Source organism: Mesoplodon densirostris, chromosome 1, assembly GCF_025265405.1.
Source record: "Mesoplodon densirostris isolate mMesDen1 chromosome 1, mMesDen1 primary haplotype, whole genome shotgun sequence".
Classification (NCBI taxonomy): Eukaryota; Metazoa; Chordata; class Mammalia; order Artiodactyla; family Ziphiidae; genus Mesoplodon; species Mesoplodon densirostris.
In genome coordinates, this window is record NC_082661.1 from 201,637,940 (window position 1) to 201,710,028 (window position 72,089).

General features: G+C 39.1%; 1 protein-coding gene and 1 pseudogene across 2 annotated transcripts; one reads left to right on the forward strand and one right to left on the reverse strand.

Moving 5' to 3' along the window:
• Positions 1-790: 790 nt before the first annotated feature.
• Positions 791-13,002, reverse strand: HSD17B13 (hydroxysteroid 17-beta dehydrogenase 13). 2 transcript variants are annotated; one of them, XM_060093531.1, is made up of 7 exons: positions 12,793-13,002; positions 11,147-11,254; positions 9,996-10,127; positions 8,398-8,504; positions 6,190-6,327; positions 2,842-2,958; positions 791-881 (listed from the first exon to the last, which is right to left on the reverse strand). In XM_060093531.1, the coding sequence occupies exons 1-7, from the start codon at positions 13,000-13,002 to the stop codon at positions 791-793; spliced, it is 903 nt and encodes a 300-aa protein (XP_059949514.1). The 2 variants fall into 2 exon arrangements, with proteins under 2 accessions (XP_059949514.1, XP_059949524.1); XM_060093541.1 differs by lacking the exon at positions 11,147-11,254.
• Positions 13,003-29,855: 16,853 nt separating this feature from the next.
• On the forward strand, positions 29,856-31,481 carry LOC132486417 (protein enabled homolog; annotated as a pseudogene).
• The last annotated feature ends 40,608 nt before the right edge of the window (positions 31,482-72,089 follow it).

The window sequence follows — 72,089 nt, forward strand, 5'->3', positions numbered from 1 at the left end:
CATTTTTGAAGCTCAAAACTGTCTGGTACCAATGATATGTGAAAGCATAAACTACAAAGAAGAGGTTACCATGGGGCTAAAATTTTAGATACTCTGAGATTCAAGAGAGAGTCACCTTTTGAAATGTCATAGTATTTTAAGAGATTATGAAATGGGCAGAAAGTGTGGAGGGTCCACTCTTGGTGGATATAAGAGCTATATAAGGGACAGAATCAGGTGAGAAAGCTCTGTTTGGGGCTGACGAAAAATGGAGAAGCTAGAGAAAGCTCCCAAACATTGAGTTTCATAGGAGTAATCTTTCTGCCTTTTGGAGCACAGCTGTCTGCTTAAACTTGATCTCTAACTGCTCACTCACACTGTGTACTTGCTGACATTCTGTGGCCTGGCTACAGTTTGGAAGACTACTTTAAGAACAGTCTTAAAACTTCCCTGTGTAAATAAGTTCTTTTTGTATTTATGGTCAGGGAGGTAGCTTTGTCCACCTTTAAACGGAAAGAAAAGAAATGAAATCTCTTAAAGAAAAATGACGCTTTTAAGTATGTTTATGTAAGCATAGAAGTTTTTAAGAGGCATGGAATAAAAAATGGATCTGACTATTAAAACTACAGAAATAATCTCGAGAAATAGAAAGACAGGTGATTAGTCTTGTTCATTTGACCACTGCTAATGTCAAACCAATGTTTTTAATATTAATGGCATTGAAAAATGTGAAATAGAGCTTTGAAGCATTGACTCTAAACTTAGTTCCACATCATTAAGGTGCATACATCTCAGCCTGGAGCACATTTATTCATTTCATTTTGGTTTTGTGGCCAACCACTGCTTCAAATCGAATATCCTGTACATGATTTATGGCTGCCAAGGCACGTTCAGGAAGAAATCTGTATGAAAAAAAGATGAAAAAATTTCAATTTAAAATCTTTGACACCAGAGTTCTTTTTTGTTGTCAGTTAAAAATACCCTGAGAGTTATCTGGTTTGCATTTAGTTTTCTTCTGTTCTTTCTTCACATCTACCTATTTTTTGTGTGTGTATATTTTAATACTCACAGTTCAAATATTATGCAAATATAAAGAAAGCACTGATATATACCACTCTTCTCACCTTCTCATACTAGGTAAACTATTATATGAAATCTTATGTGAGTAAAGACCTAAAACTGAAGACCTAGGCTTATTGCTATAACTGTCAATGAATCCTGATGCTAAGAGTTCACAGAGCAACACCACCAGAACCCATTCCATCTGCCTCTCCACCTCTCCTTGAGTTTTTAAGGAATATCTATTGATATTATGCCCTCTATAATAAGGTAAAGTACTTTAAAAACAGCTACCCCCTTTGAGGAGCTTACTGTTTAGCTAAGAGGCTAAACAACAGGCTCAGATGGTTTCACTGTTGAATTCTACAAAATGTTTAAGAAGGAAATAATACCCATTCAACACAAGTTATTCCAGAAAAGAGAAGAGGGAATACTTTCCAACTCAGTTTATGAGGTAAGTGTTATCCTGACACAAAAATCAGACAAAGACATTACAATGCAGTGTTGGTTTAATCTTTAAAACGAGTCAGTGTAATGCACCATATGAAAAAACTAAAATAGAAAGACCATAATACCTTAACATATTCAGTAAAAGCATTTGACAAAATCTGTATCTACTCTTGATGAATATGCTCATCAAAGTAGTAATAGAAGGGAACTTCTTCAACCTGATAAAGAGAAAATGAAAAAAATCTATAGCTGATATCATTCTTTTTTTTTTTTTTTTTTTTTTTTTTGCGGTATGCGGGCCTCTCACTGTTGTGGCCTCCCCCGTTGCGGAGCACAGGCTCCGGACGCGCAGGCTCCGGACGCGCAGGCTCAGCGGCCATGGCTCACGGGCCCAGCCGCTCCGCGGCATATGGGATCCTCCCAGACCGGGGCACGAACCCGTATCCCCTGCATCGGCAGGCGGACTCTCAACCACTTGCGCCACCAGGGAGGCCCGCTGATATCATTCTTAATTGTGAAAGACTGACTACTTTCCTCTGAGGATCAGAAACAACACTTGGATGTGTGTTTTCACCAATCCTCTCTGACATTGCATAGGAGGTTCTAGCCAGTGTGATAAGGCAAGAAATAAAAAACATATAGACTGGAAAAAAAAAGAAGTAAAAGTATCTTTATTTGCAGGAAATATGATCATCTGTGTAAAAATGTCTGTTATAATCTACAAAAAAGCTACTAGAAGTGAGTTTAGCAAGGTTGCTAAATACAGATAAAAGTGCAAAAATCAAATATATGCTAGCAACAAACAATGGGAAATAGGAAAATTTTAAAAATGCCATTTGCAATAGCATAAAAACCATGAAATACTTTGGGATAAACCTGACAAAAGGTGTGTAAGATTTGTACACTGAAAACTACAAAATACTGTGTAGAGATATTGAAAAAGATGAAAAAATAAAAAGATACCTTGTGCTCTTGGATTTGAAGGCTCAATATTGTTAATATGTCTGCTCTCCCCCAATTGATCTATAGATTCAATGTAGTCTTAATCAAAACCCCAGCAGGCTTCTTTATAGACCCTTTATTTTTAGCTAGTTCACCATATTGCATTCTCTCTTTAATCTGTCTTTCCCTCAGTTAGAATAGTCTCTGGCAAAGACTGGGCAGAGGTGATAGATGGAGTAGAGAAAATGAATCATTCTCTTTTTATAGATTGAGTAAGGTAATAGTAGAGGAAACTTAACTCTTCTCCCCAGGCATGGAGAATTTCCATGGCAACTTTCACAACTGAAAAACTCTCCATAATGATAGCTCTATCAGTGTTGTAGTATTTTAGGTGTTTTGTGCTGTACTTACCTCTCTAGTGTTAGGAAGATATTGAGATATGATGGAACAAAAATCATTTTCTTATTGGTAAGTATTCCATCTATCAAGCTTCTTGCAACTTCATTTGTCTCCAATACAGGGAATAGTCTGTGATTAAAAAAGAAAAGTTTGGTCCTTTTTGTTGTTTTTTATAATTAACAAAAGCAGGTAAATTAACTTATCTTTTCACTAATTAGGATTTAAAAGCTTCCAGGGGCTTCCCTGGTGGTGCAGTGGTTAAGAATCTGCTTGCCAATGCAGGGGACACGGGTTCGAGCTCTGGTCCAGAAAGATCCCACATGCCATGGGGCAACTAAACCCGTGCACCACAACTACTGAGCCTGCACTCTAGAGCCCATGAGCCACAACTACTGAGCCCGCGCACCACAACTACTGAGGCCCACAAGCCTAGAGCCCATGCTCTGCCACAAGAGAAGCCACCACAATGAGAAGGCTGTGCACCACAATGAAGAGTAGCCCCTGCTCGCCGCAACTAGAGAAAGCCCGCACGCAGCAACGAAGACCCAACGGAGCCAAATAAAGAATAAATTAAATAAATAAATTTATTTAAAAAAATAATAAAAAAATAAAAGCTTCCAGGATTCACTGCACAAATGCCACCTGCCTTCCCTCCCCCATGCTACATTGATGTTTTGTTATCACAATCTACTACTTTCACATCCAGTAGGTGTGTTTCATGGCTCACTCAGTCAAAACATCAAAATGGTGGTGAGGAATTAGATAATAGAAGAGAAGAGGAGCCAGGCAAGGAAGAGTAGTGGGTAGGACTGATCAAAGGACAGAAAGGAAACAACTGGCATCTTTCTTCAGGGCTTGTTAGATATGAGAAGAGAAATCTATAGCTAAGTACACTTGCTTTCTTCTTATGAGAAGAGAAATCTATAGCTAAGTACACTTGCCTTCTTGTGGAGGTATCCCACAAAGCTGGATTGTTTTGAGGGCATTTAGTACTTGAGATTCACTGCTGACTTGCCTATGCTGAAGTTTAATGAGAATTCAAGACATGCATAGGGAGTATTACATTACAACTAGAGGTGTGACCTTGCTTATACTGAAGACTGTATACATGGGGTCTTGAGAAGTATTCATAACCACAGGCCAGTATAGAATGCCCATTAATGCAAGATGATGACAGGAAATTAAAATGTAAATGGATTGAAAGTATTGCACCAAAGTTAAGTTGTCTAGGCATAGGCTGAATGGCTTAGTGAATACAAAGGTTGTGCGGAGGAGTTAAGGAAGTAGTGATTGTTATAACTTCCTTCCCTGAGATATCATGTGATTTACTTCACATGATTGAAGTTTCCATGACTTTGAGTGGCAAGCCAGCAGAGAGTAATACAAATCAATAGTTTTCTAAATTATTGGGTACTACCTCTTCCCTCCCTGATTTCACCTACCTGGGTCTATCAACCCTGTCTCTGAGCCAAGCCTCACATTAGTATATGGACATGCTAGCCTTTGCCAAGGAAGTTCAGAATCAGGTAGTCTGGGTGAGACCAATTCCAAATTTTCAGCATTGCCTGGGTCAGTCCCCAGGGTCACCCCCAGGAACCCACATACCCGAGGTCATATTAGCCTTACGCTTGTCATCTATTTTGCCTTCCCCTCTGGAAGACCTGGTACTCTGGGCTCACACTAAGCCTGAATGCTTACCAAGAGGATTTGTATTGGGCCCAATTTCCTATTTAAGAAAACTGAGCCCAGAGTCCCAATTATATTATTGTATTTACTTACGTACAGTACCGTGTACTTGTTAAGTACTTGTGTTCTAACACAGTTAAGGACTCAACTGCCAGGGAGTGGCTACAGCTCTGGAGATGACGCAGCTAATTCAGAGTTTCAGAGTCAGTAGTTTTAAATGAGGCTGAGCTTAATAAAAGGGAATTTGTTAGCTCCTTTGAATGACTATATTTAGGACTAATTCCTTTCCAATAATAAATTGGCTTCAGATTAGCAAGCTCAGTATATTTTGTTAACCTGTAGAAGAATGTTTATTAGAATGAGGCAAATTGTGAAGCAGGTGTATTAATTTTAGGTTCCTTATCCTCACCTTTCCGCTTTTTTCCTCTCTTTTCAGGGCCAATTTCTCCTCTCTTGCCGTCTCAAATCCTCCTTTACCAGAAACAAAGTACTTGGTCAAGAAATTCACCTTGGACTTCCCTTTGGTTAAGAATTGGTTAAGAATCTGCCTGCCAGTGCAGGAGACACAGGTTCGAGCCCTGGTCCACGAAGATCCCACATGCTGTGGAGCAGCTAAGCCTGTGCACCACAACTACCGAGCCCTCATGCCACAACTACTGAAGCCCGTGTGCCTAGAACCCGTGCTCCGCAACAAGAGAAGCCACTGCAATGAGAATCCCGCGCACCACAAACAAGAGTAGCCCCCGCTCGCCGCAACTAGAAAAAGCCTGCGCGCAGCAACGGAAGACCCAATGCAGCCAAAAATAAATAACTGAATAAACTTTAAAAAAAAGAAAAGGTCTCAGTTTAAAAAAGAAAAAAAAGAAATTCACCTTGACTGAGGGGTTAAAGACTCAGCTTATTGCCGCTTCTAGGAACATTTGCATTTTAAAGGAGGACAGGGTGGTAGCCATGATCAAATGCATGTGGTTATATTTACTATGTCAGTGTTTTCCAAACCTGCCTCCAGAGTTACCTGGTTTCCTTGTAAACAAAGCAAAACATTCTTGGAGCTCGCTTCACTCTACTGAATCAGAATCTCTAAGGAAGAGCCTAAGAACATTTATTTTTTATGTAAGCACAGTGATGATGCTTAGGATCAGGCAAGTTTGGAAAATGCTGGAGTCCTTTGTGCTAGCACTGTGGCCAGTGCTGTCGAATATGGAAACGGGGCATATACCTGTGCCTTTCCATACTCTATTGAGGAGGATGAATCGCGAGTGGGAGGGGGAGGTGAGGTCACATTCGTTTTGGGGGTGTGGTTTCCCGGAGAGGACACTCTTGCCATTCCCCCCCCCGAAGCACACCTCTCCATCTTACCCACCCCCATGCTCACTCCCTCTTAACACCTGCGTGTGTGTTGAGTCTTTCCCCTGGACACGAATAAATACCCAATGCCTGATTCATTGGCAGCTGATCACTCCTACTAGCCCCTAATGCATTTTTCCCCTTTGTTCATCTAATTTCAAAGTGAAAACGTAAAGGCAATCCGATAACATTAATAAGAAATAATGTTTTTCCTTTTTCGTTTTTTTGTTTTCTATTTTCTCAGTTGACCCACCTAAAAATTTCTCATGTAGAGTTCATACCAATTTCTCAGGCCATATTTCCATCTTAACTTGATTTTGACCTTACCTTGTGCTTGGGTTTTTAGTGAACCCGGTATTCACAAAAACTGGGCAGAGACACGAGGTTTTGATACCAGTTTTTCCCAAGGCTTCAAATTCTGATGTCAGAGCTCGGTGGAAGCCAACAGCAGCAAATTTGCTGGAACTGTAAGAGAATTATCCACCCCTGTTAGCTAAGGGAAAGTGAAACATTCCTCAGCTTTCTGTGAGAGGAAAATGTTGATTTTGTTTGAGAACAAATAAAAGCCAAACCCCCAAATCTTCCACTTGGTCGTCTATTTTCATTTACATTTTCTTATCTGATTTCACTGAATTCTGAATGTACTGATTTTTTTATTAGTAGTGATAACAATAGAACAAATTCTAATAACTTTGATTGACTTGCTTACTGCTCATTCTACCTATAAGGTTTTTCCATTCAATCTTTAAACTGTTTTCTAATCAGTTTTTTACTGCTGTTTTTATTTTGAAAAATATGAATCAGGAAAATCATGTTTAGAAAAACTATGTAACTAATATCTGTATTAACAAACTTCTGTGGGACTCTACACATTTCTCCTCTCTCTCTTGATAGTTTCTCTTTTGAAATGTGGAGTTCACTTTGGCTTCTTAATTTCATTGTGAAGATCTGGAGTAAAAAGACTTCAGGTGGTGTGGGTGTGTTAGTGTGTGCAACCTTCAACATATTACTTTGTCTTTTTCCTTTGATTTTCTGATCTTTAAAATGCTGGTAATAGGGACTTCCCTGGTGGTCCAGTGGTTAAGACTCTGCACTTCCAATGCAGGGGGTGCAGGTTCGATCCTGAGTTGGGGAACTAAGATCCCACACGTCGCACAGTGCAGCCAAAAAACAAAAAAATAAAATAAAATTCATTTATAAAAAGATGCTGGTAATAAAATATAGAGCCATCTTGAGGATTAAATCAAATAGCATATGCATAATAACTTTATTACCTATAAGGAGCTATGTAATGTTAATTGTATTTTTGACCCAGATGACAAGAACCATAAAGTTAAAGGCTGGCTGCTCTCTTAAAGGAAAAGAAGAAAAGGAAAACAATTATTACATTGGGTTTCCACATTTCTAAACATTAAAACAATATTAAATGTTTAATCTGCGAAATTCTGATTTGTGTTTTAAGATGGTAGAGGCAGCTTGAAACAACCATATGTATGTGCAAGGACACCTTAACCTACAGTGAAAATTAACTACATCTGTGACTACATTTGGTGTCAGAAATAATTTGGTCTGTGACCAAATTCATCCTTGAACATGGATGTGTAGGTAAGTAATAAACCAACTAACTACCCACCCCCATCCCCACACATTGATACACATGTATTGACTGTTACAAAAAGAATTGGCCAAAATGTTAACAAATTAAACTTCTCTATGAGGTTGATATAAGACCAGAATAAGGAAATGAGATGCCATTGAAGGAGTGTATGAAGAAAAAATATTTTGCAAATAGTGTGTCTTTAGGGAGTTCCCACCTTCGTCTCTTTATGTCCTTGGTAGAGCATGGAATATGCTATCTGCATCTTTTAATACGGTAAAGGCTTTCTCTCAATCCCCCCCCCCCACACACACACAATCTTTTATGGCACAAGCACACTGGAAAATGCTTTGATCCAGGAGCCACTCTGTTTAGCTTATCTTGGGCATGCAGGCCATGGCACAGATTTGTGTTCATTTGGACTTCCTTATATTTTGCTTCTTAGTCTGTGAGTTCCTTCTTTCTTTCTTTCTTTCTTTTTTTTTTTTTTTTTGTTTTTTAGTTCCTTATTTCCTTTATGAACATCTACTCATTACAGGATACAACGAAAACATGCTTGGCATTACTGTTTTTTTTCATTGCTCTGTGGAGGAGTTTTCAGAAATCTAAAAATATTTAAAATGATTTTTCATTTAAAACCAGTTTCCTTGTTTTAGGAGAAGTCATTTTTAAGAGTTTATTCTAAACGACTGTATACATTCTGTAAATCCAAATTACCTGCTATGAGACTTTTTTTAGCTTTTATTTTTTGCAAGGCATTTGACTTTTTGTCCTAAGAAGATTCAAAAATGAAGAAAACACAATTCTAGCTCTCCAAAAATAAACAAATAAAATAAAGAAAAATAAAACAAATCACCTGTTATGAGGACTGGAATCTGAGGTCTAATAAAACCTTAAAAGTGTAAAAATATATAGCACTGCTAGAAAGTAATACTTACCAATATGGAATAATGTAAGGAATCACTCCGTGGCCACATATTGAAGCCACTGTGACAATGTGGCCATGGTTTCTCTGCATCATCGCTGGAAGAAGTGCCTTTGTGATCTTCAGGATCATTGCAGAACCAAAAGAAACAATGACACAGGTGTTAAGTTTCCAAATTAGGTAGTTTTATTTTTAAGACAAAATGTCATTTAAGACAACTTTTTAGATGAAATGAAATACGTGCCAAGATTCCATGATTACTTCTCCACCAATGACAGAAATGAAAAAAAGATTAAAACAATTTGTTTGAGCTGGCATTGAGTGCTATGCACTGCATACCACATGCCAAGAACTCATCTTAATATCCCTCTTCTTCCCTTCAGAGGGAATCAAAAATCTCTTTTATGGATCCATCATCTAAACAATATTATTAAGGGAAAAATTCAGAGTTTTCAGAGCTGAGAAAATTCCGTATGGTAATCTGGTATCATGTGATTTTTTTGTTTGTTTGTTTGGGGCTTTATCTTTCTAATGAGAAGAGTTAAAATCTTGTGTACCTATATCAAGTTGAGTAGAAAGAGCTGAGTCCTGTACTGACCCATGGTCATTATGTACCATGATCAGATTTAATATCTCCCTATTTGTAATACTGTGCATTATACGTTGATGTTCCAGGAAACAAAAAGTCTTTCTTTACCTCCAAAAAGCTTTACTGTTTGGTGAGAAATATCAATATTATTTTATGAGAATTTTATAAACGCACCCGATGGACCCTGTGCAAATTCATAGAGCCAGAACTGCCAAACCAAGCCACCCCCAAATTCCTGACCCACAGAAACCGTGAGAGGAATATGAACATTTATTCTGGCTTTAATCCACTAAGTTTTGATATAATTGTTATGCAGCTGTAGACAACAAATACATGGGGTCTCTCAGTAGTTTGGTGGTCATAATAATTAATTCTCATTAGCATGTGTGAGGGGCTTGGGAAAATGGGGGAACACATCTCTTTTTTTCTTCTCTCTTCCAGAATCCAGATCTGTCCTATGTTCTACACTAATATTGAGGCACTGGAAGATTAATTCATATAAATGCTCTCTATAAAGACATATTTCAGTCTCTCACAAAACCAAACAATTATAAGAGGTCTGTAGAGCCTTATCTCTAAGCTCCAGCCTGACCTAGAGCTTTGCTCAGAGTTCCAGCCAGAAGAACCCCCAACCCCTATATAACCCAAGTAGTGAGTTCTTTGTCCTTTCTGTTCTAAAATTCCATGACATGAGGTCACAAGTGAATGTACACTGTATGTATGTGTATACTGACAATCCTTAGGAAAGCTCCATGAATATTTTTTGAGCACCCAGTACATGCCAGGCTTTGTGTTAGGTACTGGTGGATAAGGCAGACTAACTAGCCTACATTCTGGTGAGTCGTTCCCCCTTGAAATCTGTGCCCTTCTGTCAGAGACACGAATATTGGGTGATTGTTGTTTTAAGGCAAAGATATGGAGTTTCCCATCCAGAAGGATGTGAACTCAATTATGAACTTCATGTACCTTAAGAGGAATTGTCAGACATACACAAACTAGGAATATTTCTGACTCATGCTTACCCAAAAATGTCCTAGGATGTTGACCTCAAAAGTTTTGGTAATCTCTTCATCCTTTGTACTAAGAAGGTCAGCTGGATATACTGCCCCAGCATTATTCACCACGATAGTTACATCACCCACCTCTTTCTTTACCTGTTGAAATAGAAAGAACACATTCATTGGGTGTAGTATCGAAACTCAAAGTTTTGGGGCTGATATCATCCAGGGATTAGATTCTTTATTCTTTATTCTGTTTGATGAGATCTCTCAGAGTTCAGGCAGGAAAGAGCTTTAGTCCAAAGAGTGGTTGCCAAGGAGACACTGTCATAAAGCTGGGGTAAACTGTTTTTTTTTTAACAGCTAAATTTCAGTACCCAGTACATCATAGATATTTTTTGAAACTTATCAATAAAATGAAATTAATATTTGTGTTGATTGATATATCTGTTCTAACTAAATATTTTAAAAGTGCTAATTGAGTAATCCTGTTTTCACTACCTGCTAGCTACATGAACTTGGTCTGACACATCAGTTCTTACCAAACATTTTAAAAGTACTAATTGTGTAATCCTGGCTCTGCCACCTACTAGCTACATGACCTTGGTCTGGCTTAAACCCTCTGAATCTGTTTGCTCACCTGTCAAGTGAGGTTAAGAGGGTTATTGTAGGGATTGAATCAAAGGGTACAACCATTTTCAGAGTGCTTGGTCCATTGTATTTGATATTTACCCTTAAAAATTGTTATAATAATTATTAATATTATATTTTCTATAGAAGATTAGATTGGCACCAACATAAATAAAATCTCAAAGAGGAAATATTTAAAGGAAAAAATAAAGGAATTACTGCAAAAGTAATAGGACTAAAATGAAAGTAGAAAGTTATCCTTTTCCCTGGTGATAAATCTTTTCTCTGTCACTCTGTGCAGCTGCTCAAACTTCTGACCAGAATGAAATCGATTAATAATATGAAACAATAATAATAGGCAGAGTTGAGTGGATTATATGGAAGGAAAAGGTCTATGTCCTACCTTGTTCACACAACTACCTCAGTTAGCAGAGGCTAAAAAAAAAAACCATCTAATTTAAATTAGGCAGGCATAAAGAATCTTTTCATATTCCATGTAAGGGGACACAAAATTATGGGAAGAAATTTGTATTCTGAAGTCTCACCTGGTTTACAGAGTCATAAATCTCTTCTCTGTTACTGCAGTCTACCACAAACACATGTGTAATGGCCCCTAGTTTTCTGCATTCAGCTGCAGTTTCCTCAACGCCATGCTGTAATTGGAAAAAAACAAATTCCAAAAGATGTAGGTCAGTGAGGGGACAAGAGTGAGGGAGAAAGCATTGGGGAAGAAAATTTTTTTAAGATTAAAATTCACGTCCAAAATGTCCCACTTGTTTGTAAGCAAATTTCCTGAGAGGCACCGCTTGCCTAACTCGCAGAGATTATACCTGGCTTTTCTGCCAGGGAAGGTTCATGTTAGTCTCACATGTTTTCACTTGTTTTACTACATTCTCATAGCTTAAAGAACATGCTTGAAAGATGTTCCTCTTTGTGGTGTCATGAAAGGAGATGTTTGAATATGGAGAGGAATACTCAACAATATATTTAACATATGTTTGTTGAGCACCAACTATGTAATAGGCAGTAAAGCACCTAGCAGACTGTAAAAATTTTAGGATTGCGTGCATGTGAAAGAGGGCACGAAGAAATTCTGTCACATATTCTTTGTTTTTTATTTGGTTTTTGCCTTGCCAGACCTTTAAAAAATACATTCCTAGCTCAACAGTCTGCTCTGGGGCCAGGTTTGGTTCATTGGCTGTAGTTTGCTAACCTCTGTTCTTGCCTATCCTGTGAGGTATTGGGCTGGCCAAAAAGTTCGTTCGAGTTTTTCTGTCAGATGTTCTGTTCGGTTTTTCTGTAAGCTGTTCTTTCTGTTACAGAACATCGTACAGAAAAACCCGAACGAACTTTTTGGCCAACCCAATATTATCCCCATTTCAGATAAGGAAACTGAGGCTGAGAGAAATTGTCTGCTCAATTTAAACAGTTTGGAAGTACCCTGGCTCCTGAGTCTATGTTATCAAACTTGCATATCATGGCATAAAAATCACTGCTAAGGTCTCAGTTATGTTCCCTTCATCAAACCATCCTGATGGGGACTTCCCTGGTGGTCCAGTGGTAAAGAATCTGCCTTCCAATGCAGGGGACGCGGGTTCGATCCCTGGTCAGGGAACTAGGATCCCACATGCCGAGGGGCAACTGAGCTCTTGCGCTACAACTAGTCAGCTCGTGCGCCTTTACTAGAGAACCTGCGTGCAAACTACAGAGTCCACGTGCCCTGGAACCTGTGCACCACAACTATAGAGCCCATGAGTGCTGGAGCCTGTGCACCACAACGAGAGAAAACCTGCATGCCACAACTAGAGAGAAGCCCTCACGCAGCAATGAAAGGTCCCACATGCTTCATTGAAGAGCCTGCGCCACAACTAAGACCCGGCACAGCCAAAAATAAGTAAATAAATAAAAAATAAATCTTAAAAAAAAAAAAAAGCTATTGGGTGCCATGACCATAGTCCTCTTCCAACTCGCTCTCTGCAACTAGATGTGATGGGTAATATGGCACGTGTACTTTAAACAACAACAACAACAAAAAACCCATCCTGATGCATATGTAGAGTAAGGCTCCAGGGAATTTAGTTACCAAACTTCGAGAAAGAAAAATACAAATATAAGCAAATGTTAAGTCAAATAAGTTTTTAAACACCTGTCTCACTTGTGACTTTAAAAGGTGGGTAAATGAATCCAATACCTTATTAATATCCCATAGAACCAGTCTGCTCTTCTGTTTTGCAAATTCATAGGCAGTATGCCTTCCTATTCCATGCCCAGCTCCTGTAATGAGAACAATCTCCCCAGCCACAGATTTTCTCGTCTGGGGAATGAAAACCTTCACCAAGGATTCTAAGTAGGAGTAGATGATGATGATCAGAAGCAGGAGGAGATCCAAGATAATATTCATGGCTCTGCTCTGTACTCTTCTCCTCTGGTTCAGTCCCTGTCTATTCCCAGCAAAGAGCCACCCTCTTCAGAGAGCTCCAGGGAAGAGCTGTGTTCCAGGTGTTGATGGGACTGGCAGAGGTAAGCTAGATTTGCAGGCAGGCTTTGTCCATGTGTTCTAATGCGTTAGATGCACTTTGAGCTTTTGAAGTGGTATCAATTGCTAGTAAAAACTTGGCACGGGGACAAGGGAACTCAAGAGAAAGTCCTCTCTGGATTTTCTTTTTGGTTGCTGTTGTTTAATACTATATTTTATTAGTTTTCAAGCACTGATTTGACATCTACATACCTTGATTTAAAAGTTTATATTTTATTTTGTATTCAGCCCATACTCAATTAAGTTTAAAATGAATGCAAGCATAGTATAGGGCATAAGTTATTTAAAAGTAAACCATTTATCATTGGAGTGAAATCAGGTCACGGGATTTATGGTAGCTAACAGTTCAATGAAATGGTGCCCTCTTATTGTATCTATCATTCCATTTCTCTACATTTGTACCTCCATCGTCCATGCCTATTCCCATGTGCTAATTGCTCTTAAATTCCACAGTAAAGGCATAATTTTAAACTTCCTCTACTTTCAGGAGGCACACTTTTCTTGCAGTTCAGTTTATGAACAAAAATGATCAATATTGGGGCTTCCCTGGTGGCGCAGTGGTTAAGAATCCACCTGCCAATGCAGGGGACACAGGTTTGAGCCCTGGTCTGGGAAGATCCCACATGTTGCAGAGCAACTAAGCCCGTGCGCCACAACTACTGAGCCTGCACTCTAGAGCCCTCAAGCCACAACTATTGAAGCCCGTGCACCTAGAGCCCGTGCTCCGCAACAATAGAAACCACCGCAATGAGAGGCCCGTGCACCGCAACGAAGAGTAGCCCCTGCTCTCCGCAACAAGAGAAGAATCCACACGCAGCAACAAAGACCCAACACAGCCAAAAATAAATAAAATAAAATAAATTTATTTTAAAAAAGATCAATATTTATTACTGTAGTGAAATCAATACTATGATTTATTTGCCCAAAGTTAATTAGGACCAATTCTTTTTATTCTGCTAATAAAAAAACTCACTTTTTTAAATTCAGGAGAAACATTAGCACCTTTCTTTTATCATTCTTAAGCAGCTCTCTGGCATAATATGGACTTACTTTCTGAGAAGCAGTTCTGTTCTATGTTTCACCACGGCAACTGAAAAAAAGATGCACAAACTAAAAAATGAGAATTATGTTTTATTTGTTGGCCTGAGGACTATAGCCCGATGTTATACCCTCTCAGACAGTGTACTGCTCCAAAGAGGTAAAGGAAGAGCTGATAGGGATAGAGTAGGGTAATCAAATAGTTAGTTTAGGGAATTCCCTGGCTGTCCAGTGGTTAGGACTCTGTGCTTTCACTGCCGAGGGCGCAGGTTCAATCCCTGCTTGGGGAACTAAGATCCCGCACGCTGCATGGTGCAGCCAAAAAAAAAAAAAAAAAAAAATTAGTTTAGAAGTCCCACTAGGGGACTGTAGATAGAGAAGGAACCTTAGGGAACTTTGGGAAACCACAGTAAGTTAACGATCACTCAAGAAAGCAATGGGAAAATCTTGAAACTTTGTGGGCTTGCTTGACCTGTGAAACAGAGCAAATCGCTTAGCAGCAAAGCCAGACAGGCTTGCTTAGCAACAAAACCATGCAATGGAGGCATAAGTCATGCCTGAAGATGATAAAACAATAGTGGAAAAATAAGGCCTACATCCTGCCCAGCGAATGTCAACAAGTTAATGACCCCCTAGGACATGCTCTCTTCACACATAAAAAGCAGTAATTTGGGAAAGGTGACACTTCAAAGTGAAAGACCATCATTATACTAGACCTGAAATAATTTTTCCATAGCACTATGACAGTCCCGGATGGGCCACATAGTGCCCAAAACTCCCCACCCAACAGGTAGGAGGAGTTGATGGAAGACTCGAAGGAGGAGGAAGAAGATGGTCTCCCCACCCCCGCTTCTCCTTTGATTATAAAAATGTAACCCACTAACACTTGCTTGCCTGCCTGCTTGTTTGTAAGCCTCACAAGTGTCCTATTCTAATAAATCACTTCTTATCTATCACTTTGCCTCTTGCTGAATTCTTTCCATGCTGAGACAAAAAGAGCCAGAGCTCCTCCGAGCCCCCCCACCCCCCACCCACCGCCGAGATGCATTTCTGTGGTTTCAGAGCCAGGATATATAGTAGTTTTTGCTGGGAAAAAAATGTAGTCGAACATCAGAGTTTATTGCTAATCACAAAAAACCAGACATCTCAAGTTAATAATTTTAGTTCTTTTCTATGTATGGGAAGATGCAAGAATCTGGGGTCCTTGACACTATTCCTTTGATATGCATCTTAACTATTTTGGGCCAGTATCCTGTCTTTCTCTATCCGGAATTCCCCTCAAGGTGCATGGTTGGGCAGCTGCAGTGGCTGATGGCTTGATGGAGAGCAACATTCATTGTTTACAAAATGGCAGGCAACAATTCTTTGTCCACAACCATGAAGTTTTACCTCTAGAAATAATCCTAGAGATACTGCATCAGCTAATGGTCACTTGGTATCTCTCTGTGAAATGTTTTTTGTTTTGTTTTGTTTTTTAATGAAGGAAAAGAAGAAAGAAGAGATATTATCTTAAGGAATCTTAAAACATGGACTAACTAAGCTTAGTTTGATTGATTTATTCATAAAAGCTCAGTATCAGTCTCAATTTGCTAATCATTTTACATGAGATGCCCATTTCCCTGAAAACCTCTTGTGTTTGGGGGAGATTATAGGTTATATCAGTTCCCTTTGTGATAATTTGGAAAAGAGCATTAGACCAAGAGCCAGAAGTATTCACTTACAAGGGGGTGTGACTTCCAATACCTCAAAAGTGGAAACAACTTAAGTGTTCATCAATGGATAAATGGATAAACAAAATGTGATATATGCATAAATAAGGGAACAAAATTTTCCACCCCAAAATGTGTCTCCTTGGCATGAAGATTAATTTAGGCTGATTATTTTTAAGAAACAGAAGACTTGGGAAGTCTTTCTTTTTACTTCCCCATAAGCTGCCTAAAAAATTTAGATAAAGGGCCTATTCCCAGAAGATGTGCTAAATATATACAATGGAATATTACTCAGCCATAAAAACTAATGAAATGTTGCCATTTGCTGCAACATGGAGGACCTGGAGGATATCATACTAAGTGGATTAAGTCAAACTGAGAAAGACAAATATGTGATATCACGTATATGTGGAATCTAAAAAAATAATACAAATGAATTTAGTTGCAAAACAGAAACAGACTCACAGATATAGAAAATAAACTTATGGTTACCAAAGGGGAAAGGACAGGGAGGGATAAATTAGGAGTATGAGTTTAATAGTACACACTACTATATATAAAATAGATAAACATAAGGATTTACTGATAGCACATGGAACTACATTCAATATCTTATAATAAGCTATAACAGAAAGTAATCTGAAAAAATATGTATAACTGGATCTCTTTGTTGCATACTTGAAACTAACACAATATCGTAAATCAACTATACTTTAGTTTAAAAACAGCTATGGAGATGAATGGTGGTGATGGTTCCACAACAACATGAATATACCTAATGCCATTAAACTCTACTTTTAAAAGTGGTTAAGGGACTTCCCTGGTGGTCCAATGGTTAAGACTCCATGCTTCCAGTGCAGGGGGCAGGTTGGATCCCTGGTCTGGGAACTAAGATCCCACATGCTGCGTGGCCAAAAGACTTAAAAAAAAAAATAAAATAAAATAAAATACAAATAAAAATAAAAATGGTTAAGGTAGTAAACATTACATTATGTATATTTTACCACACATACATACAAAGTGGCATGACTTCAAGCAATTCTTTTTATTTTTTCTATGTCTCACTTTTCTTATCTGGAAAATAATGATAAAAATAAATGCTTCTGGGTAAAATGCTTTTACCCAACACAGACCTTTACCAACACATCACAAGTTCAACCTTCCTCACATACCCACACACAAGGCGGATATGAGACTCAAATGAGGGAGCATGCATATGAAGTAGATTTTCAAGTAGTAAATTGTTATATAAACCAAATAATAACAATAGTAATAGCTTAAATTTATTAAGTGCTTACTATATGCCATAGACTGATATAAGGGCTTTATGTAACAACTTATTTAATCCTCACAGGAAATATTTGAGGTAGGTCCTATTAGAATGAGCATTGTCTAGATGAAGAAACTGATGGAAAGAAAAGTGAAGTAACTTGCTAAAGTCACATAGCCAGTAAGACATTGAGTTAGGATTCAGGAAGTCAGATTGCAGAGCCCCAACTTTTAACTTAGACCAACTAAGTTAAAACCAACCAGCCAAATAGTTCTCAACCAAGGATACTTTTGCCCCAAAGGAGACAATTTGCCATGACTGGAGACATTGTTGGTTGTCACACCTCAGGCATGCTAGTGGCATCTAGTAGGTAAAGGCCAGGGATGCTGCTAAACATCTTACAATCCACAGACAGCCCTGTTCATTGAAGGAAAGAATTATCCAGCCCCAAGTGTCAGTTGTACCAAGGTTGAGGCATCCTGACCTAGGCTATACTATATCGCTTTGGAGAGAGTATAATTGGCTCTTTAAGTTTTAACCCTGAGTGTATTTATAAAAAAAGAGTACTTGACTATATCAGTCTGCATGCAGGTTTGCAGTGACGTTTATATGGATCCATTTAAATATTTAAATGTTAACATAGGTGATTTAGATCAGACCTCATGCTGGCTGCAACATCAGGAATCTGTTTTCAGGTTGAATGCCTCTAAGTTCAATATTTCACTTGCTCAGAGTGGGCCAGACCAGAGGACTCACACCATGCAAATTCATATACTACTGATATACTTCTAAAAGGCAATTAAAAATTTTATAGCAGGATCTAGATTCTTTTACCTTCTGGGATACCTGTATTATCCAAGAATTAAGAAACTTTGAGAAAGTGAAAATCACTTTGTTAATGTTACTTAGTTCACATTATGCTCAAATAGTTTGGATGCTGAGAAATTTCATTCAGACTGAGATCACCTGGAAAACTACCTTTTATTATTATTATTTTTTGTTATCTTGGGGTGAGAATGTTCATATTCCTCAAATACAGGTTTAAACTTTCTCAACAAATGCTAGAAACAAAGAATCTACCCCCTTGCTTTTTTTTTTTTAAGTGTTGAAGAGTTTTGTTTGCATGTCTTCATGACATCATTGGCTTCATTTCAACAAATTTTCGTAACAAGTAAAAATGTTTAGTTTACTCTGATCACATGTTACATCAGTTTTTTCCTACTGATATGAATGAAGGCACATCAAGTTTATCATTAATTTCTCTTTGCATTACATTTTAGGATGAGTTGCTTTTGGAAAAATTTTCTTGACTAAACTAATACCATCTATAACCTTTAGATTCTTATTAAACTGAAATATTTTTTGAATTTCGTCTGCTTTTTTTTCTCTTTTAAATTAATATCCCTCTTGAGAGCCACCCCTCTGACTGCCAGTTTTAGAAATGTAATGATTTTTACACAAGTAATAATAACCAGAAAGGGGAAAAGATGGAATAGCATAACTAGCAGATTTATAATTTGGAACACAGATAATAATGATGGTAATATTAATCATAGCATTTACATAGCAAAAGGGAAGGAAAAGGAGAATGTGGAGAGAACACTGGCAGAGGTATCATCCGAGTTGGACTTTACCTTCTGAGCAGAGCCATTCTGTGAATGTCACTTGCACACTGTACAGCTCAGAAGAGTTGATATGATATTGTAATTTATGATGGGTAGGTGGTATATCATGGTGTAAAGAAAGGTCAACACTAAGCCATTATTCCTTTGGAGGCCATAAAATAAGGAAGTTACGGAATCTGTGCACATTGTTTTAATCCACAGTTTGTTTAGTCTAACTATAGTAATCTGCCAAGTAGAAGTTTAAGAATGTAATATTTTCAAATAAATACTTTTTCCCCCCTTTTTGGAGGGGTTCATTAGTTCACCATCAAGGCTTCTGTGCACTGCCAAATTGATAAAGCAGTATTAGGTAGTCTTAAAGGTCATAGAAACTTTATCTTGAGGTTTGCAAACCTAGTGTATATCCAACCAAACCCCCAATTCACACCTCATATAGAGCCTTACTTTTGGTTTATAAAACCCCTTGCTTCACCTCTACACATCAATCCTGCTTCTTTCCCTGCAGTAGCAAAGAAAGGGTCCTGCTCTCTATAATTTGCTTCTCAACCATTCTTTCCTTGTTCCTCTCATTATTCTTCTTTCCCTATTAATTCCACTCTTCCTGTTACAGGACCTGTCTTTTTTGCTTTCAACTGTTCTTTGACCTCTTCCATCATAAAAATATTCAGTGAACTCTTTCCCCATCCCCGTTTGCCATCCTGTCTTTCATCTCTTACTGTCAGGTTAATATAGTGATTGACTTGTGGTTTGGCTATGCATTTCCTTGGGAATATAAAAATCTCTTGCCCTTCTACTGCACCACCTGGTACAAAGTGCTGTGACCGTCCTAAATATAAGGAGCTAAGTGAGCTCACAGGAAGGGCAAATCATCTAGTACTGAAGATGGGGGTGGAAGGTGAGCCATAAATGGGACCTAAGGGTGAGAAGGGGTTAGCTGGATGATGAAGGGGATACAAATGTTCCAGATATAGGAAACCAGGTGTATGGGTACCAGGAGGTGAGAGATCATGGCACATTCAAGGAATAGGAAGTTCTGTCTTGGAGCACAGAGTGTCAGGTAGAGAGAAGATAGAGACACAGCAAAGGCTTAATCTCTGAGAGTCTTAACAACAGTGAGGGCTAGTAAAAGGTTTTGAGCGGGAGACTGCTATTATCAGATTTAGAAATGCTGCAAGCTGGAGATTGCATTGGAAGAAGGATAAGAAGAGATGAAAGAAGACCAGTTAGGAGGCTTTTCAGTAACCCAGGTCAGAAATGATGGTGGTCTGAATGAGGGTGGTGGCAAAGGAGAAATTTAGGAGCTAGAATCATGGAAGAAATATGCATTCATTAAAAAAAATATATATCAAATACTTGGTATGTTCTATGGGCTGTTCCAGGCATTGGGGGTATAGCAGTGAACAAAATACATAAAAACAAATCACCTCCTGGACTTCCTTGGTGGTCCAGTGGCTAAGACTCCGAGCTCCCAATGCAGGGGGCCTGGGTTTGATCCCTGGTCAGGGAACTAGATCCCCCATGCCGCAACTAAAGATCCTGCGTGCAGCAATGAAGCTCCCGTACGCGGCAACAAAGATTCCCGTATGCCATAATTAAGACCCGGAGCAGCCAAATGAATGAATGAATAAATAAATGAATATTAAAAACAAAACAAAACAAATCTCTTCCCTTGGGAATCTTACACTCTAAGGGCAATGTTGACAATAAAGAGCATAAGTAAGCAACATATGTAGCATGCTCCATAATGATAAGTGCCAAGGAGAAGATTAGAGAACAGAGGGAGAAATGGAAATGTGTGTAGGCTGTGTAGGCAGGGTTGCAGTTTTAGGTATGGAGTGAGAAATTCTGAAAAGACCTAAGGAAAAAGACTTAAAGGAAAGAGGGAGCTAGCTATGTGGATATCTGGAGGAAAAGGTTCTGGAAAGAAAAGAGTAATGTACAAAGGTCTTGAAATGGGAGCATGTCTGGTGGGTTGAGAAACAACAAGGGACTAGTGTGGGGCTACCCTGGTGGCACAGTGGTTAAGAATCCGCCTGCCAATGCAGAGTACACGGGTTCGAGCCCTGGTCCGGGAAGATCCCACATGCCGGGGAACAACTAAGCCCGTGCGCCACAACTACTGAGCCTGCGCTCTAGAGCCCATGCGCCACAACTACTGAGCCCATGTGCCACAACTACTGAAGGCTGCACGTGCTCCACAATAAGAGAAGCCACCGCAATAAGAAGCCTGAGCACCACAACGAAGAGTAGCCCCCACTCACTGCAACTAGAGAAAGCCTGTGCACAGCAACGAAGACCAAATGCAGCCAAAAATAAATAAATAAAATAAATTAAAAAAAAAAAAAGGGACTGGGCTTCCCTGGTGGTGCAGTGATTGAGTGTGAAGGTATTTTGTAATGTGGTTAACATCTACAATCAGCAGTCTTTAAATAAAAGGAAATTATTCTTGATAGTGTGGATGGGCTTCACTGCATCCATTGCAAGCCTTTGAAAGCAAAACCAAGCTTTCTCTGTGCTATAGACAATGTTTGTGTCCCTCCGAGGTTCACAAGTTGCAACCTAATCTCCAATGTAATGGTATTTGGAAGTGTGGTGTTTGTCTCAGGGTCCAGCGAAGAATCATGACATTGGAGCTATACAAAATGTAGCCAATATTCAATTCACAAATCACTTGGTTTTTGCACAAAACACAGGTTGGTCAAAGTAGGGAAAATAGGACAGGGGTTAAGAACCACTCCAAGGAGAAGTCTGGGAAGGAGGCATCTCAGCACAAGCAGTGGTCTCTGGTCCTGCCGCAGGTTGTGAGCGGAAGTCGCCCTCCACTCTGACAGAGCCTCCAGCATCTGTCCGTCTAGAACAGCTCTCAGCAGGGGGAGTCGGGTCCTCCAGTGAAGAGCCTTCAGTGGGTTCATTTCAAGGAGTCTGCAAGTGGGGTGTAACGATTATGCCCCAGGGGGTCCTGTCTCTGTCAGCTACTCCTGTTCCAATGAACTCTTTCTGCGGATGCTGTCTCCAAAATTCCTTATTTAAAGGAACACACTTAATTTATCACTCTAACACACTTGCAGTTCTATAGCCGCCGTTTCAAAACAACTAATATTGAAGTTGACATGACCATTATAACTTGGGGCCTTTGGAAGGTGATTAGGTCATGAAGATGAAGCCCTCATGAAGGAAATTAGTATCTTATAAAAGAGACCTCACGGGACTTCCCTGGTGGCGCAGTGGTTAAGAATCCGCCTGTCAGTGCAGGCGACACGGGTTTGAGCCCTGGTCTGCGAAGATCCCACGTGCCTCGGAGCAACTAAGCCCGCGAGCCACAACTACTGAGCCCATGTGCTGCAAATACTAAAGCCCGTGTGCCTGGAGCCCGTGCTCCGCAACAAGAGAAGCCACTGCAATAAGAAGCCTGTGCACTGCAACAAAGAGCAGCCCCAGCTCGCTGCAACTAGAGAAAGCCCGCATGCAGCAATGAAGAACCAACGCAGCCAAAAAAAAAGAGACCTCAGAGAGCTCCCCTGTCCCTCTGTCCTGTGACGACACAGCGAGAAGACAGGTTAGCTGATTGTGAACCAGGAAGCAGGCTCTCACCAGACACTGAATCTGCTGGTGTCTTGATCTTGAACTTCCAGCCTCCAGAACTGTTAAGAATAATTTTCTGTTGTTCATAAGCCACCTGGTCTTTGGCATTCTGTTACAGCAGCCTGAACTAAGACACCCTGAGTAAGAAGAAATTCTGCCTCAAGACTGCAGTATCAACTTCTGCCCAAGAGTTTCCAGCCTGCTAGCTTCCTCTACAAATTTCAAATTTTATAGCCTCCACAATCATATGAGCCGATTCCTCAATTCCTTGAAATACATCTCTCTCTCTCTCTCTCTCTGTCTGCCAGCCAGTATGTATGTATATAAAACCTCCTACTGGTTATGTTTCTCTGAGGAACCCTGACTAATAAGGTAATAAAGTAGCAGGTAAGAAGACTGGACAACATATGGCATTGTAGGTCATGTTAAGGACTTTCTTTAGCTTTAAGTTTTAGATAAGAAGTTAATGAAGGATTTTGAGCTGAAGCATGACATGATCTCATATTTCAAAGAGTCAATCTGGCTGCTGTGTTTGGAGTAGCAGAAAGGGGAACAAGAGATGAGGGAGACTTGGATTAGGGGTAGCAGTGGGGATGAAAAGAGGTGACAGAATTCTGGATGTATTTTCAAAGTGGAGCAAACAGAATTGTTTTCGTGATGGATATGGGAGAGAGAGGAACTGAGGATGACACGAATCTTTTTGGCCTGAGCAACTAATTAATGGGGTTTGGAATAGGTTTGGGATAACATTAAAAGCTCACTTTCGGCAATGCTACCTTGAAATGCCTATTGGCCATATGGGCAGCGATATCAATGGGGCACTGGATATCTGTCTGGTGTTCAGAGGGAAGATTTGGGCTGGAAGTATAAATGTGGGAATGATGATTGATATTGAATGTGTGTGCTGGGGATTAGGATGTTGGTGAGGTGAGAGATGAAGGTGAGGGAAGAGGAGGCAGGTATAGCTCCAGGATTCTGGCTTAGACACTTGTTACAAGTGTCATTCTGTTAGGGAACACAGATGGGGTAGAGAAGATGCTAGGTTTTCCATGCGTTGATTTAAAAACATCTATTTAACTGAAACTGGAGATAATCTAGGAGACTATGTAATCTAATTTAATCTTTTTATAGATGAAAAAACTGAGATTTCAGAAGAGCTAATTTGAATTACATTGACCAGTGCTCTTTTTGCAGTTCTAGGGTGCCTGTAATTATAGGGAAGACTATAAAAGTAAAAGGCACATCTCCCCGATTCTGAGGTTGACCTAGTCATCCCTAGACCAACCTCCCCCCCAAAAAAACCAAAGAACTCGAGTGGTCAGATTGGCTCTCAGGTCAAGTGGAAACTCCTATCTATTTGGGGGAAGGATTTGATGTCCAGTGTAGATTACGACTATTCCAGTATTTTCAGACTCAGCATTTTAATTTCAAGAAACTTTACCTATCTATCTATCATCTATCTCTCTGTCTATCTATCTATGTGGCTTGTGGGACCTTAGTTCCCCAATTAGGGATTGAACCTGCACCCTTGGCAGTGAAAGCAAAGAGTTGTAAACACTGGACTACCAGGGAATTCCCGATTTCAGGAAACTTTAGACTATGGTGATTTGGGGACAGGCCTGGTTGGATTTTTTTTAGGTGGAATAATTGGGCATCTGCATTGTAGTATTTTATTCTACTTTAAAATAATCCCAGATTGAATAGCTTCAATTGCCATCAGAGATTTTCATTGGCTGATTTTGGAATATTGTTTAAACATAAAGGAACGCTTGGGTAAAAGTAGAGGTTGTATAGGGTGATGGTTCAACTCTCCAAGAATTCCACTGAGGCTGTAGGATAGTGAGGTCAGCAAACGTGGGTTCAAATCCTGAGCCTGACTTCTAAGTAGCCATGTGACTTTACGTGTTTGGTGAACTTCCCTGGGCTATAGTTATCTCATCTTTGAAATGGGGATAATGATGTCACACACACAGAATTGTCCAAGGAGGTAAATCTATCACCCAGCCTGGGAGAGGAGGCTCTTAATTGCTCCCCTTCCCCACTGTAAAATACTTATTGGCCGTTTACTCACTAGCCAGGCTGGTGTTGAGAAGGTACTGAGGGTCAGTTTTAACCCTTTTCTTTGGTCTGATTCCCCACTCTTTCTAACCCTCATTTCCATTAAAAAGTGTAGATTTCTGGCAAGTGAGAATGGTGGCATGGGGGCAGGGGCGGGGAAGAGTGTTTCTGAAGCAAGCATGGGAATATTCTCAAAGGGAATAGGAGAGAGGCTGGTGAGCCTCAGCAGTCCTATGGCAGAGCCCCAGCGTGATAGCAAGGGCTCAGAAGAAGGCTTTAGAGTGTGTCCAGGGAGGGTGGCTCACTGCCACAGTCAGGATTTCTGTACCCTGCAAAGGAGAGAGCCATCGGTCTTCAAGGTCCTAGTTTAGGACCACAGGGTACCATGACAGTTGACAATTGGGAGTCTTTCTGCATTTACCTGAAAACAATGTAAGCCTCTCTGATTTTGGTGTGACCCTTACAAGTAGCACGGTTGATGGCTGAGACGGATTTTCCCATTAAACTATTGAGAAGTGGGTTCAGAGTTAGCATAATATCCAAGAAGTACCTTGCAAAAGAGAGAAGTGGCACTTATTTCTCACAATGGTCAATGCCAAAATTCATCCAAGTGCTAATTTTAGGGAAGTGTGTTAAGAGCCAAAGCAAGTTTATTGTGAAAAGAGGAAAGTTGTCCGTACATTTTGGGCCTCAGTTATTTTACTGAAGTTTCACTAAAGGCTTTCTCCTAGCCTATTGAAACTTGCCACTTGACAAGCTGGAATAGGTATAACTTAATCAAAAGAATAAACAATCTGTTTCAAAATGAGTTAGAAGATGACTATAACGGACTCTCCATCTTCTAGTGTCATTCTCTGCTAACATAATAGGGTCTAGGTAAATCCATAAACACTGGCGATTCACAGATACTCTAGTAGAACTAAAGTATGGAGAGGACTCCAAGTTACAATATTCAATATAATGATGTTTTGGAAAGCAGACCTTTTTTTTTTTTTGGCTGCACCATGTGGCATTCAGGATCTTAGTCGAACCCGTACCCCCTGCAACGAAAACACAAGAGTCTTAACCGCTGGACCACCAGGAAAGTCCCTGGAAAGCAGGCATTTTTGACTCTGATATGTATTTACGTCAACTAAATGTAGAATACACATTTTGATGTATATTCTACATTTAATTCTGATTCTCCATACTAGAAGAAGTTAGTTGATGGGAAAGAGGGAGAAATTTATTGTAGAAATACCTTCAGATGAAATTTACTTATATGTTACAGAATCTATAGTATAACTTTCCTTAAACAGATTTCCAGATACTAAAAGAGAAAAAGAAAAAGACCTTGATCACATAATCCATTTTCCTTTCATTTGAAGGTTAAGCTATGTTCTGTTCAAAATAAAAAGATAGAAACACCAAAAGTTTAAGTTTGATCCATTTATTATTGTTGCTACTTATGGGTACATTCTCCCAATTCTCTGCCTCAAATCCCAATGATGCTTTTATCCTTGCAACACGTGTTCATCTCTAATTTCCTTGTGTTGAAATGTTTGGCATTGGAATGTGAGGTATTTCTCAGAAAACAGTAGTAATGTGTAGGCTGGAATGTTTGAGCAATAGTTCTTATATCACATGAGATTCATTATGAAATACCATTAGATATAGTCCTTCATTGTATTTAGCGAGTTTGAAGTTTCCATTTTGATGTAGAATAGAAAAGGAAATGTGAATTATATAAAATTTAAGTGTAATTAAAAATAAAAATGTATCTTAAATATTTTTAGTACAAACCTTGCAGAGCCTTCAATGAACCACAAAATCTTGGGAATTATTGTAAAACTGTTTCTCTTTTTCTTCATTTTTTCACAAAATCAGTTCCTAATATATTTCTGTGTATTATATGAAATTAGGACCTGCCAGAACCTCAAAAGGTCATGTTGAAGAAAAAAAGGTAATTAGGAAAAGCAGAAGTCCAAACATTAAAATTCTGATTAATATTAGATGAAATCAACTTAAACTTTGTAAATCAGTTTTCAAAAGATCAAGCACTTATTTTTCTTTCATTTTATATCCAATAACTGCATCAAACCTAACATCAATCTTTCGTTTTAAAATTGCCAGGAAATGCTCAGGAAGGATCCTAAAAGAAAGATACATGAAAATCATTAGGAAATTAATATTAAGTACATTTGTAAAATATCTTTAAGAATACTTACATTTATCATATATCTTGTCCATGTTCATCTTAAACAAGATTAAGAACATTTACTCTGAGTCACTATTATATGTTCTTTCCAATGAAATCCATTTCCTTTTGAAAAGGAAAAGGAAGTTTAGCCTTCTTTAGGGTAGGAGTGACTTGAAAGATTTAGTCTTCAAAATAAATATACTTGAATATTCGTCAAAAGATCTAAGATACAAGGTGTATAGAACTGAATAGTTCAGATGCTAAAGGCTCTTAGAAAATAAACCTGATATTGGAAAGGAAATATGAATAGGAAAAAATTTTATACTTTATAATCCAGAAACTATTAAAATGTTCCACTAATTCTGCTTCCAGTTCTGGAAGCAGAATTGCTAAAAGAAAATGCAAACAGTATACTTGATTTTGAGCATAATGCTGAACAAGTTAACAAAAGGGTTTAAATTCCTTACATGTAAACGAAAGAGTTAACACATACCCCAGAGTGTTCTTGTGAAGAATCAGTGTGTTACCATAAATGCCTTAAATGGTGATGGACACGTAGTAGGTTTAATTTTTTTCTCCCCACCCTATACTTAAGAATTTTGAGGAACTTGTCACATTCCAATGAGTCTGAAAGAAACTAAACAGAATATGTAAGTCAGTGTAACTATATACAGATATCTGCTTAGATGGCATTAAAATAAGGTTTGGAAATTGAGCAGCAAACATTCATAGTCGGAGGAAAATCAGGGCAATATTAATAACAGTGATAATTACAATGATAGTAGTGCATAACATTTATTACTTATAATATACTATAATATTTTATAGTATATACAACATATATACTATATATAGTATATATTATATTACTTATATAATATAGTATACTGAATATTTTAAATGTATTATTTTGTTTATTCCTCACAGCCCTATAAAGACTTGTTGTCTCCATGAAGAAACTGAGCTTCAAAGAAGTTAGATAACTCATCCATGTTCATGTAGTGAGCAAGTCAGAAAAACACAACTTCATCTAACTCCAGAACACAAACTGTGAGTCTCTATGTTAAAGGTCTAGGTAATCTTTATTTAATTAACAAACATTTTGGTGCCTCCTATGTGTCCATCAACTCTTTAAAGTGCGAGGATATAGTGATGAAAACCAGGCAAAATTCCTTCCCTCAGAGAGTTACTTTCTAAAGGACTGTGATCACCGAGAGCTTACATAATCTGACAAGTCAAATGTGAAACACTTCACAGGTTTTAATTCATTTATTCACCAAGAAGATCCTTGAGCTTTACTACCTAAACCTTTAAGGTAGTTTCAACCATAGTTCCTAGAAGAAGGGGCTAAAAAGCCTGACACAAGCCACTTAATGCTTTTGATCTCCTGAATTTTTTTTTTAAGGCTTTAGGTCAGTAGTTCTCAAAGTATGATCTTTGAACCAAATGCCTGTGACAGTTGCTTGTTAAAATAGAGATTCCTGGATCCCAATTCAAACATCCTATATTAAAATCTCTAGAGGTGAGATTTTTCTATTTTTTAATTTATTTTTATTTTTATTTTTTTGCACTACGCAGGCCTCTCACTGCTGTGGCCTCTCCCGTTGTGGAGCACAGGCTCCGGATGCGCAGGCTCAGCAGCCATGGCTCACAGGCCCAGCCGCTCCGGGGCATGTGGGATCCTCCCGGACCGGGGCACGAACCCACGTCCCCTGCATCAGCAGGTGGACTCTCAACCACTGAGCCACCAGGGAAGCCCTATTTTTAAAATTGACTTCCCAAGTGATCCATGTCGGGGAAGCCTGACTTTAGGGACAGACAGGAGGAGGTTTTTTTTCTTTTCCTGACCAAAGGCACCTCTTCACTTTACCCTGACCAGACTCACTGCCACACAGCCTTCCTCCCAGAAAAGTAATGGGGTAATGTGCTATGATGAGACAGTCTTTAAACCAGCAGTTTCCAATCTTGGCTGTACATTAGAATCACTTAGAAGGTTGTATCCCTCAGAGACCAGGCCACAGACCATTTAGATCACACTATTTAGATCAGAATCTTGGGAGCAGGTATCAGGCGTTAGCATTTTTTAAAATCCCAGGTGAATTCCAGTGGGCACCAAAGTTGAGAGCTACTGCTCCCAAGAAATGTTTCTCAAATTTGAATATGCATACAATCACCTGTGGGTCATATTAAAATACAAATTCTGATTCAGGAAATCAGGAGACTCTGCATTTCCAACAAATTCCCAGGTGATGCTGATGCTGCTGGTCCATGGACCACATCTGAAGTAGCAAGGCTCAAGGGTCTCTAAAATTATAAAAGATTATTTAGCAATACCTATGCTTCAGTATAATTTTGCACAAAGTAAGAGCTCAGTGATTATCTGTTGTATATTTAAATGAATATCTAAAACCTGACTATGGTCTCCTCCAAAATCATTGTCCCATAATTCCATTATGTAATAATGCTTAAAAACTATCCTCCTTCATATGCATTCATTTATAAAACAGGACTTCCAGAATTATACAAATTTCTTTCTTCAAAAAAAAATACAAAAAACTTTAAAAACATATGGAAATTATTCAGTTCCTTTACCCAATTGCTATACCAATCTTGCTTGAATGATTAACACATGTGGTTGTAAAATGGATGGATTCATTCTTTAAGCCTATTATTTTTATTAATTTAATTACATTTAATTGTACTTTTATCAAATGCCTGGTTTTAAATCTGAGTAAAAACATGTAATAGATAACCTTTATTTATAATGCTGACAAACATCACTGTGGCTTACCTTTCCACCACTTTTAAAAAGCTTATAGAAGATGGAATAAAGGTGATTTTCTGCTCAGTCAGGATCCCATCTACCAGCTTGTTTACCACTGCCTCAAGTTCCAGGGTGGGTCCCAAACTGAAATCAGAAGCAGTCTTCAGAAACAAAACATTTCAATGACTTTTTAGCTTTGATTTGGTGCTAAGGGAGTAAGTTAAGTTACCATACAAACCATAACATAACTGACTTGTAGCATCTAGCCCAACACAGATGCTCAAAAATGATAGCTGTTTTAGCATTAATAATAACAAAAACAGGAGGAGTCTTTCAAGATGGTGGAGTGGAAGGACCTTGCGCTTACTTCCTCTCATGAACACACCAAAACCACAGCTAACATCTGAAAAACTATCGATAAAAAAGACTGGAACCTACAAAAATCTTCTACATCTAAAGGCATAAAGAAGAAAGCACAATGAGACGTGAACAGAGTATCTGTCAGGCAAGAGCTGCTGTGATGGTTTATGATGATGCCAATAAAAAGTGGGTGCCAGCTGGTGGTTCAATCGGGTTCAGCAGAGTTCATATATATCATCATACAGGCAACAGCACATTCAGAGTGGTGGACGGGAAGATTCAGGACCATCAGGTGGTGATAAATTGTGCCATTCTTAAAGGGTTGCTAGACAGGTGTCTGGTCTCAACTTTGGCAGCAAAGAAGATGCCAATGTCTTCACAAGTGCCATGACGCATGCCTTAGAAGTGCTGAATTCACAGGAAACAGGGCCAATATTGCCTTGACAAAATTCACCTGCCCAAGTTCAGAATGGCCCATCACAAGAAGAACTGGAAATTCAAAGAAGGCAACTACAAGAACAGCAACGACAAAAGGAGCTGGAGCAGGAAAGGCTGGAGAGAGAAAGAATGGAAAGGGAGAGACTGGAGAGGGAGAGGTTAGAAAGGGAAAGGCTGGAGAGGGAGCGACTAAAACAGGAGCAGCTGGAGAGAGACAAGAAAGGGAATGTCAGGATTGTCTGGAGTGGGAGAGGCTGGAGAGGTTGGACCGGGAAAGGCCAGAAAGAGAGCGGCAAGAGCAGCTAGAAAGGGAGCAGCTGGAATGGGAGGGAGAGCCAAGAATGGCAAATGCCGCTGCCCCTGCCTCTGTGGAGACGACTCCTCTGCTTCTGAGCCAGGCTCGCAGGCAGCCTCTCAGCCGCGGAATCTCCAGCCCAACAGGGCATTGTCTTGGGCCACCTGCACCTCCACCCCCTTCTCCACTCCCACCAGGTCCTGCCCAGGCATCAGCCGCGCTCCCTCCGCCCCCAGGGCCCCCTCCACCCCCTCCACTTCTGTCCTCAGGGCCCCCCCTCCGCCTCCTCCACCACCTCTTCCTAGTCAGGTACCCCCCTCCCTGCAACTGGAGTTTTTTCGGGATCCATGTCTGAAGACCGTGGCCCTTTAACTGGACTTGCAGTTGCAATTGCTGGAGCAAAACTTAGGAAAGTGTCACGGATGGAGGACGCCTCCTTCCCAGGTGGAGGGAATACCATTGGTGTGAATTCGGCCTCCTCTAAAACAGATACGGGTGGTGGAAATGGACCCCTTCCATTAGAGGGTATTAATGGAAGAAACGAGTGCCCTGCTGGCCAGGAGGAGAAGAATTGCTAAAAAAGGGATCAACAATAGAAACAACAAAAAGAGGACAAAAATGAAGATTCAGAGCCTGTAACTTCTAAGACCTCTTCAACAAGTACACCTGAACCGACAAGAAAACCCTGGGAAAGAACAAATACAATGAGTGGCAGCAAGTCACCTGTTATTTCCAGATGGGATTCTCCAAGGTAAAATCAGGTTGTTTTTGACAACAGGTCCTATGATTCATTACACAGACCAAAATCTGTGCCCTTGTCACAGCCCAGTGCCAACAGAGTCCAGATGGAGGGACTGGACTATGACAGACTGAAGCAGGACATTTTAGATGAAATGAGAAAAGAATTAACTAAGCTAAAAGAAGAGCTCATTGATGCAACCAGGCAGGAACTGAGCAAGTCAAATATTGCATAGAGAATCAAACTAAGGAGAGACAGGACTTTAATCTGGAGAAAGGAAAAAAAAACCTACAAAGAACAACTGTGTTAACAACAAAACCCTTACATTTTGTGAGCTGTAAGAAGAAAATGGAGACAAACAGTCGGAAGGAGGGAAAAACCAGCATACTTTGAAAGACTTCAGGCATTATTACTCTGGTGGTAAGCTATTTCCCTCCCATTTTGCTGCTTTTTTCTGACCTTTACAACACGATGGAAGAGAGTCGTATAGGAGTTCCTGTATCAGTTATGCAGAAAATACTGAATTCGTCAGGCAAGATCACCGTGCATTGAAATATTTTCATGTCAAGAGAAAATCGCACATTTTCCACAATCCATTGCTAAAATAAAGAGGAGAAAGGCTTGAGAAATTTTTTTCAGAGAATGGTGATGAGGAATTTAGCAAGTTATGCTATTTTATTGTAAATGTTTCTCTCAGGTTTGTCTTCCTATCATATTTGATATTCCATGAATAATTGAGTTCAGCCCTATGTAGGTTAAGATCATAAAATGTGGAACAAATGGAATTGTATGTGCTTTCAAAGGGTGATATTTATAAGAAAGTGTCCTAAAAATGATTTGTTTGGAGTGAGGAATTTTAGAATGATAGGAAGTCTCTCGAGTTTAGCCTTCATGCAATTTTGTAGATTCAAACATAAAATTTGTCCAGAATGTAAAGATTTAGATGCCTTCCTAAATTGTTACAATGCTTTACCAAATCTGTGACTCCTACATAACACAAACCAGTGGTCAAATGTAAAACAGTATATTGTAGATTTACTGTAGGTTTTCAACCTTTTTTAGATTTATGCATGTGGACATTTTTATAATGTAATTACAACACCACAAAATTAGCTTTTTAAATTGCAGACGGTAATGCATGTCAAACTAATATGTAGTGGCCTTTTCAAGGCCTAGTCCCAGGGAAAACATTTTGTAGAGTATAGGGGAGCGGGAGGAAGGGAAGGAATACTTTTTTATTTAAAGTTAATTTCTGCACTATCTTCGTTCTCAGTTACCTGCATGAATAATAATGAGGAATATTTTGTGACTTTTATTGGTAAATATGTTAACAGCACCAAGTACTTAATCTTTTACATCATGTTTTCAGCTATTTGTATTTTTTTGTGTGTGTGTGGTACGGGGGCCTCTCACTGTTGTGGCCTCTCCCGTTGCAGAGCACAGGCTCCGGACACGCAGGCTCAGCGTCCATGGCTCACGGGCCCAGCTGCTCCGCGGCATGTGGGATCTTCCTGGACCGGGGCACGAACCCGTGTCCCCTGCATCGGCAGGCGGGCTCTCAACCACTGCGCCACCAGGGAAGCCCAGCTATTTGTATTTTAACTTGAGTAAGTTCAAAGGTCTGAAACATGATTCTGAGCTTCACATGAATTACATCTTACTGTGGAACTCAAAAGTTCCATCCCTGAATTTGGCAGTTATTACCTAGGCGCCCTGCAGTTATACAGGTGTTCAGGTACACATTCCTGACTACAAAGCTGCTTTTGAATCTTGTTATGTTGAAATACTAGAAAAGTAACAATGATGGCAGCAATTAAGGTCACAGAAATCATTAGATAAAGGGAAAACAAGGGGGGGGTCCCCGCATAATTTTCTTTTAATAAATAAAGTGAGACTTCGGTGGTGGGAAGAAGGAACTAGATACTCACCACCGTGTGTGTGAGTGCGTGTTTGTGTGGGCACTCACGTGTGTGTATGTTATCCACTCCCTTTTCTTTGAAACTTCTAAGATTAAAATAGGGGAGAAATCCCGTATGTTGCGATGATAGAATTTTTTGAAATTTTAGGAAATCAAAATTCTCCAGGCTCTCCATCTTGATTTATGCTTGAGTTGTTATGTGCCATATTTGCTTTGAAACCTTTAACAGTAGTTTTACTAAAATTTTGAAGAAATAATCCACTTTCATTTGCTTTCTAGATTTCTTAATCTAAGTTCGTAAGACAGAACTTGTTGATAGCGTAGTTAGAATTCTAAGTGCTGCAAGTTTGCAGCCATTACCACTCAAAGAGGTTTGAATGAGGGAATTTTTTTCCCTTGTTAAAATAGTTCCTGTTTCTGTAGAAATTTCATTTTTAGATCTGTGATGGATAAGCTATCATAATTCAAGTATATAGTTCTTTTTTTCTATCAACTATTCATTGTCATCCAATAGTGAAGACATTAAAGATGCAGGCAAGCTTATGAAGTACTACTTTCTAAAAGAAATAGGAGGCATTTTCATCTTTATTATTGTACTTTTGGTTATGCAAACCCTTTGATGATACAAATGTTTATGTCCCCCATAAATCTGGTCAGAAATCACTTTTGATTTTGTTGATTAAGTTAAACAGTCTATAGTAGGATAGAGTACTGGGTACAAGTGGTCCAAAGTAAGGTAAAAGACTATGGTAAAAATGCTAGATCTTAAAAAAGAAACTGGTTTATGCACTAAACGTTTTGTGCCTTGGTCTAATATTAACATGATGTCTGTGTAAAATGACAAAAAGAACCAGTGTTGAATCATGTTTTATTTCCTGTCGTTCTGCATTATCCCAGATTGCTAAATGTGTTCTTTCCAAGAAGTTTGATTGAATTACTGTATACATTTACTGTCCTATGTGACAGTTTTGTCATTGTTAGAGATTTCAGTAATTAAAATGGGAAACAGCAGCTTAGGTTATTTTCCTTATCAAAACTATATTCCTTGGAGCCACAATATTATGATGGTTTTCGTGCTCTTGTACATTGGATGTCTTAAGCTGAGTGCAGTTTAGAGGATCCTTTCTAATTACAGGAAGGTACTTCTTTCCTTCAACACTGTGATCTGACCTGTGACAAATCTGTACTATACACTATGTAAATGGCTAACAAGTCAACTGCAAACCAACTGAATGCACAAATCTTAGTGCTGGTGCTGAAATCTCTTCAGAAGTCATCATGATCTCAAAGTTTGTCTCAAAATTTGCAAGCATCAAGTGTCAATCAAAACTGAGGATGAAACACTAATGAATGTTGAATTTTCATGCTTTAGGTGTACTTCCTTATTAGAATTTTTGGTTCTCTGCTATTTTTACTGTACTGTTTCATTTAAATTTCCTACAATGCTAACTTCATTTGTGTGATTGAAATAAAATTGCAGTATATAAAAAAACCAAACAAAAACAAAACCATTTATTTAGTGCTTATCATGTACTGCACACTGTGTTAAACAATCTACATAAGTTATCTCACTAAAGTTTTCCAACAACCCTATGAAGGAGATACTATAGTCCCTATATTGCAAATGAGAACTATAGGAGTAACTAGGACTCAAAAATAATTTAGCTAGATTAGGACTGACAAATTTCACTTTTAAATTTCTAGAAGTCTTGGAAAAGAAATCAGATGCCATTATACAAGTTTTATTATCCTATTAAGACTATTTAATGAACAATTTCTCGAGTATCAGAGTAATTAAAATATAGGAATATGCTCAGCTCTAAGTCCTTGATCTCCGTATGTAACCCTTATATTTATTAGGTCTTGATTTAATTTTCAGCTTTCTTACTTAGTTCCATGTTACATCTTTACTGTGTAATCATCCTGGTATATGTACTATTGAGTAGCAAGTAGTCCCTAAAAAGTGGCCTCTGTTATCTGGGTGTTAGAATAAGGTCACTTAGGATGGAGTTGCACAAGAGTTGGTCCTGAGGTTTTTTTTTTTTTTTTTTAATCTTTATTGGGGTATAATTGCTTAACAATGGTGTGTTAGTTTCTGCTTTATAACAAAGTGAATCAGTTATACATATACATATGTTCCCATATCCCCTCCCTCTTGCATCTCCCTCCCACCCTCCCTATCCCACCCCTCCAGGTGGTCACAAAGCACCGAGCTGATCTCCCTGTGCTATGTGGCTGCTTCCCACTACATATCTACCTTACGTTTGGTAGTGTATATATGTCCATGCCTCTCTTTCGCTTTGTCACAGCTTACCCTTCCCCCTCCACATATCCTCAAGTGCATTCTCTAGTAGGTCTGTGTATTTATTCCTGTCTTACCCCTAGGTTCTTCATGACATTTTTTTTTCTTCTTAAGTTCCATATATATGTGTTAGCATACGGTATTTGTCTTTCTCTTTCTGACTTACTTCACTCTGTATGACAGACTCTAGGTCTATCCACCTCATTACAAATAGCTCAGTTTCGTTTCTTTTTATGGCTGAGTAATATTCCATTGTATATATGTGCCACATCTTCTTTATCCATTCATCCGATGATGGACACTTAGGTTGTTTCCATCTCCGGGCTATTGTAAATAGGGCTGCAATGAACATTTTGGTACATGACTCTTTTTGACTTATGGTTTTCTCAGGATGTATGCCCAATAGTGGGATTGCTGGGTCATATGGTAGTTCTATTTTTAGTTTTTTAAGGAACCTCCATACTGTTCTCCATAGTGGCTGTACCAATTCACATTCCCACCAGCAGTGCAAGAGTGTTCCCTTTTTTCCACACGCTCTCCAGCATTTATTGTTTCTAGATTTTTTGATGATGGCCATTCTGACTGGTGTGAGATGATATCTCATTGTAGTTTTGAATTGCATTTCTCTAATGATTAAAGATGTTGAGCGTTCTTTCAGGTGTTTGTTGGCAGTCCGTATATCTTCTGTGGAGAAATGTCTATTTAGGTCTTCTGCCCATTTTTGGATTGGGTTGTTTGTTTTTTTTATATTGAGCTGCATGAGCTGCTTATAAATTTTGGAGATTAATCCTTTGTCAGTTGCTTCATTTGCAAATATTTTCTCCCATTCTGAGGGTTGTCTTTTGGTCTTGTTTATGGCTTCCTTTGCTGTGCAAAAGCTTTGAAGTTTCATTAGGTCCCACTTGTTTATTTTTGTCTTTATTTCCATTTCTCTAGGAGGTGGGTCAAAAAGGATCTTGCTGTGATTTATGTCATAGAGTGTTCTGCCTATGTTTTCCTCTAAGAGTTTGATAGTGTCTGGCCTTATATTTAGGTCTTTAATCCATTATGAGCTTATTTTTGTGTATGGTGTTAGGAAGTGATCTAATCTCATACTTTTATATGTCCCTGTCCAGTTTTCCCAGCACCACTTATTGAAGAGGCTGTCCTTTCTCCACTGTACATTCCTGCCTCCTTTATCAAAGATAAGGTGACCATATGTGCGTGGGTTTATCTCTGGGCTTTCTATCCTGTTCCATTGATCTATCTTTCTGTTTTTGTGCCAGTACCATACTGTCTTGATTAATGTAGCTTTGTAGTATAGTCTGAAGTCAGGGAGCCTGATTCCTCCAGCTCCTTTTTTCTTTCTCAAGATTGCTTTGGCTATTCAGGGTCTTTTGTATTTCCATATAAATCGTGAAAATTTTTGTTCTAGTTCTGTGAAAAATGCCAGTGGTAGTTTGATAGGGATTGCATTGAATCTGTAGATTGCTTTGGGTAGTAGAGTCATTTTCACAATGTTGATTCTTCCAATCCAAGAACATAGTATATCTCTCCATCTATTTGTATCATCTTTAATTTCTTTCATCAGTGTCTTATAATTTTCTGCATACAGGTCTTTTGTCTTCTTAGGTAGGTTTATTCCTAGATATTTTATTCTTTTTGTTGCAGTGGTAAATGGGAGTGTTTTCTTGATTTCACTTTCAGATTTTTCATCATTAGTGTATAGGAATGCCAGAGATTTCTGTGCATTGATTTTGTGTCCTGCTACTTTACCAAATTCATTGATTAGCTCTAGTAGTTTTCTGGTAGCATCTTTAGGATTCTCTATGTATAGTATCATGCCATCTGCAAACAGTGACAACTTTACTTCTTCTTTTCTGATTTGGATTCTTTCTATTTCCTTTTCTTCTCTGATTGCTGTGGCTAAAATTTCCAAAACTATGTTTAATAAGAGTGGTGAGAGTGGGGAACATTGTCTTGTTCCTGATCTTAGTGGAAATGGTTTCAGTTTTTCACCATTCAGGATGATGTTGGCTGTGGGTTTGTCATATATGGCCTTTATTATGTTGAGGAAAGTTCCCTCTATGCCTACTTTCTGCAGGGTTTTTATCAGAAATGGGTGTTGAATTTTGTCAAAAGCTTTCTCTGCATCTATTGAGATGATCATATGGTTTTTCTTCTTCAATTTGTTAATATGGTGTATCACGTTGATTGATTTGCATATATTGAAGAATCCTTGCATTCCTGGAATAAACCCCCCTTGATCATGGTGTATGATCCTTTTAATGTGCTGTTGGATTCTGTTTGCTAGTATTTTGTTGAGGATTTTTGCATCTATGTTCATCAGTGATATTGGCCTGTAGTTTTCTTTCTTTGTGACATCCTTGCCTGGTTTTGGTATCAAGGTGATGGTGGCCTCATAGAATGAGTTTGGGAGTGTTCCTCCCTCTGCTATGTTTTGGAAGAGTTTAAGAAGCATAGGTGTTAGCTCTTCTCTAAATGTTTGATAGAATTCGCCTGTGAAGCCATCTGGTCCTGGGCTTTTGTTTGTTGGAAGATTTTTAATCACAGTTTCAATTTCAGTGCTTGTGATTGGTCTGTTCATATTTTCTATTTCTTCCTGATTCAGTCTTGGCAGGTTGTGCTCGTCTAAGAATTTGTCCATTTCTTGCAGGTTGTCCATTTTATTGGCATAGAGTTGCTTGTAGTAATCTCTCATGATCTTTTGTATTTCTGCAGTGTCAGTTGTTATTTCTCCTTTTTCATTTTTAATTCTATTGATTTGAGTCTTCTCCCTTTTTTTCTTGATGAGTCTGGCTAATGGCTTATCAATTTTGTTTATTTTCTCAAAGAACCAGCTTTTAGTTTTATTGATCGTTGCCATCGTTTCCTTCATTTCTTTTTCATTTATTTCTGATCTGATTTTTATGATTTCTATCCTTCTGCTAACTTTGGGGTGTTTTTGTTCTTCTTTCTCTAATTGCTTTAGGTGCAAGGTTAGGTTGTTTATTCGAGGTGTTTCCTGTTTCTTAAGGTAGGATTGTATTGCTATAAACTTCCCTCTTAGAACTGCTTTTGCTGCATCCCATAGGTTTTGGGTCATCGTGTCTCCATTGTCATTTGTTTCTAGGTATTTTTTTATTTCCTCTTTGATTTCTTCAGTGACCACTTCGTTATTAAGTAGTGTATTGTTTAGCCTCCATGTGTTTGTATTTTTTACAGATCTTTTCCTGTAATTGATATCTAGTCTCACAGTGTTGTGGTCAGAAAAGATACTTGATACAATTTCAATTTTCTGAAATTTACCAAGGCTTGATTTGTGACCCAAGATATGATCTATCCTGGAGAATGTTCCATGAGCACTTGAGAAAAATGTGTATTCTGGTTTTTTTGGATGGAATGTCCTATAAATATCAATTAAGTCCATGTTGTTTAATGTATCATTTAAAGCTTGTGTTTCCTTATTTATTTTCATTTTGGATGATCTGTCCATTGTTGAAAGTGGTGTGTTAAAGTCCCCTACTATGAATGTGTTACTGTCGATTTCCCCTTTTATGGCTGTTAGTATTTGCCTTATGTATTGAGGTGCTCCTCTGTTGGGTGCATAAATATTTACAATTGTTATATCTTCTTCTTGGATCGATCCCTTGATCATTATGTAGTGTCCTTCTTTGTCTCTTCTAGTAGTCTTTATCTTAAAGTCTATTTTGTCTGATATGAGAATTGCTACTCCAGCTTTCTTTTGATTTCCATTTGCATGGAATATCTTTTTCCATCCCCTTACTTTCAGTCTGTATGTGTCTCTAGGTCTGAAGTGGGTCTCTTGTAGACAGCATATATAAAGGTCTTGTTTCTGTATCCATTCAGCCAATCTGTGTCTTTTGGTGGGAGCATTTAGTCCATTTACATTTAAGGTAATTAGCAATATGTATTTTCCTTTTCCCATTTTCTTAATTGTTTTGGGTTCGTTATTGTAGGTCTTTTCCTTCTGTTGTGTTTCTTGCCTAGAGAAGTTCCTTTAGCATTTGTTGTAAAGCTGGTTTGGTGGTGCTGAACTCTCTCAGCTTTTGCTTGACTGTAAACGTTTTAATTTCTCCATCAAATCTGAATGAGATCCTTGCTGGGTAGAGTAATCTTGGTTGCAGGTTTTTCTCCTTCATCACTTTAAATATGTCCTGCCAGTCCCTTCTGGCTTGCAGAGTTTCTTCTGAAAGATCAGCTGTTAACCTTATGGGGATTCCCTTGTGTGTTATTTGTTGTTTTTGCCTTGCTGCTTTTAATATGTTTTCTTTGTATTTAATTTTGACAGTTTGATTAATATGTGTCTTGGCATATTTCTCCTTGGATTTATCCTGTATGGGACTCTCTGTGCCTCCTGGACTTGATTAACTATTTCCTTTCCCGTATTAGGGAAGTTTTCAACTATAATCTCTTCACATATTTTCTCAGTCCCTTTCTTTTTCTCTTCTTCTTCTGGAACCCCTATAATTCGAATGTTTGTGCATTTAATGTTGTCCCAGAGGTCTCTGAGACTGTCCTCAGTTCTTTTCATTCTTTTTTCTTTCTTCTGCTCTGCAGTAGTTATTTCCACTATTTTGTCTTCCACGTCACTTATCTGTTCTTCTGCCTTAGTTACCCTGCTATTGATCGATCCCGTCTAGAGTATTTTTAATTTCATTTATTGTTTTGTTCATCATTGCTTGTTTCATCTTTAGTTCTTCTAAGTCCTTGTTAACTGTTTTTTGCATTTTGTCTATTCTATTTCCAAGATTTTGGATTATCTTTACTATCATTATTCTGAATTCTTTTTCAGGTAGAATGCCTATTTCCTCTTCATTTGTTAGGTCTGGTGGGTTTTTATCTTGCTCCTTCACCTGCTGTGTGTTTTTCTGTCTTCTCATTTTGCTTATCTTACTGTGTTTGGGGTCTCCTTTTTGCAGGCTGCAGGTTCGTAATTCCCATTGTTTTTGGTGTCTGTCCCCAGTGGCTAAGGTTGGTTCAGTGGGTTGTGTAGGCTTCCTGGTGGAGGGGACTAGTGCTTGTGTTCTGGTGGATGAGGCTGGATCTTGTCTTTCTGGTGGGCAGGTCCACGTCTGGTGGTGTGTTTTGCGGTGTCTGCGGACTTTTTATGATTTTAGGCAGCCTCTCTGCTAATGGGTGGTGTTGTGTTCCTGTCTTGCTAGTTGTTTGGCATAGGGTGTCCAGCACTGTAGCTTGCTGGTCGTTGAGTGAAGCTGGGTGCTGGTGTTGAGATGGAGATCTCTGGAAGATTTTTGCCATTTGACATTACGTGGAGCTGGGAGGTCTCTCGTGGACCAGTGTCCTGAAGTTGGCTCTCCCACCTCAGAGGCACAGCACTGGCTCCTGGCTGCAGCACCAAGAACCTTTCATCCACACGGCTCCTCAATTTGGGATGATTCATTGTCTATTCATGTATTCCACAGATGCAGGGTACATCAAGTTGATTGTGGAGCTTTAATCCGCTGCTTCTGAGGCTGCTGGGAGAGATTTCCTTTCTCTTCTTTGTTCTCACACATCCCGGGTCTCAGCCAAAAAGGAATAGATGCCTCCTGTGTGTACTCTCTTCACACCTCATCAACAAAGGGTAGAAGCCGTAGTGCACATCAGGGAGATCTAATCTAATTGGAGGGTCTCCCTAAGGAAGCGATGTCTGCGCTGAGTCCTACTCTCAGACCACCTTGTCTGGGTCCAAGCGTGGAGCTTGCTATGTTCCTGAGTTTTTAAGATTAAAAAATATATATTTATTTACTTTTGGCTGTGTTGGGCCCTTGTTGCTGCACGCGGGCCTTTCTCCAGTTGCAGTGAGTGGGGGCCACTCTTCGTTGCAGAGCATGGGCACAAGGCACGCGGGCCTCAGCAGTTGTGGCTCGCGGACTCTAGAGTGCAGGCTCAGCAGCCGTGGTGCATGGGCTCAGCTGCTCCGCGGCACATGGGATCTTCGCGGACCAAGGCTCGAACCCATGTCCCCTGCATTGGCAGGTGGACTCTTAAACACTGCGCCACAAGGGAAGTCCCTAACGTTTTTTTAATGACTTAAAAAAAGATACATAATCAAATTTATTCATGAAATTTGCTAATGTCACCAAACTGGGTGACTAACATTTTGGGGAGGCAGATTTTAAATGTGTACCATTAGTTGAAAGAAGTGAGGCAAAAAAAATTGGATGAGATTCTTTTTTTTTTTTTTTTTTTTTTTTTTTTTTTTTTTTTTTTTTTTTTTTTTTTTGCTGTACGCGGGCCTCTCACTGCTGTGGCCTCTCCCGCTGCGGAGCACAGGCTCCGGACACACAGGCTCCGCGGCCATGGCTCGCGGGCCCAGCCGCTCCGCGGCATGTGGGATCCTCCGGGATCGGGGCACGAACCCGTGTCCCCCGCATCGGCAGGTGGACTCTCAACCACTGCGCCACCAGGGAAGCCCTGGATGAGATTCTTTAGGAACAAATACAGAATAGTTCATTTAGAAAGAAGAACATGTAGTAAAGTAAAACTGGGACAACTGGAAAGTGTAGTATTGTACTTAAAAGTGAGCATGATAGGGCTTCCCTGGTGGCACAGTGGTTGAGAGTCCGCCTGCCGATGCAGGGGACACGGGTTCGTGCCCCAGTCCAGGAAGATCCCAAATGCCGCAGAGCGGCTGGGCCCATGAGCCATGGCCGCTGAGCCTGTGCGTCCGGAGCCTGTGCTCCACAATGAGAGAGGCCACAACAGTGAGAGGCCTGTGTACCACAAAAAAAAAAAAAAAAAAAAAAAGTGAGCATGATAATTGGATACATGAAGGAGAGCAGAGCTTAAAACATACATGATATAATCTTTCATTCTCAGCATAGGTCAGTCATTTATTAGAACACTGTGTTCACCCCAGCACCCCAATGCAGCAGTGTTACATATGAAAAGCTTGGAGATGTCACTGCAGAGGAAATATAATAATGAAAGCGATGGCTTTTGGCTCAATAGAGCAGAAATGAAAGGCAATGGAAACTTGATGAAGACTAAGCAGCCCTTTAGCCTGTGGGATAAGAAGGTAATGGGTGCTGAGGAGGGTGACTCTAGAAGTTGAAGGATGCTTGTGCCTTGAGAAGTGTTCAGAGGGAAATTCACTTTCAAGCATGTCGCTACCAGACCTCAATATCCCCAAACTCCATTAAAGCTCACAAACACCTGTGTAAACAGTATAGCATACTATCTCATTCACACTGTGGCCTTGCTAACCTACCAATCAAATGGTGTTGCATTTACTGAACTTTCCTTAGTTACTTGATTTCTTTACCTAAGGTCTTAGCCTCTGTCAGAATAATTTTCATTAGACTTAAAGGCTGTCCAATATCATGATATTAAAAAGACCAAAAGAAAAGTCTTCCAGAAAAAATTCAATTTCTTAGCAGACTAAAATCTTAATCATTAAAATATCGGTATGTGGAAATATTTTATTCCCTGATAGTCTAATTTTAACAAGAGTTGCAAATCCTATTAAATAAATGTAGGTAACAGATTTTGTAGAAACTATCCCAAATCACTTCAGGCCAATCTGCTGGGGTTGAGAAGAAGAATCCATGTAGGATCATAAGAAGGGAGAAAGAGTACTTTCAGGTAGAAGAACTGTGTTTGGTTATCTAATATTACCACTTAAGTAGCTGAATAATTTTGGGGATGACATCTCTACTCTTTAAAGCTCAGGCTTTTGTTTTTATGTTTAATCTGAAAAATGGAGATAATGCAGTGGTATGCTGGTAAATGTGTAACAACTGGCTCTCCTGGGGACAGAATTACCAGTTTTGTAGCATTTTCCAGTTTCTATGATATAAATACTCCCACCAAAATAGCCAATTTCAAGCTACCAACATGGTGTCACTGAATGAATATAAGCCAGCTTTAGCACTCTGTGGGTAACATGATGGTTAAACGGGAAATGTACATATAAGTACTTATACAGTTATACTATTCAAATGTTACTTGTCACCTTCTTATATAACATCTTTTTTTATGGTACTAGCCAATGAAAACTAATATCTTTCTGTAGCACACACACAAAAACTAAATTTTTAGAGAAAATAAATTTTGTTATGTATATTACATATAGGAGAGTAGACGTTTTAAAAGGATGAATCAGAACATACAATTATTGTTAATCTAATAAATCCAGATTATGCTGCATTATTTATACACTAACAGAAAAGAAAAAAATAACTTATTTAAGGGAAAAGCACTTAACTAAAAATTGTTCGTTTATCTAATAAGGGAGCCCCAAAATAGATGAAGCAAAAAATAACCAAATTGAAGGGAGATATGGACAGTTTAAAAGTAATCCCACTTGCAACAATGGATTGAACAGCTAGACAGAAGATCAGCAAGGAAATATAAAACTTGAACAACAGTATAAATCAACTGGACCTAAGAGCGTCTATAGAACACTTAATCCAACAACAGTAGAATATGTATTCTTCTTAAGGGCACAAGAAACATTCTCCAGGACAGATCATACATTAGGCCACAAAACAAATCTCATTAAATTTAAAAATACTGAAATCATAAAAAGTACGTTCTTCGACCACAGTGGGATGAAATTAGAAATCAGTAACAGTACACACCAATGTTCACTGCAGCATTATTTACAATAGCCAAGATATGGAAGTAATCTAAGTGTCCATCAATAGATGAGGGGATAAAGAAAATGTGGTATATATATACAACAGAATATTACTCAGCCCTTAAAAAAATCTTGCTATTTGCAACAGCATGAATGGATCTAGAGAGTATTATGCCAAGTGAAATAAGTCAGACAAAGAAAGACAAATCCCATATTATTTTACTTATATGTAGAATCTAAAAAACAAAACAAATAACAAAATAAAATGAAAACAGACTCATAGATACAGAGAACAAATAAGTGGTTGCCAGAGGGGAGGGAGAAGGAGTGGGGACAAAATAGGTGAACTGGACAAACCTCCAGTTCTAAAATAAATAAGACATACCGATGTAATATACAGCATAAAGAATATGATCAATAATATTGTAATAACTTTGTATAGGAACAAATGGTTACTAGACTTATCACGATGATCATTTCATAACGTATGTAAATGTCAAACCACAATATACTACACCTGAAACTAACATAATAATGTTCATCAGCTGTATTTCAGTGAAAAAAAGAAATTAAGGACTTCCCTGGTGGCACAGTGGTTAAGAATCTGCCTGCCAATGCAGGGAACACGGGTTCGAGCCCTGGTCTGGGAAGATCCCACATGCTGTGGAGCAACTAAGCCCGTGCGCCACAACTATTAAGCCTGCACTCTAGAGCCTGCGAGCCACAACTACTGAGCCTGTGTGCCACAACTATTGAAGCCCACATGCCTAGAGCCCATGCTCCGCAACAAAGAGAAGCCACTGCAATGAGAAGCCTATGCACTGCAAGGAAGAGTAGGCCCTGCTCCCCACAACTAGAGAAAGCCCGTGTGCAGCAACAAAGACCCAACCCTGCCAAAAATAAATAAATAAATTTATTTTAAAAAATTATGTTAAAAATATAAAGCTAGAAGGGACTTCCTTGGTGGCACAGTGCTAATGAATCCACCTGCCAATGCAGGGGACATGGGTTCGAGCCCTGGGCCAGGAAGATCCCACATGCTGTGGAGCAACTAAGCCTGTGCACCACAACTACTGAACCCACGTGCCACAACTACTGAAGCCCGTGCGCCCAGACTCCATGCTCCACAACAAGAGAAGCCACCACAATGAGAAGCCCACGCATCACAATGAAGAGTAGCCCCCGTTTGCCACAACTAGAGAAAGCCTGCGTGCAGCAATGAAGACCCAAAGCAGCCATAAATAAATAAAATAAAATAAAATAAAATAAAATAAAATAAAGCTAGGAATAATGAGGCTTTTGGGGTCAGGGACCTAGGTAAGAATTCTAGTCTGCAGCTCTGGGACTGTGTGACCTTGGGCAATTTTCTTAATTTCTCCAAGTTTCAGTTTCTTTCTCCATAAAATGAGCATAGTAAAACTTATCTTGCAGATTGTTTTAAGGATTAGAGCTGGGGTAGGCAAACAATGATGTGGGTCCAAATCTAGCCCTCTTGTTTTAAAGATTAGAGATAATTTATGTTAGGTATCCTAGTAGGGTACCTGGTATCTAGTAGGCTTTCAATAAATGCTTTTAATAAGATGATTTCTTGATATCCAAGTTTATTTAACAAAAATAACTCTTAGCTGTCAGAAAAATTACTTGGAGCACCTGATTATACTTAATTCCAATAAACTCATTATATTATTATGCTGCATTATAACACAGTAAACCAGTTTCTTTGCAGTATGTTAGATGTGTAAATATAACCAATGAACTACATCTTTGAGGTGCTTTAAAAGAGAATTTAAGTTCCAACATTAATATAATACAAATTACTTTGAATTGGTCATCTAGAGGTTGTTTCCTTTTCCCTCGAAGGCTATCCTTCTGCATAAAAAGGAAAGTTTAGTCTGAATCTCAGTTCTGCCAATTTAAGTCAAGTTACTTTATCTCTCTAAGCAAAGTATTGTTTTGAGGTTTAAGAAAATTACAGATTTTATATAGGGTCCAAAATATAAACTAAAGTAAGAATTTTTCTGTTCTCTAACTAAAACTAAGTTTCTATATTAAAACTAACTTCACCTTTGGCATCCACTCTAATATCAGCTTATCTTCAAAGGGCTTCGTGTGGCAGGACAAGCCCCAGACCCTTCGTTAGCCAGGTTATATTACTGTGATTAGGCTAGAATCAGGCCAACTTCTATTTATACTTCCCCTCCCCACCCCGCACAGCAAGCGTCCCAATGATTTTTTAAATTGCACTAGTAGAGCTTTGCCAGGAGAGGGCACCCTTGCCCACATGAAGGTTAACTGTGTGCTGGATTCTTCTGGGAGCAAGGGTAAAAAATTCAATTATAATTAAAAAACATATTCAATATAATGTCTGTTTTTAACTGCTTAAAGACAGTCTAAGTGAAAAACTTGACTCAAATATATTATTTTATTGTCTAAATATTGGCAAATTTTATCCTTGGGGATGGTACTCTCCTCCTCCTTAGATAACATCTTTCAGTTTCAGTGAACTCTTTTTAAAATTAATTAACTAATTAAATAATTCTTATTGAGATACAACTGACATATCATATGATATAAGTTTAAGGTGTATAACTAGTTGATTTGATACATTTATATATTGCAATATGATTGCCACCTTAGCATTAGCTAACACCTCTATCACATTACATGGTTATTTCTGTTTTGTGATGGGAACAATTAAGATCTATCTTCTTGGAGGACCTTCAAGATGGCGGAGGAGTAAGACGTGGAGATCACCTTCCTCCCCACCAATACATCAAAAATACATCTACGTGTGGAACAACTCCTACAGAACACCCCCTGAACGCTGGCAGAAGACCTCAGGCTTCCCAAAAGTCAAGATACTCCCCATGTACCTAGGGTAGGGCAAAAGAAAAAAGAATAAACAGACAAAAGAATAGGGACGGGACCTGCGCCTCTGGGAGGGAGCTGTGAAGGAGGAAAGGTTTCCACACACTAGGAAGCCCCTTCACGGGTGGAGACTGCGGGTGGCGAAGGGGGGAAGCTTCAGAGCCACAGAGGAGAGCGCAGCAACAGGGGTGCGGAGGGCAAAGCGGAGAGATTCCCGCACAGAGGATCAGTGCCGACCGGAACTCACCAGCCTGAGAGGCTTGTCTGCTCACCTGCCGGGGCGGGTAGGGGCTGAGAGCTGAGGCTCGGGCTTCAGAGGTCGGACCCCAGGGAGAGGACTGGGGTTGGCTGTGTGAACACAGCCTGAAGGGGGCTAGTGCATCATGGCTGGCAGGGAGGGAGTCCGGGGGAAAATGTCTGGACCTGCCTAAGAGGCAAGAGACCATTGTTTCAGGTTGCGTGAGGAGAGGGATTCAGAGCACCACCTAAACAAGCTCCAGGAAAGGGCTTGAGCCACGGCTATCAGCACGAACACAAGAGACGGGCATGAAACGCTCAGGCTGCTGCTGCAGTCACCAAGAATCCTGTGTGTAAGCACAGGGCACTATCCACACCCCCCTGGGAGCCTGTGCAGCCTGCCACTGCCAGGGTCCCGTGACCCAGGGACAACGTCCCTGGGAGAACACACGGTGCGCCCCAGGCTGGTGCAGCGTCACGCTGGCCTCGGCCGCCGCAGGCTCGCCCCGCGTTCTGTACCCCTCCTTCCCCCGCCCCAGCCTGAGTGAGCCAGAGCCCCCTAATCAGCCTCTCCTTTAAACAAATCCTGTCTGGGTGAAGAACAGTCACCAGAGGGTGACCTACACACAGAGGTGGGGCCAAATCCATAGCTGAACCCTAGGAGCTGCGTGAACAAAGAATAGAAAGGAAAATTTCTCTGCGCAGCCTCCAGAGCAGCAGATTAAATACCCACAATCAACTTGACGTACCCTGCATTGGTGGAATACCTAACAATGAATCATCCCAAAATTGAGGTGGTAGACTTTGGGAGCATCTGTAGACTTGGGGTTTGCTATATGCGACTGACTAGTTTCTGATTTTTATGTGTATCTTAGTATAGTTTTTAGCACCTGTCATCATTGTTGGATTTGTTTATTGGTTTGGTTGCTCTCTTTTATTTTTATTTTTTTACTTTAAAAATATTTTTATTTTAATATTTTTTATTTTAATAACTTTAATTAATTAACTTATTTATTCTTCTTTCCTTTTATTCTCCCTTCTGAGCCATGTGGCTGACAGGCCTGAGCCTCTGAAGTGGGAGAGCCGAGTTCAGGACATTGGACCACCAGAGACCTCCCAGGCCCATGTAATATCAATCGGCGAGAGCTCTCATCTCATCTCCATCTCAACGCTAAGACCAAGCTCCACTCAATGACCAGCAAGCTCCAGTGCTGGACACCCCATGTCAAACAACTTGCAAGACAGGAACACAACACCACCCATTAGCAGAGAGGCAGCCTAAAATCATAACAAGTTCACAGACACCCCAAAACACACCAACAGACACAGTCCTACCCACCAGAAAGACAAATCTAGCCTCAGGCACCAGTCCCCTCCACAAGGAAGCCTACACAACCCACTGAACCAACCTTAGCCACTGGGGGCAGACACCAAAAAAAATGGGAATTACGATCCTGCAGCCTGCAAAAAGGAGACCCCAAACACAGTAAGTTAAGCAAAATGGGAAGACAGAGAAACACACAGCAGATGAAAGAGCAAGGTTAAAACCCACCAGACCAAACAAATGAAGAGGAAATAGGCAGGCTACCTGAAAAAGAATTCAGAGTAATGATAGTAAAGATGATCCAAAATCTTGGCAATAGAATGGAAAAAATACAAGAAACCTTCAACAAGGACCTAAAAGAACTAAAGAGCAAACAAAAAATGATGAGCAAGAAAATAAATGGGATGAAAAATTCTCTACAAGGAATCAGTAACAGAATAACTGAGGCAGAAGAACAGATAAGTGACCTGGAAGATAAAATACTGGAAATAACTACCACAGAGCATATTAAAGAAAAAAGATTGAAAAGGATTGAGGACTATCTTAGAGACCTCTGGGACAACATTAAAGGCACAAACATTTGAATTATAGGGGTTCCAGAGGAAGAAGAGAAAAAGAAAGGGACTGAGAAAATATGTGAAGAGATTATAGTTGAAAACTTCCCTAATATGGGAAAGGAAATAGTCAGTCAAGTCCACGAAGCACAGAGAGTCCCATGTAGGATAAATCCAAAGAGAAACACGCCAAGACACATATTGATCAAACTATCAAAAATTAAATACAAAGAAAAAATATTAAAAGCAGCAAGGGAAAAACAACAAAGAACATACAAGGGAATCCCCATAAGGTTAATAGCTGATCTTTCAGAAGAAACTCTGCAAGCCAGAAGGGAGTGGCATAAAGTGATGAAAGGGAAAAACCTACAACCAAGACTACTCTACCCAACAAGAATGTCATTCAGATTTGATGGAGAAATTAAAACGTTTACAGTCAAGCAAAAGCTGAGAGAGTTCAGCACCACCAAACCAGCTTTACAACAAATGCTAAAGGAACTTCTCTAGGCAAGAAACACAACAGAAGGAAAAGACCTACAATAACGAACCCAAAACAATTAAGAAAATGGGAAAAGGAAAATACATATTGCTAATTACCTTAAATGTAAATGGACTAAATGCTCCCACCAAAAGACACAGATTGGCTGAATGGATACAGAAACAAGACCTTTATATATGCTGTCTACAAGAGACCCACTTCAGACCTAGGGACACATACAGACTAAAACTGAGAGGATGAAAAAAGATATTCCATGCAAATGGAAATCAAAAGAAAGCTGGAGTAGCAATTCTTATATCACACAAAATAGACTTTAAAAGAATGTTACAAGTAACAAGGACAATACATAATGATCAAGGAATCAATCCAAGAAGAAGATATAATAATTATAAATGCACCCAACATAGGAGCACCTCAATACATAAGACAAATGCTAACAGCCATAAAAGGGGACCTCGACAGTAATACAATCATAGTAGGGGACTTTAACACCCCACTTTGACCAATGGACAAATCATCCAAAATGAAAATAAATAAGGAAACACAAGCTTTAAATGATACATTAAACAAGATGGACTTAATTGATATTTATAGGACATTCCATCTAAAAATAACAGAATACACTTTCTTCTCAAGTGCTCATGGAACATTCTCCAGGAGAGATCATATCTTGGGTCACAAATCAAGACTTGGTAAATTTAAGAAAACTGAAATCATATCAAGTATCTTTTCCAATCACAATGCTATGAGACTAGATATCAATTACAGGAACAAATCTGTAAAAAATACAAACACATGGAGGCTAAACAATACACTACTAAATAACCAAGAGATCACTGAAGAAATCAAAGAGGAAATAAACAAATACCTAGAAACAAATGACAATGAAAACATGAGGACCCAAAACCTATGGGATGCAGCAAAAGCAGTACTAAGAGGGAAGTTTATAGCAATACAATCCTACCTCAAGAAACAAGAAAAATCTCAAATAAAAAAACTAAACTTATACCTAAAGTTATTAGAGAAAGAAGAACAGAAAACCCCAAAGTTAGCAGAGGAATGAAATCATAAAAATCAGATCAGAAATAAATGAAAAAGAAATGAAGGACACAGGACTTCCCTGGTGGCCTAGTGGTTAAGAATCCACCTGCCAAGGTGGGGGACATGGGTTCAAGCCCTGGTCTGGGAATATACCACATGCCGCGGAGTAACTAAGCCCGTGCGCCACAACTACTGAGCCTGCGCTTTACAGCCCGCAAGCCACAACTACTGAGCCCGTGTGCCACAACTACTGAAAACCACGCACCTAGAGCCCGTGCTCTGCAACAAGAGAAGCCAACACAGTGAGCAGCCTGCGTACCACAACAAAGAGTAGCCCCTGCTTGCCGCAACTAGAGGAAGCCAGCGCACAGCAACAAAGACCCAATGCAGTCAAAAATAAACAAACAAACAAATAATAAATAAATAAATAAATAACTCTATAAATAAATAAATAAAAAGGAGATGGGTCTGTTAAAAGAAAAAGAAATGAAGGGCACAATAGCAAAGAGCTATAAAACTAAAAGCTGGTTCTTTGAGAAGATAAACAAATTGAATAATCATTAGCCAGACTCATCAAGAAAAAAAGGGAAAAGACTCAAATCAACAGAATTAGAAATGAAAAAGGAGAAGTAAAAACGGACACTGCAGAAATACAAAGGATCATAAGAGATTACTACAAGCAACTATATGCCAATAAAATGGACAACCTGCAAGAAATGGACAAATTCTTAGACAAGCACAACCTTCCGAGACTGAACTAGGAAGAAATAGAAAATATAAAGAGACCAATCAAAAGCACTGAAATCGAAACTGTCATTAAAAATCTTCCAACAAACAAAAGCCCAGGACCAGATGGCTTCACATGAGAATTCTATCAAACATTTAGAGAAGAGCTAACACCTATCCTTCTCAAACTCTTCCAAAATATAGCAGAGGGAGGAATGCTCGCTTCTACGAGGCCACCATCACTGTGATACCAAAACCAGACAAAGATGTCACAAAAAAAAGCCACTACAGGTGAATATCTCTGATGAACATAGATGCAAAAATCCTCAACAAAATACTAGCAAAAAGAATCCAACAGCCCATTAAAAGGATCATACACCATGATCAAGTGGGGTTTATCCCAGGAATGCAAGCAGTCTTCAATATACGCAAATCAATCAATGTGATACACTATATTAACAAATTGAAGGATAAAAACCATATGATAATCTCAATAGATGCAGAAAAAGCTTTTGACAGAATTCAACACCCATTTATGATAAAAACTCTCCAGAAAGTAGGCATAGAGGGAACTTACCTCAAAATAATAAAGGCCATATGCGACAAACCCACAGCCAACATTGTCCTCAATGGTGAAAAACTGAAACCATTTCCACTAAGATCAGGAACAAGACAATGTTCCCCACTCTCACCACTATTATTCAACATAGTTTTGGAAGTTTTAGCCACAGCAATCAGAGAAGAAAAAGAAGTAAAAGGAATCCAAATCAGAAAAGAAGAAGTAAAACTGTCACTGTTTGCAGATGACATGATACTATACATAGAGAATCCTAAAGATGCTACCAGAAAACTACTAGAGCTAATCAACGAATTTGGTAAAGTAGCAGGATATAAAGTTAATGCAAAGAAATCTCTTGCATTCCTATACACGAATGATGAAAAATCTGAAAGAGAAATTAAGGAAACACTCCCATTTACCACTGCAACAAAAAGAATAAAATACCTAAGAATAAATCTACCTAAGGAGACAAAAGACCTGTATGCAGAAAACTATGAGACACTGATGAAAGAAATTAAAGACAATACAAACAGATGGAGAGATATACCATACTCTTGGATTGGGAGAATCAAAATTGTGAAAATGACTATACTACCCAAAGCAATATACAGAGTCAATGCAATCCTTATCAAACTACTAATGGCATTTTTCACAGAACTACAACAAAAAATTTCACAATTTGTATGGAAACACAAAAGACCCTGAATAGCCAAAGCAATCTTGAGAAAGAAAAAAGGAGCTGGAGGAATCAGGCTCCCTGACTTCAGACTATACTACAAAGCTACAGTAATCAAGACAGTATGGTACTGGCACAAAAACAGAAAGATAGATCAATGGAACAGGATAGAAAGCCCAGAGATAAACCCACGCACATATGGTCACCTTACCTTTGATAAAGGAGGTAACAGTATAGAATGGAGAAAAGACAGCTTCTTCAATAAGTGGTGCTGGAAAAACTGGACAACTACATGTAGAAGAATGAAATTAGAACACTCTTTAACACCATGCACAAAAATAAACTCAAAATCTATTAAAGACTGAAATGTAGGGCCAGACACTATAAAACCCTTAGAGGAAAACATAGGCAGAATACTCTATGACATAAATCACAGCAAGATCCTTTTTGACCCACCTCCTACAGAAATGGAAATAAAAACAAAAATAAACAAATGGGACCTAATGAAACTTCAAAGCTTTTGCACAGCAAAGGAAACCATAAAGACGATGAAAGGACAACCCTCAGAATGGGAGAAAATATTTGCAAATGAAGCAACTCAGAAAGGATTAATCTGCAAAATATACAAGCAGCTCATACAGCTCAATCTCAAAAAAACAAACAACCCAATCAAAAAATGGGCAGAAGACCTAAATAGACATTTCTCCAAAGAAGATATACAGATGGCCAACAAACGCAGGAAAGGATGATCAACATCACTAATCATTAGAGAAATGCAAATCAAAACTACAATGAGGGGGCTTCCCTGGTGGCGCAGTGGTTGAGAGTCTGCCTGCCGATGCAGGGGACACGGGTTCGTGCCCCGGTCCAGGAAGATCCCACATGCCACGGAGTGGCTAGGCCCGTAAGCCATGGCCGCTGAGCGTGCACGTCCGGAGCCTGTGCTCCGCAACGGGAGAAGCCACAACAGTGAGAGGCCCGCGTACTGCAAAAACAAACAAACAAACAAACAAAAAACTACAGTGAGGTATCATCTCACACCAGTCAGAATGGCCATCATCAAAAAATATACAAACAATAAATGCTGGAGAGGGTGTGGAGAAGAGGGAACCCTCTTGCACTGTTGGTGGGAATGTAAATTGATAAACCCACTATGGAGAACAGTATGGAAGTTCCTTAAAAAACTAAACATAGAACTACCATACGACCCAGCAATCCCACTAATGGGCAAATACCTGAGAAAACCATAACTCAAAAAGAGTCAGGTACCACAATGTTCATTGCAGCACTATTTACAATAGCCAGGACATGGAAACAACCTGTGTCCATCGACAGATGAATGGATAAAGAAGATATGGCACACACATACAATGGAATATTTCTCAGCCATAAAAAGAAACGAAATTGAGTTATTTGTAGTGAGGTGGATGGACCTAGAGTCTGTCATACAGAGTGAAGTCAAAAAGAGAAAAACAGATACCATATGCTAACATATATATATGGACTCTAAAAAAAAATGGCTCTGATGAACCTAGGAGCAGGACAGGAATAAAGACACAGATGTAGAGAACAGACTTGAGGACAGGGGGAGGGGGAAGGGTAAGCTCGGAGAAAGTGAGAGAGTGGCATTGACATATATACACTACCAAATGTAAAAACAGATAGCTAGTGGGAAGCAGCCACATAGTACAGGGAGATCAGCTCGGTGCTTTGTGCCCACCTAGAGGGGTGGGAGAGGGAGGGTGGCAGAGGGAGGGTGGGAGGGAGACGCAAGAGTGAGGGGATATGGGGATATATGTATACGTCTGGTTGATTCACTTTGTTATATAGTGATATATGCTATATATCATATATATATGCATATAGTTATATATGCTTGTAAAGCAATTATACTGCAACAAAGATGTTAAAAAAGAAAAAGATCTATCTTCTTAGCAACTTTGAACTTTTTAATACAGTATTGTTATCTATAATCATAATGCTTAGGGAAGCAAGCAGTTTACTTACTGCTTCCAGAATCCCATATGTAATATATGCTAATTATATGAAATTTAGACATTTAATCTGTACATAAAGAGATGTCCAAATGGATGTTCCTCAAAATGTTGAAAGTAGTTTCCACTGGATAGAGGGTTTTAAGGAAATTTAAAAAGAAACTTTATTTGTATTTATGTGTATGTTGGAAGTTTTTTTTAAAAGTATGCATCATGTTTACAAAAACATTAAAGCTATTCCCAGAGGAAACATTAAAAATAAATCTCAGCACCGATCCTTTGTAATTTTATTTTTTAACCAAGAACAGAATATGGTCTGCTACTTATTTTGGAGGATAATCTCTAGATTACCAAAGGAAAGGCCTTTTTTAACATTGTGGTCCTGGATCACCACTATCAGAATTACTTATGAGGCTTGTTAAACATATAGAGTTCCAGGCTCCCTTCCCCACCACTACTGCATCCCAAAGAAAGTGAATAAATCAACATCTCTGTGGGGTGGGACCCCTACATGGTTCCCAAACGCTCCTGGAGAAATGTATGTATACTTAAGTCTGAGAACCACCAGACTTAAAGGAAGGATTAGCAACTTCACTGTGTCATTCCTATCTATAGTTATATACATTCTCTCCCTCTCTACGTCTCTCCACCTATTTTCCCACAGTCTACAGAAGCTAAAACTGAGATGAGGTAAAGGCCTCGAATATCAGGTGTTTCAATGATTAAAATACTTAGGAAAACCCACAGAACTGTTGATATTCATAGCAATCCCCAATCTTTTTTTGTCCATTTCTGTCTCAACTTACCTGGTTCTTGGGTTTCTGATGAAGCCAGTGTTTATGACATTAGGGCAGAGACATGTTGTTTTGACTCCAGTTTTTTCTAAGGCAGCCAGTTCTTCAGTCAAAGTTTTATGAAATCCAACAGCAGCAAACTTGCTTCAACTGAAAATAAACAGTTCAAGAGAGAGTTCACAAGATAATTCAGGAAAGCTGCTGCATCTATTTAATTGCGATGTCTGTTTTCTTTAGTTAAATGTGGTCCTCTGCCAGGCAGCACGGCCACATCTGGATCTCAGGGTCTGGCCCAGACCTAGTGAATCAGAATCTGCATTCTAGATGACCCTCAGGAAAATTTATAGGCACAGCAAAGTCTAAGAAGTGCTGGCATAGAACATTTACTGCATCCCAGCATCATTTATCAGTGTAAGAACTGAGTAGGTTTAAATATCTTGTTAGGAAAATTGGTAGGGTGTTTTTGTTGTAGCTGTTCCCCTAAAATTTAATGTTGCTATAGGCTGTTCATTATTTACTATAGTATGTTCATGGAATTCATTGGGAAGTTCTCCAGCATAAGTCCTATTCTTCCCTGAAGCCTTAGCTTGATTTCCTCAAAGAGGCCTTTCCTGACCCCTAGTCTAAATTATTTTCCCATTATACAGTAATCTTCAGTTTTCCAAGAAGCACATCTTGGACTTATAATTAAATATTCATTTGGGTGAATTTTTTAAATGTCTGGCCCCCATACCTTTACTATAATAATCTCCATGACTGTTTTGGTCTCCAATGAATCCCCAGGGGCTGGCACAGTGCTTGGCCTATAATAGGTACTCAGTAAATATTTGTCAAATGAATGAATCAAAATGCAAAGCAATTCTTATTGTCATAGTGCCTTCATTTGGAAAGAGAAGGGAAATTTGTCATATTCTAAGTGGACATTACTTTTCCAGCTAGGCTTTTAAAGAAAGCAGCATTATTGAGATATAAATTCACATACCATATAATTCACTCACTTAGGTGTACAATTCAATGGGTTTTGGAATATTACATTATTAATTTTTAAAAATTATACAAAAATATTTATAATATAAAATTTACTATTTTAACTATTTTAAGTGTATAATTCAGTGGCATTAATTACCAGATAGTTTTTCTCTAAGACTGTACAGATTACCAATTTTTTTTTTTTTTTTTTTTTTTTTGCCGTACGCGGGCCTCTCACTGTTGTGGCCTCTCCCGTTGCGGAGCACAGGCTCCGGATGCGCAGGCTCAGCGGCCATGGCTCACGGGCCCAGCCGCTCCGCAGCATATGGGATCCTCCCAGACCGGGGCACGAACCCGTATCCCCTGCATCGGCAGGCGGACTCTCAACCACTGCGCCACCAGGGAGGCCCTTACCAATTTTTTTAAATGAATTTTTAAAAATTTATTTATTTTTGGCTGCGATGGGTCTTTGTTGCTGTGCGTGGTCTTTCTCTAGTTGCAGCAAGCAGGGGCTACTCTTCGTCGTGGTGCGTGGGCTTCTCATTGCGGTGGCTTCTCTTGATGCGGAGCATGGGCTCTAGGCGCACGGGCCTCAGTAGTTGTGGCACACAGGCTCAGTAGTTGCAGCTCGCGGGCTCTAGAGTGCAGGCTCAGTAGTTGCGGCACACGGGATTAGTTGTTCCGCGGCATGTGGGGCCTTCCCAGACCAGTGATCTAACCCGTGTCCCCCGCATTGGCAGGCAGACTCTTAACCACTGCGCCACCAGAGAAGTCCCCAGATTAGCAATTATACAAAGCAAATTCTTGCCAATTAATCTGTGCTTTGGATAATAGAAAGTTGTGGAAAGTTCTCTTTTATCTTTTTTTTTTTTAAAGCTTAGACACTTATTGAAGGCTTAAAAGAAAGATTGCTAGATTCAATTACACAAAATGTAAATCTTCTGTACATTGAAAAACAACACAAACAAAAATAATATCTAAAATTGATCACTATATACCAGACACTGTCCTCAGCTATTCAGATGCATTATTTCATTCAATCCTCAGAGCAATTCCGTGAAATAAATACTACTTATGATCTCCATTTCCCAAAAAGGAAACTTAGGCAGAGGCAGGGTTATAGAACTTGCCCAAAGACACAAAACAAAGTAGTGGAAACAGGCTTTAAACATGGGCAACAAACCAGGCCTCTATATTATAGACTCTAAACTTTATTAGCTTCTAACCAAGAGGTAAATGCAACATATACGACAAAGATTAAGGGTGAATACATGACAACTTTTATAAATGGATAAGACAAAACTCTAATGGATAAATGCCTAAGGACATTAGCCGAAAATTTACAGAATAAAAATACCAATCGATATATGTATATATAATTTTTTAGGAGTAATTAATATAAATACAAAGTAAAAAAAGACGAAATTTTTGCCTAGCAGTAATGGTAAAGATATGAGGAAACTTTTTATTTGTTTGAGTTGTTTTTCAATATACAGAATACTTTCATTCTATATAATTGAACTGGCAATCTTTTTAAGCCATAAATATATGTCTAAGCTTTAAGAAAAAAAAGTGAGAGAGAAATTTCCACAGAGTTTCCTATTTTCTAAAGCACAGGTTAATTGGCAGCATTTTCTGGAGGGCAATTTGGCAAAAGGTATAAAATTCATTAAAAATATACCATGCTCTTAGATCTGGTAATTTCTCTTTTAAGTATATATCCCAAGGATATAATCAATCATGTTTCTAAAGATTTATGTTCAAGGATAGTCCCTGGGGTATATAGTCCATGAAGGCAAATAGTTGCAAACACTGAAAATGTCTGTAGTGGACAGATGCTGTTTTTGCCCATCAGCATTCATATTCCCTCATTCTGGTAAGATCGCTCTGATTTTGTTGGGTTACACCCAGCTCCTCCTCTCCATACAGTGGTCGAATCCAAATTGGTCTAGTTAGAGTGAACTCTAGAACTAGAACATTTGAAGGCATGGCTTTTCCTCCACCTGCTGAACTTGGAGTTGAAAGGATATTATTCCAGAACTGCTGGTAGCTATCTTGCAAACACAGGACAGCCTGCCTAAGACTTTTCCTCTTTTAGTCTGGGGCAGTTTAAGTTTTGTGTTCCTTGCAACTGAAAGAGTCCTGAAAAATAAATTATCCAACAATAATGGATAAACTGAATAAACAGTGGCACATATATACCATGCAACAATTGAAAATGATGTTGCACATATATATTTATTAACATGCAAAATGTTCATTTTAAATTTAAAAAAAGCAAATTTACGTATGCAATTTTTTTCAATGCATGACTATATATCTACATTTAAAATGTCCTAAAAAATGATAACAAATTCTTATCATGTTTATTTCTGTGTGGTGAGACTATCAGTAAATATTATTTTTTTCCTTTACTAAACTGTATTTTCTGATTTTTCTTAAGTGAACCAGAAGTGCAGGGATATATTAAAACTCATAGTTAATGATCTTGAGTGTGTTAAAGGAATTTTATATTTTTGAACTTCAGAGTGAATTTGTTTTTAGACATATATATGAAAGCTAACAGTGAGTGTATTTTTTTTGTACTTTGTGACATTACACCAAATTTCTTCTTACTGTCAATAATCTGAATTAATATTTCTCATTCCAAATTATTCTTTTAGATAATATATCATTACAAGTTAATGATCAGGACTCAGTTTTGCCATGTCTTCCCATACTGGTAACTTTCATGCTTATAAATTGGCTGAGTTGACAAAATACATTAGCCAGAGTTTATAGGTGAACAAAAAGAACAAACAGGTTTACAAGGATAGTCTAACCACATCCGCAGAGTGGTTGTTCTTATGTCATGGCAAGATTCCCCTACCTCCCTCAGCAGATGTTTCAGTATGGAAGCATGATCTGTAAATGTTACAAAGTTTTCATAGTTTTGTTAAAATGTCCATCTCTTCATCTTCCATCTGCCTAAGAATATCCTCTTGCTGATTCTGTAGAAACAGTCTAAATTGCTCACATTCAGCATTTATTTCTTCTCTCCTACATTTAACCTGGTTTCTCACGTTCAACTGATTGGCTGGCTTGCAGAGTTATCACTTTTTCAACTTGTTCCATATCACTCTTCAAGGGCTCAATGGTACATTCTAGAATTTTCCTGTGATGAGAGGCAGCTTTCATGATGGGGCAATTGTAGTGTTTCTGGTATTAAATGGAGAAAGAGCACTGTGTACATAAAACCTCTAGGTTCTTCCCACAAAAAAGGGTCAGAAACTGATTGTGCTTCTCACACAGAATTCTCTTCCTGCCCCTTCCACGTGCTCCTTCTGATCTGGAGTAAATTAGCAATTTCAGTCAAATGACTGAGCTGAGTTTGCTCCTGATGTTCTTGTCTCCAAACCAAAAATGGCAGATAGGACAGGGGAAGGTATCACCTAGGTCCTTCCAAGTCATGTTGATGCATGAGCAACAGAAGCTGTGCCCACAGTTGATGGTTACTGGATCTTTCAAGTTATCCACACAGATGGGGTAGCTAGACACCTCTTGTGCCTGTACCAGGGCTGTCATGAACTCCACTGAGTTGAGAACAAAAGTGGTGGATAAGAATGCTCCCTCTGGCAAGGCCTGCCTCAAGCTCAAGAACCAGTGAGAAGTGAATATCTTCCTCCAGAGATCACAGATTGACCTGCTTTACATTGCACTGGACCGGCATGCTGATGACAGCCACCGAAGTCTTGCTGAGTCTCCTGCACCTACCTCAACTTGAAGGGCAAGAGAGATTTACTGCTTGTAGCTGTATCGCAAATTAGCCCACCCAAATTTAACATTAATGAGCTTCTTCTACAAGTAAGTAGCCACAGGTTCAAGAAAGCAATCATTCCTATGGGGGAGAAAAGCTTTTAATTTCAAAATTTACTAGACTGGAAATCACAATATAATAATTAATTCAGGCAAGAATCATCAATGACTGCAAATACTGTAAGGTAAAATTTCATGGGAAATAATATATTCACACAATCTCAAAATATTATTCTAAGAATTATAGTTCATGTGTAGAGAGACAAAATAAGTGCCTTTACAATGTAGAGACTAGAGAACACCTCCTGACCAATGAATGGATAAATTGATGGCCTGCGATGGGAAGAAAAACAGCACATATGGAAAAGTTCTGCCCCCCCACCATTACTCAAATCTAATCACAGGGAAATAATCACCAAAATTGAAACCATGGAACATTCAATGGTCTTAAACACTGCATAAACAAGAATGACACTGAAAAAAATACATTAAAAGAGACTAAAGAAACAACTAAGAGAAATTCATGATCTTAAGCTTTGATTCTAGATAGGCAGGAAAACTGCTGTAAAGTGGACAGTATGGGACAATGGGGAAAATCGGAATATGCACTACTTATTAGATAAGTGTATCATAGTTAACCTTCTTGAATTCTAAAATTACACTTTAGCTACATAAGAAAATATTGTATTCTTAGGAAATACATGATGAAATACTTATAGATGAGGGGTCATGATCTTTGAATGTTACTCTGAAATACTACTTCACAAAAAGCGGGTGTCATGGTTTTGGTATGATGTGGGAGTGTGATGGCTGTGACTATAAGACTTCATAGAGATGGAATAGTTCTCTATTTGGTGGTGGCTACATGAATCTGCATGTGATAAGTGTCACAGAACTATACGTACTCATTTGACCAATATTAAATTCTTGATTTCCATATAATATTGTTAAGAAACATGGGAACGTAGACAGTGGGTCCATGGGACCCCTCTGTACTAACTTTAAAAGTTCCTTGAATCTATCATTATTTCAAAGTATTAAAATTTTAGAAAAATCACCTACAGGCTCATCCAAATGGTTAACTTAAATGGAAGTGGTTTCATTCATTTTGTAGTACACTGGGATATAAATCACTATATCCCTTGCTTTTTCTACTCATTTATTGTTCTGTACCTTTTGGGGGCAGTCCCCTACCTTGTGAGATATATGAATGCAGTACAGAAGCCTAACCTAGACCAAGCCACCAAGAGCTCTCCACTTGGTTGTGGTACCACCCTTCTACCTGGTCAGCCTGCTTCCACTCTTGCTCCCTTGTATCCATTCCCACTCAGTAATCAAAATTTTCCATTGAATAGACAACTTATATCCTCTCTTCCCAGTGATTAAATTTTTCCAGTGTCTGAATGCACTTTAAAACCTCAACTCCTCAACATGATATACAAAATCTTAAGTACTGATCCTGACTAGTCACTTTGAGGTTGAGTCCTATTGTTCTTTCTTCCTTGGTACATTGCAGCAAAAATTACCTTTTTTTGGTTGAATATGGTGATTACAAAAATTTAATTAACAATCAAGAAGAAAAAAGGGGAAATTTTATTCGAGCCAAACTGAGGATTATAATCTGGGAGACAGACTCTCAGAAAGAATTGTTCCACCTATTAGAAGTTGGAAAGCAAAGTCATATACATTTTCAAGACAAAGGATCATATATCAAAATGATATACTGATATTTTACATAAAGTTCATGAAGGATACATAGTCCAGGTAAGCAGGTCCAAAGTGAGCAGCAAGTCACTATGACCTCCTACAGAGTTGGGAAAGAATGCTATTCTATTTTTTTTTTTTGCGGTACGCAGGCCTCTCACTGTTGTGGCCTCTCCCATTGCGGAGCACAGGCTCTGGACGCTCAGGCTCAGCGGCCATGGCTCAGGGGCCCAGCCGCTCCGCGGCATGTGGGATCTTCCCGGACCGGGGCACGAACCCGTGTCCCCTACATCGGCAGGCGTACTCTCAACCACTGCGCCACCAGGGAAGCCCCGATGCTATTCTTTTAAGAAGTTAAGTTGCTAGGGTCAGATGAACAGGAAAACAATTGATCTTTAAGGTTGAGCAGGCAGTCCCATCTTTGAGGAGCTCTGGTTTATGTGTAATGCAGAAGCACCCTGCACATTGGGGAGGTAGAGAGGTGGCCCAAACAAACACAGAAAGAGAATTTTATGTTTAAATTTTCTTGTCCTGACTTAAAATATAAATTTTATTTCATCGATGCTGAGGTCATTGCTATGGAGTTAAGCATTCTCCGCAGGAATCTTTGTACACCTCTGTGTTTTCTGTCAGGTCTCCTCTCTCAAATGCTATCTCCTCGAGGAAACAGTTTCTACTCACATAGTTTGACTGTCTTCCTCTCCCTGCACTCTCTTGCTATCCCCTCTATTTTCTTTCATAGAATGTAATCATAATCTAAAATTGTCTACTTCATCTGTGTGTTTGTTGGTTAGTTTCTCTTTTGTCCATCAATAGTGAGTAAGATAAGTAGGTTCTTAGTCTACCTTGCTCATTGGCCTGTAGTAGATATTCAAGAAGGGCTTTTTATTAAAAAATAAATAATAATAATAAATACAAAATGAATAAACCCTAAAAAACATTAATATTAAAAATGTCAATGTTATATAAAAGACAAAAGTGGGGAGACTGTTCAATTACAAAAAATTAAAGAGAAGAGACAACCAAATATAATCTGAATTTCTCTGGGAATAGAGAGAAAAAGTTATAAAGGACATTGTAGGTGCAACTGAGAATATTTATACATGAACTGGTATTAGATGGCCTGGTTGAAGGGAAGTCAGGGCCCTGCATTCTTGGCATACATAAAAGACTTCAAAGGCCTATGTTGAAATTCCTCTCCCAGCACTAATTTCATAGTTGGTGTGAGGGTTTAATTGAGAATCAATGACTGTGTGGAAGGCACTTACCACAGTGCCTGATGCACAGCAAACCTTACCAGAGAAGGAGACTCAAGCTCCTTCCACAAAGCCTCAACTCAACCCAGGGAAAAGTAAGGAAAGGGTCACCTAGTCAAAGGGAATAATATTTATACAGATGAGACACTAATATAGAAGGGTTTCAGAAATACTGAGCCCTGCTAGATCAGAGGAAAAGGAGACAGGAGTTGTGAGTCAGTCTGTGTTTGAAAACCCACCTTCTATCAGCCCATTCCTACCATTTACACATACCACACAAACCCTGCTATCCAAACACACACATGCGGATAACAGTGGCCAGAATATTTGGCAAGTAATTCCTACTCAAGGTGAGTGTTAGCTGGGGTGGGGTGGGGAGTGTGATTTACCTCTAGAAGAGGATTACCTGCATGTATATTCAGGAAGGCAGGCCATACACAGTCCAATTGGCTTAAGTTCCTTCAGGACCCTACGCCCAATGTTCTCCTAAAGTGAGCTGGATTATGGGCAAGGAGGGATGATAAAATGCATGACAAGTATATACAACCATATTTTATTAATTCTAAGATGCATATTTCTTTTCACATTTTAATAATTCTGAAATAAGATAGCGTAGAAGTGATGAGTCAGAATGGGGTAATTTCCCCTTGGTTATAAGCACAAATCCAGCATTAAATGTGAAATCATGACAATTTTACTATGTTCAAGCATCATTTCATGTGAAATGTGAACAGCAGAAAAAGTTTAAAAATGGTGCCTGATAATGTGGGGGAGAAGAAAAAGGAATAGTGTATTGATGGTTGAGTAGCCACTATTTGAGAGAATAATTCTGCCTGGAAATTAGGCATGACAGGGCAGAATAAACCAGCCAGAGGTTTCTCTAACTTTTCCTTTTGAAAGTCTTCAAAACTACAGCGATATTGAAACAATAATGTAGTCACCTCCCTTATTCCCTTGCTTAGAGTGTCCAGTTTTTAAGATTTGGTCTGACCAGTATTCTTTCTCACTACATGTCAGGGCAAGAATGTGTATGAATATATACATGTGTAGAATATATTATTTTGAACAGTTTAAATTACAGACATCATGTCAGTTTTCCCTTAAATACTTAAACTAATATTTCTTGAGAATATGGACAGTCTCCTTTTTTATTATAAAACTTTATTGTACCCAGTTTACACTAATATACTTATACCATTAGGGCCATTTCTCGGGGTTGTGTTTGCAGAAAGCATCCTTGAAAGGGGAGGTAAAGTCTCCCTGTGGGAGCAGAAACAGGCTTGCTATGAAAGGGGATCCCCCAAACTCAGGGGTCTCTGAATGTGTTGCAAACCCGCAGTGTGCACAGCATCCACGTGGCCCCTCCACATCACCTCTGTGGGACTTGGGAGGTATGGGGAACTGACACATCATGATGCTCATGCTGCTGGCTGTGCCAGTAGTAAGAGTCCTCTGTCTCTGACCCAGGAGTTTGTGTCATCTGGCACCAACTATGAAACATTAACAGGCTAACTTATTAACTTCCCTGTAGCGTAAAACTCTAAACCATTAAGCACACTGTACTTCTTGTTACTTCTGTACCTAATAAATATATAGTTAGTTTTTATCCCAGGCTCCTGACACAGGACTCTTAACAACCTTGAAATCTCCCTAGTGTTAAGAGGGTCTTTCATATGCTAATGAGATGAGTGATGGCCAAGGACCCACAGACATCACCAGAATGGAGGCAAGTCACCAGAAAGATCAAGGTACGATTAGAGGGTTGGGACTTTCAGTCCTAACCTGCGACTTCCTGGGGAGAGGCACTGGAGGTTGAGGTAATCACCAATGACCAATGACTTAATAAACCATGTCAACATAATGAAACCTCCATTAAAAAAAAACCCCAAAACCCCCCTGAATGTTAGGGTTCTGGGTTGATGAATACACCATGGTGCTTTGGGGATGACATGCAGTACCTAACCCAGAACAGATGCTCAATAAGTGGCACTGTACAAAAAAGAGTTAAAAGAGCAGGCTTAAGACTGCTGTCCTTAGAAAGGCCTGCTTAAAAGGCTGGCCCTTGGGTCCTGTCTGGGAAGGTGGATTCTGTAAGGGTTACCACTATTTCCTGATAATGGCTCACTGTGCTGAAGTGTAGGTACAAATGATGTGGTTTATGCTCACCAACAGTATTCCTTCTGGGAATCTGGAGATCTGATACATGCTAGGCAGAGGCTGGCTACATGACCTGTTTCCCCCAGATTTGGGGGCAACAAGCCTCTAAAGAGCTTCCCTGGTAAGAACATTTCACACACGTTGTCACAACTTGTTGCTGGAGGTATTAAGTGGGTCTGTGTGACTCTCCTGGGAGAGGACTCTTGGAAGTTTGCCTTGGTTTCCTGAGACTTCATCTCATGCATCTTTTCCCTTTGTTGATTTTGCTGTATCCATTCACTATAATCAATCACAGGTATGAATATACTTTACCCTGAGATTTCTGAGTCTCCCTAGTAATAGCTGTACCTAGGTATAGTCTTGGGGATTCCTAGACACAAGTAATAGCTGTACCTAGGTATAGTCTTGGGGACTCCTAGACACAAGATCTTATACATTTTCAAAGTAAAAAAAGCTCTTAGAAATCTATCTCAACTGCCTAGATTTTTATTATATCATGTAACATTGTATTAAAGTATATATGATAGCACTATTTCAGTCTAAAAGCTACTATAAATTTTGGTACTGCTAAATCTTTAGTGAGAAGAAAAAGTGTTAACTGCTCATGGCAGTAGTTTGGCAAAGAAAGTTTGCATGCATTCTAGTTTTGAAGGAGCTGTAAGGTATTAGTGCATTAAAATTCTTTTTTGTTATATTGTAATTAAAGGATAACAGAATATGCCACCCCAAAATATGCCCATTTGGCATAAGGATGATTTTGAGCAGACTATTTTGAGAAACTGTTGACACAGAAGCTCAGAAAACAGAGTAGAATTTAGGGAAATTTATATTAGAAAGGGAGACTGTACCTGGAAGTGTTCTATTTCCAGAGATCATTCATCTACCTGACTTATTTGCATGGCAGAGCAAACTTTACCAACAATTTCCTCTACTCACCTTCCAGTGAACTGCCTTCCTCCCATTTGAAACCCAGGTCCCTATCCCTTTGCTCTTCTCAGTCTGGTATATAAGCCTCAGTTGCCGGGCTGCCTTTTGAGTCTCATTCCTTTGTGGGGCTCCTACATGACCATATGTATTTAAAGTTGTTTTGTTTTTTCTCCTGTTAATCTTTAATTATGGGAGGGAAGAGGGGTGTCTCAGCCAAGAACCTAGCAGAGTAGAGGGAAAAATATTTTTCCTCCTCTATGGTATAAAAAGAAATGTATAAAGTAATGAAAATGTGTCTTCCAACTCTTCTGACCTTCCAATCTAATGTTCATAAATAACACTGTCATGTCATGGATTCCTAATCCTTGTTTAAAATTCCATATTTTACAAATGCATTTTGGCTGATTAAATATATAAGGTCTTAAGAATATTGCCCAAGGCTATACAGGTAGTACATTACAAGTATGGCTAAAGAAGATGGGGGAGTAGAAGGATGCAGAGTTTGTGTCTCCCCACAACTAGGGCACCTACCAGATGCTGGGGGGACCTCGACACCCAAGGGGATAGGAGAAACCCCTGAGTGACCAGGTAGGACATGGGGGGTAGTAAGCGAGAAGGAGAGGTGAAGGCCAGATGGAACCGGCGCCATTGAGGGGTGGCTGGGAGAGGGAGAGCTTCCCATACCTGGAGGGACCCTCAGGGGTTTAGACGATCAGGGGGGAATGCAGCTGGCATTTCCCCTGCCCAATCAGGTTCTGGGAAGCCTGCTGGGGTCCCGGGGGTGTCCTCCAACCTCTGGGGCCCCCCGGCTGCAGAGATCCTAGGGGCATAGGAGGGAGGGAGGGGGAAAAATGGAGGAGGGGCAGATGGGGAGGGACCCTCTGGGATCTGAGGATGGCGGGGGAGGGAAGGCATAGATGGAGTTTTCACCACCCACTGGAGCCTGCTGGGTTCCTGGGCCTGATCATCCACATTCCAAGGCCTGAGGCACTCAAGGGCCCCTCCCGATGACCCTAAGCCCCGCCCCCAGCCCCCCAGGGTCTTTTCTGCCTGCGTCCTAGGCATAGGCCGCCACCTACACCCCGCCTGTGCCAAAGCCCTGCCCCCCACATAAGCCCCATCCCCCACGGCCAAGTCCTTTTGCAGCTTTTTTATTTTTCCTCATTTTTGCTCTTATGGTTCTGTTTTACCTTCTGGTCATATTTCATCTATATTTTTATTTTTTCTAACATATTTGTTAGTTTTCTAATCTTATTTTAATTTTTACTGTTTGTTATTGTTCTGCTCCTTTTTTTTTCTTCTTTCTCTTTTTTTTTTGCTGCCCCATATGGGTGGTGGAATCTTGGTTCATGGGCAGGGCATAAGGCCTGAGCTCCTGTGGTGATCTCCGAGTCCGAACCAATGGACCAACAGATAACTTCAGATCCCAAGGAATATTAATTAGAGTGAGGTCTCCTGGAGATCCTCATCTCGGCACCAAGACCTGGCTGTACCCAACAGCCTACAAACTCCATGCTGGAAGCCTCAGGCCAAACAACCAGTAAGACAAGAACACAGTCTACCCATCAGAAAAAAAAAATGAGACAACAAAAAAAATACGTTACAGATGAAGGAGCAAGGTAAAAACCTACAAACCCAAATAAATGAAGAGGAAATAGGCAAGCTACCTGAAAAAGAATTCAGAATAATGATAGTAAAGACGATCCAAAATCTCAGAAATAGTATTGAAGCACAGATCGAGAAAATACAAAAATGTTTAACAAAGAAGAACTAAAGAACAAACAAACAGAGATAAACAACACAATAACTGAAATGAAAAATACACTAGAAAGAATCAATAAGAGAATAACTGAGGCAGAAGAATGAATAAGTGAGCTAGAAGACAGAATGGTGGGAAAAAATGCTGAAAAGCAGAACAAAGAAAAAAGAATCAAAAGAATTGAAGGCAATCTCAGAGACCTTGGGGACAACACTAAAGGTACCAACATCCGAATTATAGGGGTCCTAGAAGAAGAAGAGAAAAAAAAAGGTCTGAGAAAATATTCGAAGAGATTATAGTCGAAAACTTCCCTAACATGGGAAACGAAATAGCCACCCAAGTCCAGGAAGCCCAGAGAATCCGTACAGGATAAACCCTAGGAGAAAAACACCAAAAGACACATATTACTCAAACAAACAAAATTTAAAGTCAAAGGAAAAAATATTAAAAGCAGCAAGGGAATCCCCATAAGGTTATCAGCTGATTTTTCAGCAGAAACTCTGCAGGCCAGAAGGGAGTGGCAGGATATACTTAAAGTGATGAAAGAGAAAAACCTACAACCAAGATTACTTTACCCAACAAATATCTCATTCAGATTCAACAGAGAAATCAAAAGCTTTACAGATAAGTAAAAGCTAAGAGAATTCAGCACCACCAAACCAGATTAAAAACGAATACTAAAGGAATTTCTCTAGGCAGGAAACACAAGAGAAGAAAAGGACCTACAAAAGCAAACCTAAAATAATTTAGAAAATGGTAATAGGAACATACATACCCATAATTACCTTAAATTAAATGGACTAAATGTCCTAACTGAAAGACACAGACTGGCTGAATGGATTCAAAAACAAGACCCATATATATGCTGTCTACAAGAGACCCACTTCAGACCTAGGGACACATACAGACTGAAAGTGGGAGAATGGACAAAGATATTCCATGCAAATGGAAATCAAAAGAAAGTTGGAGTAGCAATACTCATATCAGATAAAATACACTTTAAAATAAAGAATGCTACAAGAGACAAGGAAGGACACTACATAATGATCAAGGGATCAGTGCAAGAAAAAGATATAACAATTATACATATTTATGCCCCTAACACAGGAGCACCTCAACACATAACACAAATGCTAGCAACCATATAAGGGGAAATCAACGGTATCACAATAATTGCAGGGGGCACTAACACCCCACTTACACCAATGGAAAGATCATCCAAACAGAAAATAAATAAGAAAATACAAGCTTTAAATGACAAAATAGACCATATAGATTTAATTGATATTTATAGGACATTCCACCCAAAGGTGGCAGAATACACTTTCTTCTCAAGTGCACACAGAACATTCTCCAGGATAGATCACACCTTGGGTCACAAATCAAGCCTCAGAAAATGTAAGAAAATTGAAATCATATCAAGGATCTTTTCCGACCACAATGCTATGAGATTAGAAATCAATTACAGGAAAAAAAACCTATAAAAAACACAAATACATGGAGGCTAAACAGTGTGCTACTAAATAACCAAGATATTACTGAAGAAATCTAAGAGGAAATAAAAAAATACATAGAGGGCTTCCCTGGTGGCGCAGTGGTTGAGAGTCCACCTGCCGATGCAGGGGACACGGGTTTGTGCCCCGGTCCGGGAAGATCCCACATGCTGTGGAGCGGCTGGGCCCGTGAGCCATGGCCGCTGAACTTGCGCGTCCGGATCCTGTGCTCCGCAGAGGGAGAGGCCACAACAGTGAGAGGCCCGCGTACCGCAAAAAAAACCCCAAAACAAACAAACAAAAACCACATAGAAACAAATGACAATGAAAACACGGCAACCCAAATCCTCTGGGATGCAGCAAAAGCAGTTCTAAGAGTGAAGTTTACAGCAATTCAATCTCACCTCAAGAGACAAGAAAAATTTCAAATAAACAATCTAATCCTACACCTAAAGCAATTAGAGAAAGAGAACAAGGAAAACCCAAAGTCAGTAGAAGGAAAGAAATCATAAAGATCAGAGCAGAAATAAATGAAATAGAAATGAAAAACAATAATAAAGATCAATAAAACTAAAAGTTGGTTCTTTGAGAAGATAAACAAAATTGATAAGTCTGTAGCTAGACTTATCAACAAAAAAACAGAGAGGAAGCAAATCAATATAATTAGAAATGAAAAAGGAGAAATGACAACTGACACTGCAGAAATGCAAAGAATTATAAGAGTCTACTATAAGCAACTATATGCCAATAAAATGGACAACCTGGAAGAAATGGACAAATTCTTGGAAAGGTACAATTTTCCAAAAGTGAACCAGGAAGAATTAGAAAATGTAAACAGACCTATCACAAGTAATGAAATTGAAACTGTAATTTAAAATCTTCCAACAAACAAAATTCCAGGACCAGATGCCTTCACAGGCGAATTCTATCAAACATTTAGAGAAGAGCTAAAGCTAATCCTTCTAAAACTCTTGCAAAAAATTGCAGAGGAGGGAACACTCCCTAATTCATTCTATCAGGCCAGCATGACCCTGAAATGAAAATGAGACAAAGATATCACAAAAAAAGAAAATTACAGACCAATATCATTGATGAACATAGATGCAAAATTCTCAACAAAATATTAGCAAACAGACTCCAACAACACATCAAAAGGATCATACGCCATGATCAAGTGGTATTTGTCCCAGGAATACAAGGATTCTTCAAAATATGCAAATCAATCAATGTGATATACCATATTAATGAATTAAAGAAAAAATCCATATGATCATCTCAATAGGTGCAGAAAAAGCTTTTGACAAAATTCAACAACGATTTATGATAAAAACTCTCCAGAAAATGGGCAAAGAGGGAGCCTGACTCAACATAATAAAGACCACATATGTCCAAGCCACAGCAAACATTATTCTCAATGGCGAAAAATAGAAAGCATTTCCACTAAGATCAGGAACAAGATGTCCACTCTCACCACTGTTATTCAGTTTTGGAAGTCCTAGCCACAACAAGCAGAGAAGAAAAAGAAATAAAAGGAATCCAAATTGTCAAAGAAGAGGTGAAACTGTCACTGTTTGCAGATGACATGATACTATACATAGAAAATCCTAAAGATGCCACCAGAAAAATATGAGAACTAATCAATGAATTTGGTAAGGTTGCAGGATACAAAATTAATGCACAGAAATCTCTCGCATTTGCATACACTAACAACGAAAGAGAAATTAAGGAAACAATCCCATTTACCATTGCAACAAAAAGAATAAAATACCTAGGAATAAACCTACCTACGGAGGCAAAAGACCTGTACTCAGAAAACTACAAAACACTGATGAAAGAAATCATAGATGACATAAACAGATGGAGAAATATACCATGTTCTTGGATTGGAATAATCAATGTTGTGAAAATGACTACATAACCCAAAGCAATCGACAGATTCAATGAAATCCCTATCAAATTACCAATGGCATTCTTCACAGAATTAGAACAAAAAATCTTACAATTTGTATGGAAACCCAAAAGACCCTGAATAGCCAAAGTAACCTTGAGAAAGAAAAACTGAGCTGGAGGAATCAGGCTCCCCAACTTCAAACTATACTACAAAGCTACAGTAATCAAGAAGGTATGGTACTGGCACAAAAAGAGACATATAGATCAATGGCACAGGGTAGAAAGCCCAGAGAAAAACCCTAGCACATATGGTCACCTAATTTATGACAAAGGAGGCAAGAACATACAATGGAGAAAAGACAGACTCTTCAATAAGTGGTGCTACGAAAACTGGACAGCTACATGTTAAAGAATGAAATTAGAACACTACCTAACATGATACACAAAAATAAACTCAAAATAGATTAAAGATATAAATTTAAGGGTGGACATTATAAATCTCTTAGAGGAAAACATAGGAAAAACACTATTTGACATAAACCACAGCAAGATCTTTTTTGACCCACCTACTAGAGTAATGAAAATAAAAACAAAAATAAACAAATGGGGCATAACTAAACTTTAAAGCTTTTGCACAGCAAAGGAAACCATAAACAAGATGAAAAGACAACTGACAGAATGGGAGAAAATATTTGCAAATGAAGCAACAGACAACAGATTAATCTCCAAAATATACAAACAGCTCATGGAGCTCAATATCAAAAAAACAAACAACCCAATCAAAAAATGGGTGGAAGACCTAAATAGACATCTCACCAAGGAGGACACACAGATGGCCAAGGGACACATGAAAGGATGCTCAACAC

Bases quoted from the DNA above. Each gene is read 5' to 3' on its own strand.
- HSD17B13 (XM_060093531.1), bottom strand. From the start codon at position 13,002: ATGAATATTATCTTGGATCTCCTCCTGCTTCTGATCATCATCATCTAC. The intron at 10,128-11,146 runs GTGAGACTTCAG...CTATTTCAACAG, and splicing joins TTTATGACTCTGTAAACCAG to GTAAAGAAAGAGGTGGGTGA. The intron at 2,959-6,189 runs GTAAGGTCAAAA...TTTTAATCACAG, and splicing joins ACTAAAAACCCAAGCACAAG to ACTATTCCCTGTATTGGAGA.